The 68,403-nt window shown below is 56.1% G+C and overlaps 5 protein-coding genes and 1 pseudogene across 5 annotated transcripts; 1 reads left to right on the top strand and 5 right to left on the bottom strand.

The window, feature by feature from the left end:
• Positions 1–1,560: 1,560 nt before the first annotated feature.
• Positions 1,561–7,401, bottom strand: LOC142068834 (uncharacterized). The gene is made up of 2 exons (XM_075118887.1): positions 3,409–7,401; positions 1,561–2,025 (listed from the first exon to the last, which is right to left on the bottom strand). The coding sequence occupies exons 1-2, from the start codon at positions 6,662–6,664 to the stop codon at positions 1,988–1,990; spliced, it is 3,294 nt and encodes a 1,097-aa protein (XP_074974988.1). The 5' UTR covers positions 6,665–7,401; the 3' UTR covers positions 1,561–1,987.
• Positions 7,402–15,561: 8,160 nt separating this feature from the next.
• Positions 15,562–23,183, bottom strand: SLC39A2 (solute carrier family 39 member 2). The gene is made up of 4 exons (XM_048820734.2): positions 20,204–23,183; positions 19,093–19,223; positions 18,271–18,339; positions 15,562–17,701 (listed from the first exon to the last, which is right to left on the bottom strand). Exons 1-4 carry the CDS (start codon positions 20,316–20,318, stop codon positions 17,057–17,059), a joined length of 960 nt encoding a protein of 319 aa, XP_048676691.1. The 5' UTR covers positions 20,319–23,183; the 3' UTR covers positions 15,562–17,056.
• Positions 23,184–23,280: 97 nt separating this feature from the next.
• Positions 23,281–33,201, bottom strand: METTL17 (methyltransferase like 17). The gene is made up of 14 exons (XM_048820725.2): positions 33,106–33,201; positions 29,213–29,366; positions 28,627–28,776; positions 28,333–28,429; positions 27,625–27,706; positions 26,608–26,681; positions 26,430–26,524; positions 25,876–25,949; positions 25,385–25,492; positions 24,956–25,024; positions 24,571–24,621; positions 24,274–24,366; positions 23,897–24,081; positions 23,281–23,654 (listed from the first exon to the last, which is right to left on the bottom strand). Exons 1-14 carry the CDS (start codon positions 33,175–33,177, stop codon positions 23,567–23,569), a joined length of 1,392 nt encoding a protein of 463 aa, XP_048676682.1. The 5' UTR covers positions 33,178–33,201; the 3' UTR covers positions 23,281–23,566.
• A 6,606-nt stretch (positions 33,202–39,807) lies between these two features.
• Positions 39,808–40,233, bottom strand: LOC125622509 (ribonuclease-like). Its single transcript, XM_048820599.1, has one exon. The coding sequence runs from the start codon at positions 40,231–40,233 to the stop codon at positions 39,808–39,810; it is 426 nt and encodes a 141-aa protein (XP_048676556.1).
• Positions 40,234–43,635: 3,402 nt separating this feature from the next.
• On the bottom strand, positions 43,636–44,160 carry LOC125622641 (ribonuclease-like). Its single transcript, XM_048820770.2, has one exon. The coding sequence runs from the start codon at positions 44,155–44,157 to the stop codon at positions 43,723–43,725; it is 435 nt and encodes a 144-aa protein (XP_048676727.2). The 5' UTR covers positions 44,158–44,160; the 3' UTR covers positions 43,636–43,722.
• Positions 44,161–55,811: 11,651 nt separating this feature from the next.
• Positions 55,812–65,724, top strand: LOC142068883 (DLA class II histocompatibility antigen, DR-1 beta chain-like; annotated as a pseudogene).
• Positions 65,725–68,403: the final 2,679 nt, after the last annotated feature.

Consider the following 68,403-nt stretch of genomic DNA (forward strand, 5'->3'; position numbering starts at 1 on the left):
GGTATCTCAATTTTTCAGTACTCAATTTGAGGCCAGCATGGTGTTGTTAGCACTCCACAATGTGGGCTCAGCTCCCCTCATCTCTTACAGAAAAACAAAAAAATCCTTGGGAAATGACACAGGAACAAGATTTTTCTCCAGAACTCTTCACATGGAAATTGGGCTTCCCCAACCTCCAGCCGTGTCCCCAGGGGAGGATGAGGGTTTGGCCTCTGAACTCAGCGTTCCCCCTGATTACCTGTGGACATCTCAGAGGCTTTGCTGAAGACGTATCTCTGAACACATCCAGGCTGCCTCAAGCTTGACACCCAAAACTAGCAACTGCTTTGGAAACTTCAGGCCCAAAGTCCTGGGAAGACCCTTATATACAGACACCAAGACTCAGGAGCGATGCTGAGCTTTATGGACTGCACCTGCGGACCCACAACCAGGGCTAGACTCCTTGGCTGAGCCTTTCACCCTTGCTAGAATTTTTAAGTCCACAGCTCCCATGAATTTTAAAGGGGCTTGGGTGTTCAAATCCACTAGGTGGCTTGGGAACCCTTAGCCCTCCTAAAGTTACAACATGGCCTGATTTTACCAGGAAAGTCCCAGTTTCTCATACAATGTCCCAGTATCATCCTAGTTTGTCTTATGATGTCCCAGGGTCTCTGGTTTGTTGGTTTGTTTCAGAACAGCAGAAAAATGCTGGTTTTTCCTTTCATCCATCAACCCATTTGGGTTAAGATTTGCCAAACTACATAAAAAATTTGTGTACCTGCTTCCCATTACAATTTTTACAATTACGGGCCATCTATCCCCCAGTGTCTCAGCTATGCTGGGTGTTTCTAGGGCTACAAAATGTTTGTGCAAGATGTGTTTTTTCACCAAGTTGGATTTGCCCTGTGGTTAGCAGGAGCCATCAAAATGGAACAAGTCTGGAGTGTTCAAAATGAATGAAGAATGAAGAGAAAAATAATCACAAAAATGATAAAGATTCTGCTTTTTCCCCCATGAACATTAGCACCTAGCATTGGCTGGAAAATGGAATTCCCATCTGTGGGTGTCAAGGTTCCTCCCCCACTCTGAACTCTAGGGTACAGATGTGGGGACCTGCATGAAAAAACCCCCTAAGCTTATCTTTACCAGCTTAGGTCAAAACTTCCCCAAGGTACAAAATATTACACCCGTTATCCTTGGAATGGCCGCTACCACCACCAAACTAATACTGGTTACTGGGGAAGAGCTGTTTGGACGCGTCTTTCCCCCCAAAATACTTCCCAAAACCTTGCACCCCACTTCCTGGACAAGGTTTGGTAAAAAGCCTCACCAATTTGCCTAGGTGACTACAGACCCAGACCCTTGGATCTTAAGAACAATGAACAATCCTCCCAACACTTGCACCCCCCCTTTCCTGGGAAATGTTGGATAAAAAGCCTCACCAATTTGCATAGGTGACCACAGACCCAAACCCTTGGATCTGAGAACAATGAAAAAGCATTCAGTTTTTTAAAAGAAGACTTTTAATAAAAAATAGAAGGAAATAGAAATAAAGAAATCCCCCCTGTAAAATCAGGATGGTAGATATCTTACAGGGTAATTAGATTCAAAACATAGAGAACCCCTCTAGGCAAAACCTTAAGTTACAAAAAAGATATACAGACAGAAATAGTTATTCTATTCAGCACAATTCTTTTCTCAGCCATTTAAAGAAATCATAATCTAACACATACCTAGCTAGATTACTTACTAAAAGTTCTAAGACTCCATTCCTGTTCTGTCTCTGGCAAGAGCAGCACACAGACAGACACAAACCCTTTGTTTGTCTCCCTCCTCCCAGCTTTTGAAAGTATCTTGTCTCCTCATTGGTCATTTTGGTCAGGTGCCAGCGAGGTTACCTTTAGCTTCTTAACCCTTTACAGGTGAGAGGAGCTTTCCCCTGGCCAGGAGGGATTTCAAAGGGGTTTACCCTTCCCTTTATATTTATGACACGCCCCCCAAATCTCAGCTAGGGTGAAACACTGGCTGGGATTTCTTCCTGGAGCTCTAGGAAAAACAGAGTTAATAAGACACATGCATCTCTAAATATACTACCAAGTACATAAAGACTAACAATATTTTCCACATCTCAAGGACGATTTTAACCAGTTGACTCTGGGAAACTTTCACGGGAGAGTGCATCAGCCACTTTGTTAGAAGCTCCTGAGATGCGTTGGATGTCGAAATCAAAATCTTGGAGAGCTAAACTCCACCGAAGAAGTTTTTGGTTAGTTTCTTTGACGGTGTGAAGCCACTTTAGTGCAGCATGGTCGGTTTGCAGGTGGAAACGCCGTCCCCAAACATATGGGCGTAGCTTTTCCAGAGCGTAGACAATGGCATAACATTCTTTTTCAGTGACTGACCAGTTGCTTTCCCTCTCAGACAGTTTTTTGCTGAGAAACACTACAGGGTGGAATTCTTGATCAGGTCCTTTCTGCATTAAAACTGCTCCCACACCACGCTCGGATGCATCTGTGGTTACTAGGAACGGTTTGTCAAAGTCTGGGGCCCTTAGTACAGGGTCAGACATGAGTGTCGCTTTAAGCTTGTTAAAGGCCTTCTGACACTTTCCGGTCCACTGAACAGCATTTGGCTGTTTCTTTTTGGTTAGGTCTGTCAGTGGGGCAGCGATTTGGCTGTAGTGCGGTACAAATCGTCTGTAATAACCGGCCAAGCCTAAGAAGGATTGAACCTGTTTCTTTGACTTTGGGACAGGCCACTTTTGGATAGCATCCACTTTGGCCTGTAGGGGGCTGATAGTTCCTTGACCCACCTGGTGTCCAAGGTAAGTCACTCTGTTTAGGCCTATTTGACACTTCTTAGCCTTAACAGTTAGTCCTGCCTCCCTTATGCGCTCAAGGACTTTTTGTAGATGTTCCAGGTGGTCTGCCCAGGAATCCGAAAATATGGCCACATCGTCAAGGTAGGCGACTGCATATTCTCCTAATCCCGCTAGGAGACCATCTACAAGTCTTTGGAAAGTGGCGGGTGCACTTCGCAGCCCAAAAGGGAGTACATTAAATTCATACAGCCCGAGATGTGTGATGAAGGCTGACCTTTCCTTGGCAGATTCGTCTAGCGGTACCTGCCAGTACCCCTTGGTTAAGTCCAAGGTAGAGATGAACTGGGCCCGTCCCAGTTTCTCTAATAGTTCATCTGTGCGTGGCATGGGATAGTTGTCTGGGCGAGTTACAGCATTTAGCTTACGGTAGTCCACGCAAAAACGTATTTCCCCATCTGGTTTGGGAACTAGAACCACTGGAGATGCCCATGCACTTTCAGAGGGGCGGATTACACCCATCTGTAACATATCCTGGATCTCCCGTTCTATAGCAGTTTTAGCTTGAGGAGACACCCGGTAAGGTTGGACCCTAATTGGGTGAGCATTACCTGTGTCAATGGAGTGGTATGCCCGTTCAGTCAGTCCTGGGGTGGCTGAGAACGTTGGCGCGTAGCTAGTGCACAGCTCCTGGATCTGCTGTCGCTGCATACGCCCAAGGGTCATGGAGAGGTTCACCTCTTCCACACCACCAGCACATTTCCCTTCGTAGTAAACACCTTCAGGCCACTCAGCGTCGTCTCCTCCCTGGGCTGTAAACTGACAAACCTTTAATTCTCTGGAATAAAAGGGCTTTAGAGAATTAATATGGTACACCTTAGGCTTTCGGTTGGAGGTGGGGAATGCTATGAGATAATTAACAGCTCCCAGGCGCTCCTGGACCGTGAATGGCCCTTCCCACGATGCTTCCATTTTATGGGCCTGGAGCGCCCTTAAGACCATGACCTGGTCTCCTACTTTGAAGGAACGCTCTCTGGCATGTTTATCATACCAGGCTTTTTGTTCTTTTTGAGCATCCTGTAAGTTTTCTCTAGCAAGGGCTAAAGAGGTTCGGAGGGTGTTTTGTAGGTTGGTTACAAAGTCCAGAATGTTAGTTCCTGGAGAAGGTGTAAATCCCTCCCATTGCTGCTTCACCAACTGCAATGGCCCCTTAACCTCACGGCCATATACAAGTTCAAATGGGGAAAACCCTAAACTGGGATGTGGTACAGCTCTGTAGGCAAAGAGCAACTGCTGCAATACTAGGTCCCAATCATTGGAGTGCTCATTTACGAATTTACGTATCATGGCCCCCAAAGTTCCATTAAACTTCTCCACCATGCCATTTGTTTGATGGTGGTAAGGAGTGGCAACCAAGTGATTTACCCCATGAGCTTCCCAAAGGTTTTTCATAGTTCCTGCCAGGAAATTAGTCCCTGCATCTGTGAGGATGTCGGAGGGCCAACCTACCCTGGCAAAAATGTCTGCTAGTGCCTGGCACACACTTTTAGCCCTGGTGTTGCTTAGAGCTACTGCTTCCGGCCATCGGGTGGCAAAATCCATGAAAGTCAGCATGTACTGCTTTCCTCTGGGTGTCTTTTTCGGAAAAGGACCCAGAATATTCACAGCTACTCGCTGAAATGGAACTTCAATGATGGGGAGTGGCTGGAGAGGGGCTTTGACCTGGTCTTGGGGTTTTCCCACTCTTTGGCACACCTCACAAGACTGGACATAGGTAGAAACATCCTTGCCCATTCCCTCCCAGTGGAATGACCCCCCCAAACGGTCTTTGGTCCTGTTCACCCCAGCATGGCCACTAGGGTGATCATGGGCTAAGCTCAAGAGCTTGGCCCGGTATTTAGTTGGAACTACCAACTGTCTCTGAGGATGCCAGTCTTCCTGGTGTCCACCAGAAAGAGTTTCCTTGTATAAAAGTCCTCTTTCTACAACAAACCTGGATCGATTAGAAGAGCTGAGAGGCGGTGGGTTGCTCCGTGCCGCCGTCCAAGCTCTCTGGAGGCTTTCATCTGCTTCCTGTTCGGTCTGGAACTGTTCCCTTGATGCTGGAGACATCAGTTCCTCATGGGATTGTGGACCTAGGCTTGGTCCCTCTGGAAGCGATATAGGGGATGGAGCTGTTTCTGTTGACTGTGAACCGCTCTCCGCTGGTGCACTATGTTGGGATTCAGGCTCCGGCTGAGCCTCTTGGGTCGGGTTATCGGCTGCTGCCAGTTCAGGTTCGGTGGGGCCCTCCGTTGTTGAGGTTGCAAGTACTGGATTCAGTGCTGACACGGGGTCTGGTGTTGGTTGTTCGGCTGGTTCCGGTTCTGGGACTGGTTCCGTCTGGGTCTCTGGGACTGGATCCACTACTGCTGTTGCAGACATTGGCCTGGGGTCCAGGTCCATCACCTCTGACTGGGTCCTGATAGAAGTTCCCGGAACAGAGCTAGGCCTCACGGCTTGTTTAGCCTGGCTGCGGGTGACCATTCCCACCCTCTTGGCCTGCTTCACATGATTGGCCAAGTCTTCCCCCAACAGCATGGGGATGGGATAATCATCATAGACTGCAAAAGTCCACATTCCTGACCAGCCCTTGTACTGGACAGGCAACTTGGCTGTAGGCAAATTGAAAGAGTTGGACTTGAAGGGTTGAATCGTCACTTGGATCTCTGGGTTGATTAAATTGGGGTCCACTAAGGAAGCATGGATAGCTGACACTTGTGCTCCGGTGTCCCTCCACACGGTGACCTTCTTCCCGCCCACACTCACAGTTTCCCTCCGCTCCAAGGGTATCTGGGAGGTATCTGGGCCTGTGGACCTCTGGTGTGATTCCAGTGCAATGAACTGTAATCTGTTGGGGTTCTTGGGGCAGTTGGCCTTTACATGCCCCAGCTCGTTACATTTAAAACATCGTCCAGCTGACGGGTCACTGGGGCGAGGAGGGCTGCTGGAGAACGGGGTGGTGGGACGATAAGGGGTCTGGAGGGCTCTTTGGGAGGTAGGTGGGGCTTTGGGCGGCCCCTGGTAATAGGGTGTGGTCTGGGGTGGTCCCTTCTGGTCTCCGCTCCAACTGCGACCAGTTTTCTTCTTCTCTGCCACCTCCACCCATCTGGCTCCAATCTCTCCTGCCTCAATTACAGTTTTGGGTTTCCCATCTAGGATGTATCTTTCTATTTCCTCAGGAACACCCTCTAAGAATTGTTCCATTTGCATTAGGAAGGGCAAATTTACTGGAGATTCAACACTTGCTCCTGATATCCAGGCATCCCAATGTTTCACAATGTGGTAGGCATGTCGGGTAAATGATATGTCTGGTTTCCACCTTAGGGCTCTGAACCTCCGACGAGACTGCTCGGGTGTTATCCCCATTCTGACTCTCGCCTTGGATTTAAACAGTTCATACTTGTTCATGTGTTCTTTAGGCATTTCAGCTGCCACCTCAGCTAAGGGTCCACTGAGCTGCGGCCTCAGCTCTACCATGTATTGGTCAGCAGAGATGTTGTACCCAAGGCAGGCCCTTTCGAAGTTTTCTAAGAAGGCCTCAGTATCATCACCTGCCTTGTAGGTGGGGAACTTTCTGGGATGGGAAGTGGTACCTGGAGAAGGATTGCTAGGGTTTGTTGGTATATTCTGCTGGGCCTTTATCCTCTCCATCTCCTCCACATGCTTCCTCTCTTTTTCCCTCTCCTCCTCCACATGCTTCCTTGCCTCCATTTCTTGTTCCTTCTTCAGCTGCATGAGTTCTATCTGTCTTTCATGTTCCCTTTGTCTTTCCTCAGCCTGAAATTTGGCTAATTCCAGCTGTAGTCGAGCCGCGGATTTTGCCATTCTAACCTCTCTGTTTTTACTAACTTTACACCCGAGGTTTAGAAATAAACAAACAAAACTTGGCTGTAAAATTTTGCTGTGCTGGAATAGAATACCTATTCTCTGATAGTGATTGTCAGCCTACAGAAAAAGACAATTCCCTTGTCTCTGCTCTGGGCCCAAATTAAAGCAAAAAACCTCCAACTGCTTGGAAACCTGCTTACCCAGCCCAAAGAAAAAGCAAATGGGTAGAACACACACCCCCTATTTACTTTTAGGAAGAAAAGAAAAAAAAAAACCCCTGGATTGGAAGACTGTGAATTTCCCTGCAGGAGTTAAGTACCCTGCCTCCAGGCAAAGAAAACCTGCAATTCACAAGATAATCCCCTTTTGTCTCTGCTTGGCCACAAAGCAGAGAGAAACCAAGCTGCTTTCAGTTTCAAAGCTGCTTTCTGGACTTTCTTTCCAAAGAAAAAAAAATTTCCTTTTTAAAATCTGTATTTCTAGTTCAAAAAATCTCAACTGGATCTCAAATGATTTCAGGTTAATCCCACCACTGTGCCACCATGTCAAGGTTCCTCCCCCACTCTGAACTCTAGTGTACAGATGTGGGGACCTGCATGAAAAAACCCCCTAAGCTTATCTTTACCAGCTTAGGTCAAAACTTCCCCAAGGTACAAAATATTACACCCGTTATCCTTGGAATGGCCGCTACCACCACCAAACTAATACTGGTTACTGGGGAAGAGCTGTTTGGACGCGTCTTTCCCCCCAAAATACTTCCCAAAACCTTGCACCCCACTTCCTGGACAAGGTTTGGTAAAAAGCCTCACCAATTTGCCTAGGTGACTACAGACCCAGACCCTTGGATCTTAAGAACAATGAACAATCCTCCCAACACTTGCACCCCCCCTTTCCTGGGAAATGTTGGATAAAAAGCCTCACCAATTTGCATAGGTGACCACAGACCCAAACCCTTGGATCTGAGAACAATGAAAAAGCATTCAGTTTTTTAAAAGAAGACTTTTAATAAAAAATAGCAGTAAATAGAAATAAAGAAATCCCCCCTGTAAAATCAGGATGGTAGATATCTTACAGGGTAATTAGATTCAAAACATAGAGAACCCCTCTAGGCAAAACCTTAAGTTACAAAAAAGATATACAGACAGAAATAGTTATTCTATTCAGCACAATTCTTTTCTCAGCCATTTAAAGAAATCATAATCTAACACATACCTAGCTAGATTACTTACTAAAAGTTCTAAGACTCCATTCCTGTTCTGTCTCTGGCAAGAGCAGCACACCGACAGACACAAACCCTTTGTTTGTCTCCCTCCTCCCAGCTTTTGAAAGTATCTTGTCTCCTCATTGGTCATTTTGGTCAGGTGCCAGCGAGGTTACCTTTAGCTTCTTAACCCTTTACAGGTGAGAGGAGCTTTCCCCTGGCCAGGAGGGATTTCAAAGGGGTTTACCCTTCCCTTTATATTTATGACAGTGGGGAATTCTGATAGTTCAACATTGACAGAACAAGGAGTAATGGTCTCAAGTTGCAGTGGGGGAGATTTAGGTTGGTTATTAGGAAAAACTTTTTCACTACGAGGGTGGTGAAACCCTGGAATGCGTTACCTAGGGAGGTGGTGGAATTTCCTTCCTTAGAAGTTTTTAAGGTCACGCTTGACAAAGCCCTGGCTGGGATGATTTAGTCGGGGATCGGTCCTGTTTTGAGCAGGGGGTTGGACTAGATGACCTCCTGAGGTCCCTTCCAATCCTGATATTCTATGATTCTATGAACAGCAGCTCCAGCCAGTCTCAGCTCACTTCTCTCCCCCTGAGGTTCATTATCACCAGCACAGATACCTGGCAGACAAGAGACTGGCAGACAAGCCGGATTTCCTGCCCAGACTGTCCCAGCCCAAGGGAAAGGGAACTAGAGGGGTTGTGCAAATGACAGCCGGATTTAATGCTTTACAATTCAAAGGTCCGGACTTTTTCCCCTCCTTTCCTGTGGTGTTAATCAAAGGTTAAGGGCTGTTTCACAGCATGTTTGCCATGGCACGAGCTGGGGGAGGTCTCTGGGTCCCAATCCCTGCCCCTCGTTTCACACTGGCTAGTGCTGGACAGTGATGGGCTCTGTTAGCACCTCGGCCCATTTAGTCCATCTACATTCACACAACAGGGGCCACCAGCAGGGAGCTGGCGGGGTCCTTAGAAGACCCAGCCTGCATCCCCAGTGCTGCCAAACAGTGACTCAGGGCCAGATTTCCAGAGATGTTTAAGGGCCAGATTTGGAAGGCATTTTGGCATTTAGTGGGATTTTCAAACCACTGAGGTACCCGCACCATTGAAAGCAAAGGGAATCAGGCACCTATAAGTGTTTGAAAATCTCACCAGGCACCGAAACACTGTAACAAACCTGGCCTCCCCTGCCCAGTTAGGGCTGGTTAAAAAAAAAAATTGGGGACACTTTTTTCCGTGAACATAAATGTCATTTTGTCCAAACCAGGCAGATTCTTGGCCCTGGAATGGTTCCAACAGAAACTGTCCCTGGGAACGTTTCTCCACTCCCTTGTTAGTACCAGTCATAATCTGAGTCAGTGACACTGCATCCTAAGTAAGGCAAATGTTATTCTAAACCATCTGGTTCAGTGTCTCGGTACCAATACTAAATCCTGACACAGCAATATTTCATAAATTGGTTACCGTGCATTCAGTAGGTTATCTGGAAAACAGCATCTATAAGAAACAGCTGGATCTATGTCAGCTACTGGTGTATCACAGAGCAATGCAACCAATGGAACAGAGAAGCTAGCCACTCCTGCCTAGCGAAGCTTACCCCAGAGGGTGAAAACCAACAGTCAGGATAAGCTATCTGCAGCACCAAAGTAAAAGGGCCAGACTAAAACACCAGATTGGAAAAATAATTTATGCTTGGATATAAGGTGGTGTCATATGTACACATACATACTCGTATGTACCACACAAAAGAACGTCCATACTGGGTCAGACCAAAGGTCCATCTAAACCAGTATCCTGTCTTCCGACAGCGGCCAATATCAGGTGCCCCAGAGGGAATGAACAGAACACGTAATCATCAAGTGGTCCATCCCCTGCCTCCCACTCCAAGCTTCTGGTAAACAAAGGCTAGGAATGCCATCCCAGTCCATCCTGGTTAATAGCCATTGATGGACCTATCATTCATGAATTTATCTAGTTCTTTTTTTGAACGCTGTTATAGTCTTGGCCTTCACAACATCCTGTGGCAAAGAGTTCCACAGGTTGACTGTGTGTTCTGTTAAGAAATACTTCCTTTTGTTTGTTTTAAACCTGCTGCCTATTAATTTCATTTGGTGACCCCTAGTTTGTGTGTTATGAGAAGGAGTAAATAACACTTTCTTATTTACTTTCCCCACGCCAATCATGATTTTATAGACCTCAATCTTAACCACCCTCAGTAGTCTCTTTTCCAAGCTTAGAAGTCCCAGTCTTATTAAACTCTCCTGATATGGAAGCTGTATTTATATACATATTTATGTGTACATATATATGCCATATCCATATAGTGATGGGTTGGATCACAGAAACCCCCTTGGGGTTGCCAACTGATGTGCCAAGACTACTTCTGCTCCTGCTTTCCTGCCCTGGCAGCTTAGGACTTCAGTGCCTTGCCTGGTTTAAGCCAGACCCGCTAGCTTGCTGCAAACCCAGACCCAGATCTGAACCATGTCCCCTAACAGCTGTAGACCTAATTGAAAGCAACTTAGGCAGTGTCCCTGTCCTTGACACTCAGATGTCCAACTCTCAATGGGGTCCAAACCCCAAATAAATCCGTTTTACCCTGTATAAAGCTTATACAGGGTAAACTCATAAATCGTTCGCCCTCTATAACACTGATAGAGAGATATGCACAGCTGTTTGCCCCCTCTCCCCCCATCCCACCCCCCAGGTATTAATACATACTCTGGGTTAATTTATAAGTAAAAAGTGATTTTATTAAATACAGGAAGTAGTATTTAAGTGGCTCCAGGTAGTAACAGACAGAACAAAGTGAATTACCAAGCAAAATAAAATAGAACATGCAAGTCTACGTCTAGTACAGTAATAAAACTGAATACAGATAAAATCGTCATCCAGTAAGCTTCCTTTTACAGACTAGCCTCCTTCTAGTCTGGGTCCAGCAATCACTCACACCCCCTGTAGTTATTGTCCTTTGTTCCAGTTTCTTTCAGGTATCCTTGGGGATGGAGAGGCTCTTTCTTTAGCCAGCTGAAGACCAAATGGAGGGGTCTCCCAGGGGTTTAAATAGACTTTCTCTTGTGGGTGGAGACCCCCTCCTCTCGCCTATGCAAAGTCCATCTACAAAATGGAGTTTTGGAGTCACCCGGGCAAGTCACATGTCTGTGCCTGACTGAGTTTCTTACCAGCCAAGCCACATTCCTGGGAAAGCCCAGATGTGGATTGGCGTCTCCAAGTTCATTGTTGGCTTAAGAGCTTCTTGATTGAGCACTTACTGAGAATAGTCTTTTCTCAGGAAGCTGACCAACCACTTCACTAAAACCTACTCAGAATCAAACAAGTATGCAGACAAAGTTCATAACCTTGAATACAGAAATGATACATGCATACAAATAGGATTAATAGATTCAGTAGATCATAACCTTTACAGAGATATGTTACATGATGACATATGTAGCATAAAACACATTCTAGTTATGTCATATATACATTCAGAAGTATATTTCCATAAAGCTTTATGGGGGGCACTGTCACACATATTATCCATATGTATTCATTATTTGGGTACCACCAAGGCTCACTCATAAAACCCCACTCCTCAATCATGATTCAGGAGTCTAACATTCCCAGGCCCACCATAAGAAACTAAAAACAATTGAAAAATAAAATCTGTCCATCAGTCATAAAAGGAAATGTAAAAACTTAAGGGACAGATGGAGCGTAAATGTACGGATGGTAAAGTAAGGTAACCACCTACGAGAGTTTACCTTACAGCAAGAACAGGAACAGAATAAAACATTGGAAACAGCTGAAAAACTCTGCAAAAAAGACGTGCCCTCCTGTTAGAAATATTTGCGGTCAACAACAGGCTTGTGGTAGCTACCCTATGCCTGAAGAGTGGGGACAGAAATGGAAAACGGTAACCCTAGCAAAGTTAAAAAAAATGAAACGGGCCAATGTAGTGCAACCACCACTGTAAGATAAATCCAGGTTCTGGTAAAACTTAAACTGAGACCTAGACTGGTGCCTGTCAGAATGGGACAAATAAGTGCCCAGGAGGGAGAAGTAGCAAACAGTACATTCACTGGATTGGTAACTCAGATGAAGGAAAAAATGGAACAGTTCACAGAGCACATTAGGAGACAGAAGCTGAGACTCAATCTTGGGGGAGTGAATAAAGAATTTCAAAGTGAAAACCCAAAATTGAGCAGGTTAACACCTAGAATTGATGCATTAATGCCTGGAGGTGCCCAAAAAACAGTTAACTGCAGTATGTAAGGGCACTCCTGCAATCCATTTGGCATGCAGACAAAAGCAACAAACACTGGGGGAACAAATTCAGGTAATGACCCCCACTATCCTCTCAAAGCCAGGATAAAAACCAGGGGTGCGGGTTCACAACTGCTTTAACCCACGAAGCCACACACTCCTTGCTCAGAGATAAAAATAGACCCTTCTTTCTCAAATATTTTTACCTACCAGTTTTCTTTTATATCCTTTCTCAGTTTGCTAAACTGGCTGCTGCTGCCGGTACTTTAAGATACCTTGATAATCTCTCTTGGCTCAGGTCTCCCTACCTTCCTAGATTGCTCTTCACACTTTTCCCCTGCCTCTCTGCTCTCTCTTTGTTTTAAAGGTTAAAAGTTATAGTTTTTACAGCGGGCGGGGTCAGTTGTTGGCTCCACGTGTGTGTTTTTTCTGCATGCTGCACTGGCTGTGGCCGTACAGCAGGTTCTGATCAAACTGCCCACAAAACCCACAAAACTTTGCCAAGGAGTGAAGGCACCCGGCCAGCTTTATTGTCGACGAAGCACGGTAATAGCACCCGGCAGACTCTATGAGGATACTAAGACATGTAGCCTGTGACAACAGACGCTGCTCAGTGAGCGGTGGGACTTTTCACTGTCCCCTAGGCTGACCAAAGACACTGCATGTAAGACCCCTCATTATTCACCGATACAAACAAGTTATATATTGCCCCTCTGACATAGTTAGTTACTGCCCCTTTGACATGGTTAGTTACCACCCTTTACCTTGTACATGGTGGTTCAATCAAAACATTTTTATTCATTACGCTCCCATCCTGCCCGTATCACTAAGAGGGGGTCAGTGTATTCTTGGATGAGTGTTTGTACCTCATACTTGGTACCAGGGTGTTCTGCTACCACCCTTCTGGAGTGCGTTTGCGTGAGTGTCCTTTGCCTAGCACTTCTCAGGAATGTGTGTGTTTCTGCAATCCCAGCCCTGTTCTTGCCAGGTTCTGTGAGCCTGTGTAACCCACACACCTCCTGGCTGTGGCGTTCTGTCCCATCTGGTGACACTGAGACCACTTCGACAGCGTTAATGAATCTGCCCTACAGCCTTAGCTAACAGCAGTTGGCTTTTAGCTCATGCAGTAAAGGCTCATGCACTAAGCTCCTACAGGACCCAGGCTCAATCCCGCCTGCTGACAACCAAGGTCTGTTGGTGTTACACAGGCACAGCCTGACTTCTGCTCTCAGCCTGTCTCTTGCTAACTTTGCTTGATATTAGCAGGGCTTGACCCACTACTTTAGTTCAGGCCTCAGGCCTCATACAGGGCCTTTGGTACAAGGCCTCATGTTTCAGACTTTCTTTCTGCTACACCTGGGATTCTTGATTCCCAATCCCCCAACTCTAACCTACGAAATCCCATTCCCCTCCCACAGCTATGGGTAGAACCCAGGAGTCCTGGTTCTGTTCTCCCACCCCCCACCCCCGCCCCACCTGCTCTAACCCACTAGTGTCTAGTGGTTAGAGCAGGGGGTCTGGGAACCAGGACTCCTAGTTTCTATCCCCAGTTCTGGGTGTGGGAATGGGATCTCCCACCCCGCCCCACCTGCTCTAACCCACTAGTGTCTAGTGGTTAGAGCAGAGGGGGCTGGAATCCAGGACTCCTGGGTTCTTTCTCAGCTCTGGGATGGGAGGTGTGACAAGGACCAGTCTCTCCCTCACTCCTCCTCAAGGATTCAGTGGCACTGGAAGAGCTGCCGGGATGGAGCCTGAGGCTGGAATAACACCAGCCATGAGCTGCCCCACCCACAGGTCTGCCAGTGCCCCTCAGTCCTGACTGGCAGCCCCAACTGCTCCTGCACGGCAGCGGGTGTGAAACTGGCTCCATGGACACATTGTGTAACCAGCCAGGACATGGGCCCACTGGGTGGCTGCAGTGTCCGGACCCTGGGTCTGTCGTGGTGCAACAGAGAGCTGGGGGTTCCCGGACTAGCTGGGGTCAGTGGGCTGGATGACCCAGGGGTCTGATGTGGGAGGAAAGGCGGGGAGACCAGGCCTGATTGACCCCGGGGTGTGATGGGGGGCAGGGAAGAGAATACCAGGTTAGAGGGGCTGATGAGCCAGCATGCTACGTACCTTCCTATGGCAGGAAATTGATCTGAGATATGAGCTTGCGATCCTCAGCTCATCCGCTGCAGGAATGGCCTTGTTGCCTGGTGTCTGCCTCACTGTCTCCCTCCAGAGCTCGTCTGCCATCCTGTCCTGACAAGAGCTTTGGGCAGCAAGCGCCTCCCTGCCCCTCTCCTACCAACAGCCCAGCCCCTGCCCTGTGCCCAGTGAGAGACACAGCCCAGCTGAGGGGTGCTGGGATCGGCAGATATTGCAGAGCTGTCTCCCAGGGAATCATCCTTTGTCACTGCGGGCCAGCCCAGGAGGACCAATTTGCCTCGTACAACCAGCATCCTTGGCCGAGGAGAGAGACATGGGCTCAATGCCTGTCTGAAACCAAACCAGAGCCAACTGCAGTGTTTCACTCTCAGGTCCTCAGTTTACAGGCGTTGTCTCTCAGAAACCCCTGGACCAAGTGACTCCAAATTTGCCCCACTTACCCTAGCTCAGACACTAAGGAGACATGTCAAATTTCAAAACAATGTGACTCAGGGTGTGGATTTTAGAGCGCCTAGAAAACGCGGCTGTTAAGCAGTGAGCTCGTATCAGCCCCTAACAGGCTATGTCTACATTAGCACTTTTGCTGGCAACACTTTTGTCGGTCAGGGGTATGAAAAAAACACACACACACACCCCCGACCAATATAAGTTTCATGGACTAAAGCATCGATGTGGACAGCGCTATATGGGTGGGAGAGTTCTTCAGAGCGATGGGCAAACATCTCCACTCTGGCAGGAGACTGATTGGTCACCTCCGCTGGATGCGAACTATCAGAACCTATTTCCAGTACACGGACGGAACACCTTACCCAGCTGCAGGCTGTACGTGGTACGATGCTGTTCACAACCAGCGTGGCACTGGCCTGCCTTGCAGATCATTCCTCGCTGAACCAGGGCACGGGATGATTTTTGTGACTAGTGATTTGGGGCACTGCAGTTGCTGGGTGTCCACACTGAGCCACGTTAAAGAGGTCTGGTTTTGCAAGCGCGGGGGCTCGGCCCTTTATAAAAGCCAGAGCTTTTAAAGGGGGTGCATGCCAGGCTCCCAAAAAAACCCATTCCTTTTGAAAACGGTGGGCCTTTCTGTAATATATGCTCTGATGGATTGGCTTCAAAACCCACCTCAGGCTTTCCCTGGGCACTTAGCACTTAGCAGTGCCGGGTCTCAGCTGCATCCCCAAAATCCAGTCAGTGGAGGATGGTCCCATTGGTCCATGGATGCTGTCCCATTGAAAGGGGCCCAAAGGAACCACAAGCAAAGACACACAAAACACAAGCCATTATTTATCGCAGCGGCAACATCCATTGAACAAATGGTCTAAAAAACAGGCACCCATGAGCCGGGCGTTTGGAGGGCCACCAAGCTGCGGTCCCACCTCCTGTCTACCACAGGCTGCTAAATTCCACCCAGTTCCCCCAGCACTGAGCCCAGGAACGGACGTTTGGCTAAAGTGTCTTCCCAAAAGGCCCCAGGGAGTTTGTTCCGTGGGTTAATCACCCTCTCAGTTACAAAAAATGGAGCCTTGTTTCCAATTGTAATTGGGCTTCCAGCTATTTCCCAGGAGTCTCTGCAAGGGCCAAGGAACCCACGGTTCACAAGCTGCGCAGAGATTGTGGCTTCATCTCACAGCCACCCTGGCCTTGGCACTAGGGTTGCTGAGATTCCTGGAGGTTTCATCCTGTGACATGATCTTTAATTAAGTGAGGGCTGGCAACCCTACGTGGCATCAGCTGCATCCAAGAGGCCCACGCTGTTAGGAGTCCCGTGGCTGGCCCTCTCCAAGTTGCCTAAGGGATTTGGACAGCAATTGCTAGGCAGGGGAAGCAGGCACCTAGGCAGCTTTGGCAACCGAAGCCCTGGAGGAAGGGGTGAGCTGAGGGGTTGGCGCAGCGCTGCCCATGCGCTGTAGCCCTCGAGAGTGGGAGGGAGTTCAGCTCTGTAACACCATGCCGCAGGACGGGTAACCAGCAGCGGGGAATTAAACTCATCACCCCTCATGCTAAGCCCATGAGCCTGTACTGGCTGAGCTAAAGGCCCCTGCTTTAGCCTGGGCTAGGGCAGGCTCATCAGCCTGTTCAGAGGCCCAGACACCAGGAGACAGGGACAGACCCCAGTACGGTGTGGTGGGGAGATTACTTTGCTCCTAGGACACAAAGGAGCTGGCTGGCTCAACAGCTGGGGTGGGAGCCACCTGGGCCATCTGGACACACACTGAGAACCTCCCAGCTTGTGTCACACAAGCCAGTGGACAGCCACTAGGTGTCCCAGTCCCTGCCCCATGAGCCAGCCAGTCCCTGTCCTGGGGCTGGCGCCCCCTAGAGGGGAAAGGCCCCATGCCCCAGCCCTCTGATCCAGCTAGTCCCTGTCCTGGGGCCGGATGAGAGCCGGCACCCCCTAGAGGGGAAAGGCCCCATGGCCCTTTCCCCACCCCATGAGCCAGCCAGTCCCCACCCTGGGGCCAGATAGGAGCTGGCACCCCCTAGAGGGGAAAGGCCCCATGTCCCATTCCCCACCCCCAAATCCAGCCAGTCCCCTGCCCAGGGGCCGGATGGGAGCCAACGCCCCCTTAGGGTGAACAGATGTCTCAATTTTGGGGGCTTTTTCTTATATAGGCACCTATTACCCCCCCTCCACCCGGATTTTTTACACTTGCTATCTGGTCACCCTACGCCCCCTAGAGGGGAAAGACCATTTGGGGTCCGTCTCTGCAGGGCATGGGGACACCAAACCTGGGTCCCCCACCCAGTCCTGCCTCCCCCTCAGGCCCAGACAGCGATGGTGGCCATGACAGTGAAGCCCAGTGCGATGAAGGAGAACTTGGCCAGGGGCGGCTCACTGGAGCTCAGCTCGTGGGGCAGGATCTCCAGGAAGGTGATGTACAGGAAAGTGCCAGCCGCCAGCCCCTCCAGCAGGGCCATGGTCAGCCCACTGGCTGCTCCGCCCGAGAGCGAGAGCCCAATGCCCACGGCCATGCCGGAGGGGGACATGAGGGCAAAGATACCCAGGTAGAGCAGCCTCCAGCGGGGCCGGGTGCCACTTTGCACCAGCTGCAGCCCCAGGCTGAAGGCGATCACGCCCTTGTGGGCCAGCACGGCCAGGCAGAGCTGGAGGGCCCCCGCCTCACCCTGCTGCACCCCCACCGCCAGCCCCTCGAAGAGTGAGTGCAGCGACAGAGTGATGAAGAGCACCAGGGCCCGGAAGGAGCCAGGTGAGGGGCCACCAGGCACCGGGACCCCATGGGAGTGCGGGACGGAGGGGACACTGGGGGCTGAGCAGGCAGGGTCCTTGTCTGGGGCCCTATGGGACGGTGGAGCCGAGTGGCAGCAGTGCAGCACCAGGCTCTCGGTGAGGAAGACGAGGAAGAAGCCGAGGGAGATGACGAGCTCCGCGAAGGGGTAATCCAGCTGTGGGGAGAGGGATGGGGAGATGGAGGGAGAGACATGGTTTGTTTCAGAGGGACTCGCATGCAGGCACCCAGCCCGGCCTTCCCCCCCTCTACACGTAGCCTACAGAGCACGTCCCAAAGGGAGGGCTATTTAGGAGAGTGGGATCTAGTCGTTAGAGCAGGGAGCTGGGCGCCAGGACTCCTGGGTTCTGTCCCTGGCTCTGGGAGGGGAGTGGGGTCTAGTGGGTTAGAGGGGGAAGGGGCTGGGAGCCAGGACTCCTGGGTTCTCTCCCTGGCTCTGCAAAGAGAGTGGGGACAAACAGTTAGAGCAGAGGGGGGCTGGGAGCCAGGGCTCCTGGGTTCTGTTCCCGGCTCTGGGAGGGGAGTAGGGTCTAGTGAGTTAGAGCAGGGGAGACTGGGAGTCAGGACTCCTGGCTTCTCTCCCTGTATCTGGGAGAGGAGATTTGACAAGGGCCAGTCGCTCCCCCTGCCTTGGCTCTGCTCTCACAGATCTTTCCCCACAGTTGCCCTCTTCCTGCCTCTCCTCAGTGGGGGCACTTCCAGCCAAGAGGTGTCAGGGGCACTTACCTCAGCCCCACAGGCACTGGCCCTAGATGAGTTGTTCTGTGTCCCCGTCCAGTTCTGCCCAGCAACAGCCTGTGGGGAAACAAGGGGAGTTAGATACCGCGCTGGGGGGCAGGCGGTGCACTGACCCCATATTCACCTGGAGGGCTGTCCCTGCGCCCCCTGCTGAAAGGGACAGGCCCTGCTCCGTGTGTGTGTGTCCCCACACCTCCTGCGGGAGGGGACGGGCCCTGCTGCGTCTGTGTGTGTGTGTCCGTCCCTGCACCCCCTGCTGGAGGGGACGGGCCCTGCTCCATATGTGTGTGTGTGTCTGTCCCTGCACCCCCTGCTGGAGGGGACAGGCCCTGCTCCATACGTGTGTGTGTGTGTGTCCCTGCACCCCCTGCTGGAGGGGACGGGCCCTGCTCCATATGTGTGTGTGTGTGTGTGTGTGTGTGTGTCCGTCCCTGCACCCCCTGCTGGAGGGGATGGGCCCTGCTCCATATATGTGTGTGTGTGTGTGTGTGTCCCTGCGCCCCCTGCTGGAGGGGACGGGCCCTGCTCTGTGGGTGTGGGTGTGTGTGTGTCCCTACGCCCCCTGCTGGAGGGGACGGGCCCTGATCCGTGTGTGTGTGTGTGTGTGTGTCCCTGCGCCCCCTGCTGGAGGGGACGGGCCCTGATCCGTGTGTGTGTGTGTGTGTCCCTGCGCCCCCTGCTGGAGGGGACGGGCCCTGCTCCATATGTGTGTGTGTGTCCCTGCGCCCCCTGCTGGAGGGGATGGGCCCTGCTGTGTGTGCACCACCCTGCTGGAGCAAGGGGAACCCGTGCATCCCTGTGCCGTCTCACCTGCTGCAACCGCTTGCCCAGCTCCCCCTGGATGTCTGTCAGCGCGTCGGCTGCTGTGTGCATGAGGCAGGCCCCCAGAAAGACCCCTGCTGCGAAGCAGCCAATGTAGCTCAGGATGCGCCGGTGCCACCCTGTGGGAGGAGAGGGCTGAGGTGAGGCCAAGACCACGGGGCAGGGCGGAGCAAGGGGATCCCAGCCTGGGAGGTGGGTCTCGAACTGGGGAACTGCACAGCCTGGGGCAGGAGAAAGCCAGAGGCAGGAAGAGCAGGCACAGAGCCCTGGACTGGCACCGGGAATACCCAGGTTCCAATTCTGGCTCAGCCACTGGCCTGTTGGGTGAGCTTGGTAAATCACTTGGCATCCCTGCACCTCAGTTTCCCCATCTGTACAATGGGGCTAATGAGACTGACCTCCTTAGCGAAGTGCTTTAAGATCTGCTGACAGAACAAGGGTGATTAATGAACTGGCAAGAGGGTGGAGTGAAAGCAGCACAGTTCCCCAGGGAGGAAGAACTGGGCACAGATAAGAAGAAAAAGGGCAAAGCAATGGCTAAGAAAGTGGGACATAGTTGGACAGACACAACCTCGGTTTCCCTCAGGGGGGCCAGAGCCCCCTGAGTGTGGCTGTTTCTTTCACCCCACGGAGAGGCAGTGATGGGGATGGGGCAGGGTGGAGGTATCATTCATGCCTGCAGCTGCCCCATTGTCTTATTTACTAAGGGGGTTGCCCCTGCTCTGGGAGCTAGAAGCCTGCAGGGGATAGGGGAGGGGAAGCACCAGACAGACAGATACACGGATAGAGAATGAGAGCGAGGAGCAGCAAGAGATAGATAGATAGATAGATAGATAGATAGATAGATAGATAGATAGATAGATAGAATGAGCAGAGGGGTGTCTATGGGGATAGATGATAGGGGGAGCAGAGGGGTGTCTGTGGAGGTAGATGATAGGGGAGCAGAGGGGTGTCTGTGGGGATAGATGACAGAGGAGCAGAGCGGTGTCTATGGAGATAGACGATAGAGGAGCAAAGGGGTGCGTATGGGGATACCCAGCGCGCCCCACCCCCGTCATGTGGATGCAAAGCCGCTGTCCCAGCCCCAGCCCCTCTTCACCTTTGGCCGCTTTGATCTGGAACCACTTGACCTGGGCCGGGATGAGGCCGCAGACGAGGGTGATGAACAGCAGAGCCACCAGGCAGCCGATCTTCACCACCAGGAGTGGCTCCATCCGCGCAGGCACCAGGAGGGCCGGGTCGTGCAATACAGCTGGGCGTTACCCTGGGCTCACACCCTACAGCCCCTCCTCCACAATGCCCTGCTAGCCCCAGCCCTCTCCTGTCCTCCCTCGCCTAACCGGTCCCACGATAGGGAGACCCCCACCACAGATGACCCTAACCCTAATCCTAGGCAGCCACAGCCAAAGCCAGGCCCTCAGCCGAACCCAGGCCTGGCCGGGGACCCTTCCAAGTCCCAGGAATCAGTGGGAGATGCTGTGCTGCACGGGGATGGGTCAGGCCGTCCCCGGTTCCCTGGGCATCCTCCTCCCTTCCCGTCTACCTCACTCCATCTGCCCCTCTGCCTTCCCCTGTCCCCCTTCCTTTCACTGCATCTCTGCTGCTCCTCGCTCCCTCTCCTGCTCAGCTCCTGCCACCTTCCCCAGCGCCTCCCAGCCCCGCAGTGAATAATAACCTCCCGGGAGCAGGGAGCCACCTCCCCACCCCCGCACATCCTTCAATCTTAATTACACCATCATTAAATAATTTATTGGGTAAACATTTCCCAAGAGCACTTTTCCCCACCACTTCCCCGGTCACCGGCTGCATTCCTAGTAGCTTAGATATGCTTGTATTGAACACCTATCCCTCTCTAATACCCAGCAGGCCCTGGCCTGGGGGGATTTTCCAACTGTTGAGGGGTTTGGTGCCAAGCTGGACGGTGCTGGATCAGCATCTCCCGGGCCCCAAGCGGGGTGAGGATGGAGAGACCTCAAACATACAGCCTCCCGGGGCCTGGTCAGCCCTCCTCCTCTACCAGCTGCCCGGCCTGGATTCACAGGGGTGGCCAGCCGTCTCTGCAGCAGTGCCCTCTTCTGGTGTGCCGAGTGCTGGGCCCCCGAGGACAGCCCGCCGGATACAGCACCCATTTCTCCCCCTGGCTGCCCAGCAGGCCCTCGGGAGAGATGCCACCAGCAGGTATCTGCAATGGCAAAGGCCAGCCTGGCAAACCAAGACATCCGCCTCTACTCACCCGCAACCTGGGCTGAAGGGGCCTAAAGTCAGTGTTAACTGGGAGGGGCACTGGCTGCCCTGCCTCTCCCAAACCCAGCCTCCCCCTCGCTGCCCCGGCCCTGAGCAGCCAGAGCCTCGGATCCCAGCTGGCTCCCACCTCCCGGCCCCGTAGCTACCCAGCGGGCTCCATGGGGTCTCTGTTGCTGAGTTACCGGCCAGTCCTTTGTTCTCCAGTGACATGGGGACAGTTCTAGGTAGTGCATTGCTGCCTGTGTGACCCTTCTCTCCCCGTTCCCTCCAGGAGAAATTCAGCCCTTCACACACAGCCTGCACAGTGAGTGGGGCCGAGTCACACACATACCAGACTAATCTCACCATACTGCCCCCACTGCCGCAGGACACCTCGAGCTTCGTTACTGGCCAGGCAATGCTGGGAAGTTTGGTCACAAACTGGGCCAGATAACAATCTCCTAGAAGGAAGAGGCCCCATGCCCTGTTCCCAGCCCCTGACCCCCGCACTGGGGACAGACACCAGACGGTGTCCCAGCCCCATCTTCCATTCCCCACCCCACTAAGCCAGCTGGTCCCCACGCCCTGCGCCTGGGTCCCAGACAGCACTTCCTGAGCTCCTGTGATGGTGTCAGCACCTGGCTGCAGCTTGGCTCCTGAAACACACCCTGGCCCTTCACCCGCTGTTTACTCTAAACGGAGCATTTCCCAGCACCACCAGCAGCAGCCCATGGGCCACAGCCCTGACGCTGCGTAACCGTCAGCGTCCCCTGGCAGCCAGCGCTGGTCCCACGCTCCCAGTATGGCACTAGGTAGGGGGCACTGAGGTGCAAGGACTGGGGTGGGGACTCAGTAGGGGATGCTCTCCCCTAGCAGGCAGTCCTGGCATCACAGCCCCAGTATGGTGCTAGGGGGCGCTGGGCTGCAGGGAGCAGGGTGGGGACTCCGCAGGGGAGGCTGTCCCACAGGGAGCAGGTCTGCAGGGGGTGCAGTGCTGCAGTTTGGGAGCCCCCTAGGGAGCAGGATGGGGGGCGCTGTCCTGTAGGGAGCAGGTTTGGGACCCCGCAGAGAACAGGGTGGGGGGCCGCAGGGGAGGTTGTCCCACAAGGAGCAGGAACAGGTGCTGGATCCAACAGGCTGTCCTCAGGGGCCCAGCGCCCGGCACGCAAAAAAAAAGAGGGGGGGGGGGGGTCTTCAGGGGAGGCTGTCCCGTAGGGAGTAGGCTCAGGCCCCGAAGGGAGCAAGATGGAGGTGCAGTGGGGTGCAGTGCTGCAGAGTGGGAGCCCCACAGGGAGCAGGATGGGGGGCCCCGCAGGGGGCACTGTCCTGCAGGGGGCAGGGTGGGGAGTCTGCATGGTGCGGGTGGGGGCCCTGCAAGAGAGACTGTCCCATAGGGAGCAGGATGGGGGCCCACAAAGGGCACTATCCCATGGGGGGGGGGGTCCTGCAGGGAGCAGGGTGGGGTCTGCTGGGTGAGGGCTCTACATGGAACAGGGTGGGGGGCGGCAGGCAGCGCTGTCCCGCAGGGAGCTGGGCCCACACAGAGCTCAGGTCCCCCCTTTCAGCCCCGTGGTTGCATGCCAAGCCTATGCACACAGCTGGGTCACGCCCAGGGGCTCCATGGAACCAGCTGAGCCCGTTCCCTGACCCAAGCTATGGCAATGGCAGCAAGTGGTAACTCCTCGAGCCCAGCACACACTGTGCCCAGTGTGCGGGGCATGCTCACTGCCAGGCGAGAGGGAGGGCTGGCTGCCCACAGGAGGAAACCGAGACCCACAAGGGGATGGGACACAGTGAGAGAACAGAACCAGGAGTCCTGGCTCCCAGCCCCCCTGCTCTAACCACTATACTCCCCTCCCTTCCCCTCCCATAGCTGGGGAGAGAACCCAGGAGTCCTGACTCCCAGGCTGCTGCCAGTCTAACCCTGCACGGTAACTGACGCCAAAGCTGGTGGACTGTTTCAGGCTCTCTTTATTGGACCCAACCTGGGAGCTGGGGAGCCACCAGCTGCAGAAGAGAACCCAGGAGTCCTACTGGGTCCCCGCTGTTCAATGGAGGCAGCACCTGCACCTCCAGTGCCACAGGCGACGGGGGCCATCAGAAGACCCCCCCAACCCAGTGCCAATCCACTAGGGTGCTCCCTGCCACTGTCCCCATGTCAATGCCCAGGAGGGTTGGGCGACAGATCGCAGCGAGACCTCGGGGGCTCAGCATCTGCCCCCGGGAATGGGCTGGAGGGTTACTCCCCCGGAACGGCCTCTCCATGGGGCGTCGTCACGGGTAGCCGATCCCCCCAATGGCTCAGCCGGGCGCAGCGATACAGATCCCTGTGGGAAGAGGGCATGGTGATGAGTCCGGACCCCCGAGCCAGCAAGTTCCGGCTCTGGATGGGAGCCAGCACCCCCTAGAGGGGAAATGCCCTGTATCCCATTCCCCACCCCCCGAGCCAGCCAGTCCCTGCCCTGGGGCCAGATAGGAGCCAGCGCCCCCTAGAGGAGAAAGGCCCGTGCCCCCATTCCCTGCCCCCCTGAGCCAGCCAGGCCATCCCGGGCCCTTGGCAGAGCGGTACCTGCCGTGCCGGCGTGCGGTGATCACGGCGTGCTGCAGGCTCCCGTCGGCACAGCACAGATGGCAATGGACATGCTGGACCCGGCCCAGGACGGCCTGGGTGATGCGGGGCCAGGGCTCCTCGCCCGCCCCTGGCCCCCGGCGCAGGATCAGGAAGGAGAACAACTCCTCCTTCAGTGCTGGGTTCTGCAACGGCACATGGGTAGGGGGTGAGCCGGGGTCCCCTGCAGAGCCCCCTGCATCCGCCTCCCCCAACCCCTCCGCCCTGCGGCTGGCTCCGGCCCGTTCCCCACCCTTGCAGCCAGGCAGTCCCCACCCTGGGGCCAATCCCACCACAGCTCCCCATACACCCCGCTGCCTGGCGGGAGGGGCACTCACCCAGCGGAAGGGCAGGGGGTGGTAGGCCTGGAGGTAGTTGCAGGGCAGGGGCTGCTTGGGGTTCAGCCGTGGGCAGGGCAGGTGATGCGGGCACTAGGAGACAGAGACTGGCGTTAGAGCATCCCACGTCCCCCCACAGCCCACTGACTGGGCACCTGGCTGGCCTCGGCCTGCCCTCTCCATACCCCACCCACCGAACCTCGACCCATCCCCCAAACTGGCCTCAGGCCGCCCACCCAACTCCCTCCGGCCACCCTGCAGGCCTCGGCCTGCTCCCCCCACCCCGCCGATACTCACTGGGGCGAAGACGTGAGCCTCCCGTGGGTCATGCACCACCTTGTCGCCCCCCTGTTGGCCGAGAGGAGAGGAGTTAGAGCCCAAAGGGAACCAGCTGCACCCCCTGTTCCCTCTGCACTGCCGGCCCGGACGCCTGGGTCCCGTTCCATCCCAGACCCTCCCCCTGGGATCCCTGGGGGGCAGAGCTCTGAACTGCCGCCTCCCAGTCCTTCCCCCTGGGGGCCTCCCAGCGCTTTGTGTTACTGTCCCAGACGCCTGGGTCCCATTGTCTCCCCATTCTCCCTTCCCCCAGGTGGCTGGGAGCCTGCCAAAGCTGCTGGGGGTGGGGAGGGGGATCGCAGGGGGTACCCGCCACAGCCCCAGGGAAGGAGCAGGGTCCCCTCACCCCCAGGATGATCTCTCGCGCCTCCATGAGCATCTGGTGCCCCTCTTTGGTCCCGTTCTCCACCAGCACCTGGAAGGGATTGGGAGTTAGAGGGTCTGATCTTGGAGGGAGGGGAAGAGACTGGGCGTGGGGGGGCCAAACTGGGAGGCGGGGGGGGAGCCGGGTTGGGGGGGGCCGAGGGGCCAATCCGGGGAAGGGAGGGAGACTCTGGGAGGGAGGGGGAGAGGGGTCGATCTGAGGACCAAGAGGCCGATCCAGGGGAGGGGAGGGGGACTCTGGGTGAGGGGGCAGAGGGACCGATCCGGGGATGGGAGGGGGATGCCAGGGGAGTGGAGGGCAGAGGAGGGGGACTCCGGGCCAGGGGGGCCAATCTGAGGGAGGGGAGGGGGACTCCGGGCGGGGGGCCAGAGGGGCAGGGGGGTCACTCACCAGGAAGCCGTCCGTCTTCCTCCACAGTGTCTGTATGGTCTCCCTGCGCTCGGCCAGGCTGGGCAGCTCATTCAGGGAGAAGGCTGAGACCACCAGGTCAAACTTCACCTGCAAGTGCAGGGGGAGACACAGGATGTGGGCGAGAGGGGGAGATCAGACCCTGGCTGGGGTGGGGCAGATCCCCGGAGACCTCCCCCCGGCACTGGAGAACGCCCCAGCTCCCAGCCTCTCTGACCTGCCCCTTCTTCCTCATGCTGCTCCTGTCCCCCACCCCAGAGCCAGCCGCATTCTGATGCTGCCTCCCCAACAGAACAGCAAAGCAATGTGGGATGGCGCCAGGCAGGCAGCCCTGGCAAGCCAGAATCTAACAACACGTACACCCCCACCTCCAGGCTTCCCTGCAAAGCACTGGACCCCCCAGTGCTCCCCCCTAGACCCAACTGCCTCTTTATCAGCCCCTCTCTGCCACCCCTACAGGCAGGGCCCTTTACCTTGGGCGAGACGGGGAGGAACTGCCGGAAATAGACGCCTGGAAAGAGTGGGGCCCGGGGGGACTCAGAGCCACCTGGAGCAGGGAGGGACGGACAGAGAGACATCAAGGTGGGGGTCACCGAGAGGGAGAGAAGACAGGACAGGGGGCAATGGAATGAGAGAGTGATGGAAGAAAGGCCTGGCAGCCCGGACTCCCAGGTTCTCTTCCCAGCTCTGGGGTGGCAGAGGGGACTAGTGGAGTGGCGTGGCGTGGGAGGGGAGGGGGGTGCTGGCAGCCAGGACTCCTGGGTTCTATCCCTGACTCTGGGAGGAAAGTGGGGTCTAGTGGAGTGGCGTGGCGTGGCGTGGGGCGGGGTGGGAGGTGCTGGCAGCCAGGACTCCTGGGTTCTATCCCTGGATCTGGGAGGAGAGGGGGGGTCTAGTGGTTGGAGGGCTTGGGAGCCAGGACTCTTGGGTTCTTCCCCAGCTCTGGGGTGGCAGAGGGGTCTAGCAGTTAGAACTGGGGCCCTACCAGCCCTGGCTGGGCACTCAGCAGTGCCCCTGGAGGCCTCACCTTGCAGCAGCCGCTCAGCGAGGGCCAGCATAGGGGCGGAGCTGTCGACACACAAGTATTCACACAGGGTCTGGCCCCAGGCACCATGTGCGGCCCTGCACAGAGAGGGGGGAGCATGAGACACCAGCAGCGCTCCCAGCACCACAGGAAATATCCCCCCTGCAGGGCAGAGGCTCACCAGCTGACGGAGCCTGTCCCAGAGCCAAAATCCAGCAGGGTGCGAGGGGCAAAGGCTGGAACCCGCTTCTGGATCTAGGGAGCAGAGCAAAGAGAAACCACATCAGCCCCAGCACAGCTCCGCGTAGACCACAGGCGGAGAGCGGGACTACCTCCCTTCAGAGAGCAGGGGCTAGTGGTTAGAGGGGGGGGGCTGGGAACCAGGACTGCGGGGGGTCTAGCCCCAGCTATGGGGGGAGTGAGGGCTAGTGGTTAGGGCTGGGAGCCAGGACTATTTTTTTAAGCCCATGTGCGGAATGAATTTTATTATGTGCACCAATATGGATCTGACGTGTTACACTTCACCTTCATACTGGTGCACATAACAAAATTCATGTGGTAGGGGTGGAGCCAAGGGGTTTGAAGTGTGGGAGGGGGCTCAGGGCTGGGGAAGAGGGTTGGGGGTGAGGGCTCTGGCTGGTGTTGCTGGCTCTGGGATGGGGCTGGGGATGAGGGGTTTGGGGTCCAGGAGGGGGTTCAGGGCTGGGGAAGAAAGTTGGGGTGTGGGCTCTGGGGTAGAGCCGGGAATGAGAGGTTTGGGGTGCAGGCTGCCCCAGGGAGAGAGAGGACTCCCCCCAGCCCCCTCTCGCCACAGCAGAGGCACCTTTCCCCGGCTGGGGCAGCCCCAGCGGGGCTGGGCTAGGTCAGGCCGAGGGAGAGGTTCCTCTCCCCCGGCCGTGGCAAGTCTGGGGCAGCTCCGTGCTGGGGTCGGAGGGGAGGGTCACCTCTCCCCCGGCAGGTCCACACTGGGGGAGAGGCACCTCTCCCCACCGCTGCCCTGGGCCCCTGCACGGGGCTTAATAGGCAGCTGCATGGCCACAGAGCTTAGAGGAAACTTAGCTCCTGGGTTCTATCCCCAGCTCTGGGAAGGGAGTGGGTTCTCATGGTTAGAGCAATTGGGGCTGGGAGCCAGGATTCCTGGGTTCTGTCCCCAGCTCTGGGAGGGGAGTGGGCTCTAGTGCTTAGCACAGTCTCTCACCTCATGGAAGGCTCTGGACACAGCCGCAAACCCCCCATCCAGCCGAGCTACCATGTACACAAGACTCAGCTCGTCTGTATACCTGGGACGGGAAAAACACACAGAGCATGTCGGTTGGGGGCGCTGACCCCCCACACATACCCCAGAGCGAGTGCTGACCTCCTTTACTGCCTGCCAGAAACTGGGGCTGGTAAACAGATGTCGTGCCCCACCCCAGAACTGGCTGCACCTTAGCTCTGGTGAGTCATCCCCTTGTGGCGTTGCCATGAGGCTATTACCCAGCTGCTCCACCCCAGAACTGGCTGCATCTCAGTGCTGGGAAAGGCATTCTCGTGTGACCTCCTTCACTGCCTGCCAAAATTTGGGGCTGATAAACAGATGCTCCACCACTGAACTGGCTGCATCTCAGAAGTGGGCGAGATGACCCTGTGTGGCATTGCTGTGCATCTGTTCCCAGCTTCCCCACCTCAGAACTTGCTGCATCTCAGCACTGGCTGAGGCATTCCTGTGTGACCTCCTTCATTGCCTGCCAAAATGTTGGGCTGGTAAACAGATGCTCCACCCCACCCCAGAGCTGGCCGCATCGCAGTATCGGGTGAGCCATCCTTGTTTGGCGTCACTGTGCAGCTGTTCCCCAGCTGCCCTACACAAGAGCTGGCTGCATCTCAGCACTGCAGGAGACCCATCACAACCCCGAGAGGGTGTCACCTCAGTGCCTCCCAGTGATAGGTGGTTTTTCGAAGCCTGTTCAGCACCCTCCTCTGCAGCTTCTCCGCCTCAGCGTCGGTCAGGGGGCTGGATGCGTCTGACAGAGAGAGACAGGGTTAAGCATAGAGAAGGCTGGGGGAGACCAAGCAGAGACCAACACTGAGTGAGGAGAGCGCCCCCCGCCGGACCTGCACCCCGCAGCACTGTGGGGCACTGGGGCCAGCACTGACTGCATGGGGAGAGCCTCTTCACCCAGCTGGTTTCTCCCCATCCTGTCCCCCAGTTTGCGCTCACCTGCTGTGCGGGGCTGGACCTTCTCCCTCAGCTGCTGCTCCAGCTGCTGCCCTCTCCTCTGCAGCTCGCTGGCCTCCAGGGGGCGCTTCCGGCTCCAGAGGTAGTTGGTCAGGGACACAACCTGGTCCTTCAGCCCATGCACGGTGGACTCTGGTGGGGGATGAATGAGATACGATGGGCCCAGTGAGAAGCCCGTCATGCTGAACAGAGCAGGGATCACTGGTCCTGAGGTGCAGCCCAGCTCTGGCGCAGAGCAGCTGGGTAACAGCCGCACATACCACCACATGGGGATGGCTCACCCAGTGCTGAGACGTACCCAGCTCCAGGGTCTGGCAGGTGGGAAACAGCTGCACATAACACCACGTGGGGATGACTTGCCTGGCACAGAGATGCAGTAGCTCTGGGACAGAGCAGCTGGGTAACAGCTGCACGACACCACATGGGGATGGCTCGCCCTGAGCTGAGATGCAGCCAGCTCTGGGGCAGGGCACCTGAGTAACAGTAGTGCAAGGAGAGAGTACTCCTACTGAGCCCCTCACCCTGCTTCTTGCAGCACCGAGCCCCCTCGCACCCAGTGGTTACTTACGCTCCACCAGCAGCTGGGCAGCCTTCACCAGTTCGGCCGGGAGCCGGACACTCCTGAGATGCAGCACCCCTGGGTGCCGGCGGTGGGGGACGTTGCCCAGAAAGTCAGAGGAGTTGTCCACCTGGGAAACCCTTGGGATGATGGTGGCGAAGGCCTGAGCGGGGAGAGAGCCATCAGGAGAGCAGGGCAGGCCTATATGGCCTACATGGGAAGGTCCACATGGGGCTATATGGCTTAGCCAGTGGGCAGTGAGGGTAGCAGGGCCATATGGGGGATATTGCCCAGCAGGATGCACAGCAGCAGGCTCTATATGATTAGAGGATAGTAATAGTAGGTAGGATAATCCATATGGGGTTATATAGCCCGAGCAGGACCATGGCCCCAGGCTCCAATGGGTCTGGGTTGGTGGCAATGTCAGAAATGGGTGTATATGGTTTTACAGAGCGATACAGTCACATTTAGAGTGGGGAGCTGAAGGAGGAAAGCTGGTCATTACCTGGTCATATGGCATGGGGCAAGATGGGACATACGGAGTTACGTGGTAGGGGTGGAAAAGGGGAGCAGAGCTCCCTCGTGCGTTAGCCCCACTGGCCCATCACGCTGCACTGGCCGCATTGCATCGTGTTGGGGATTGGCTTGGGCAACCTGGAGGAACCAATCCCTGTCCAGCACGCGCTGTCCATGGACGACTTACACTCCATCTCAGGTTACGACCCAGGCATATCTTATCCGCTGTAAACGGCTCCCTGGGCATTCCCCTTATCTTAGCCAGCACCAAGATTCTGCTCCCAGACCACCTGACCTCCCTAATCCTGCCTCCAAATGGGGCCAAAGTCCAACATCATCCATGTCCCATTACTCACGTCGGGCTGCACCCCTTGTTTGCCTTTCCTCCATTAGCTTACGTTTCACTGGCACCGTGTCCCCGTCCTCCTGCGCCTTCCTTTTTAAGGTCTCTGCTCAGCAACATATTCCCAAGTCCACAGTCACTCTAATCATTTCCACCACCATTAACCCCAAGCTCAAAGTACGAGGCAGGGGCTGCCTGCCCACCTCCTAAGGTCCAGCCCCGAACCCACACTGTACACTTGCTCTGCCTGCAAAGCATCCTGCTGTAATTTCACCTGGGCTTTTCTTTTCATCACACCATGACAAACTGCTCCAAAACAGCAAAATCTTTTGATCTGTCACCACTGGACATTTTGACATGAACCAAAGCGCAGGCCAAGAAAAATAATGTTCCTTGGCTCTATTCCAGGAGCGGCCCTCAACAGCCATCCCACAATACTTGTTATCACCAGCATGGGCAGTTCCCACTTTACTAACGTCCCAATGTGGAGCCTGCTCCCAGGGCCATCACTATTCTAGTGCCCTATGCAGCCCCTGCCCCCCGCAGGGAGGGTGAGGGGGGCAGGCCTCGGGGCGGGGGGGGGCTGGCCCCAGGCCTCTGCTGGGGGGGCAGGGCTGGCTTAGGGGGCAGGGAGGAATCGCCCCCAGCACTCACCAGCGGCGCAGCTAGGGCCGGGTTACTGCACTTCCTGCCGCCGGTGAGTGCAGGCCCGCCCCTGCTGCAGTCCTCAGGGGAATGGGGGCAGGAAGGGGCAGGGCGGGGGCGAAGCAGCGATGGGGAACTTGGGGAAGGGGTGGAGTGGGGGTGGGGCTGGGGCGGAGGCCATGGGGAAGAGGTGGGGCAGAGTCTGGAGCAGCATTGGTGCCCTAAGCAGTTGCGTACTTTGCGTATGGGTAGGGACGGCCCTGCCTGCTCCCCCAAAGTGAACCGACACCCAGGCAAATCCATCTGCTACTCCAAGCAAGACCAGGGCCAGCATGAGTCAATTCAAGACAGCAAGTTTCCTTGCTCCATATCACTTAAGGCCACTTTTACTTTGCATGCAATGCATTCCTTATTGCATCTGAAGAAGTGGGTTTTTTACCCACGAAAGCTTATGCCCAAATAAAGCTTATGCCCCTGTTAGTATTTAAGGTGTCACCGGACTCCTTGTTGTTTTTGTGGATACAGACTAACATGGCTACCCCCTGATACATGACATGCATTCCTTATATACTTCTCAGGATATTATTAGTTGTACACACTCACTTAATGTCATGCCTATCTGAATGCAATTACAACATCACCAATGTGCCCTTGGTTTTGCTTAATATATTGATACTGTACTTTTGCTTCCATTTTTTGTAAGGTATTACATGGTTTGGGGAGTGGGAGCTGGTCCATAGCGGGTTAGTACAGCCCAAAGAAGAAGAATCTTGTCCACTGTGGATAGTTCTCTGAAAAGATCCACTCAATGTGCAGCAGCAGTCAAAAAAGCTAACAGAATGTTGGGAATCATTAAGAAAGGGATAGATAATAAGACAGAAAATATCATGTTGCCTCTATATAAATCCATGGTACCTCCACATCTTGAATACTGCGTGCAGACGTGGTCACCCCATCTCAAAACAGATATATTGGAATTGGGAAAGATTCAGAAAAGGACAACAAAAATTATTAGAGGTATGGAAAGGCTTCCGTACGAGGAAAGATTAATAAAACTGGGACTTTTCAGCTTGGAAAAGAGACGACTAAGGGTGGATATGATTGAGGTCTATAAATTCATGGATAATAGGTCCATCCGTGGCTATTAGCCAGGATGGGCAGGGATGGCGTTCCTAGCATCAGTTTTGCCAGAAGCTGGGAATGGATGACAAGGGATGGATCACTTGAAGATTACCTGGTCTGTTCATTCCCCCTGGGGCACCTGGCACTGGCCACTGTTGGAAGACAGGATAGTGGACTAGATGGACCTTTGGTCTGACCCAGTAGGGGGCCATTCTTATGTTCTTATATGGTGTAATATAACTGGGGAGAATCTGGTCCATATGGGGTTATTTGCCCAGGGGGAGGTTATATGGCCTGGGCACCTGGTCCATACAAGGTTTTATGGTGGCGGGGGCGGGGGTACAATTACCAACATTGTATTTCAAAAATAGGGAACTGTTTTCTTAGTAACCCCACCCCTTCTCCCAATATTATTTTTATCATTATTATTAATAATAATCCTACTAAGCAGGACTCACCTACATTCACATGGGGTATCTCTTTCTACTTTTTGCAGAACTAAGAAACTTCCAATCTTGTTGTACAAAATAAGGGGGGGGGGGGGGCCTTGTAGTAAGAGACTGTTGGCAACCCTAGTGGGGGGTTATATGGGAGCGGGGCTGGTCCCTACATGGCTATATTGTTATGAGAACATAAGAACGGCTATACTGGGTCAGACCAATGGTCCCTCTAGCCCTGTATCCTGTCCTCCGACAGTGGCCAATGCCAGGTGCGTCAGAGGGAATGAGCAAGACGATCCATCCCATCCTTTAACCCCCACATTCTGGTCGTCATCAGGAGTTATATGGTCCTAAGGAATTTGGTCTGGACAGCGTTACATGGCTGAGGGGAGTCTGGTCCATATGGGGTTATATGGCGTGGGGGGGAGGTCTGGTCTGTACAGGGTTATATGGTTGGGGGAGAGCATAAGGCCTGAGGGGCTGGTCTATACAAGGCTATATGGCCTGCGGCAGCGGGTTGGCTCTGGGAGGCAGTCCTGACAGGGTCCTAGGCCCAGACAGTTATATGGCCTGGGGGGAGGGGTGGCCCATTTGGGGCCATATGGGCCAGGAGTTGTAGGGCGAGGCGGCTAGTTGGAGAAGGGTCGAATCTCCTTAGAGGCCATGGGGCGGGGCTTATGGCCAGGGGACTGGGGGGGGGGACTGAACTGGTCACATGCTCTGCTCCCCCCAACCGCCGTTGGTGCCGAAGCCGCCCCAGAGAGACGCTGCACGCGCCCTTTACGCAAATCCCCTCAGGGCTCTTCACCAGAACCCGGGCGGGGGGGGTCACTCACCCTGAGCGGGGAGGGGCCGCCGCAAAGTCCCCAAAACCTCCGCACCCGCCCGGCCGCCGCGTGTGCCGCCATCTTGGAACACCCACGGCCCCGCCTCCAACGCACGGCCGCCGGAGCGGCTAGCCAATTGGGAGGCGAGAGAGCCGGGCCACGCCTGGGGACCAATCGCGGGCTGCTATGCAAATGAGGAGGTCGAATGCCGCGGAAGGAGTGACGATTGGGCCAGCCCGCTATGGATGGGCGGGGCCCACGCGATGGGTCGGGGCGGCCAGTGTCTTGGGCTCGAGACGAGGGTGCAGTACTGCACTACCTGCGCCTCTCATGGGGCTGATTGGTCCAATGTCTGCTCGTCCCGCCCTCTTCCTTCCCTCCCCTACCGTTCCATGCCTTTTTGCATATTCTCTCGCCGTTCGGAGCGCCGCGGACCCGCTCGCTTCTCTCTGGGGGAGGGGCTGGTTCGGAATCCAGCCCTGTGCAAAAGGGAACTGCCTGGGCGGGTTAATCCGGATTAGGGTAGCTGTCTGGGAGGGTTAATCTGGATTAGGGTACCCACCTGGCGAGGCGGTGCGTTTGATTTTTTTCGGGGCCTTGCTTGTAACCATCAACTCCTGCCTTTGCAGCCATTTAACCGGCTTCTCCCTGCAAATTATGGGGGAGCCAATTTAACTGGACATTTTCTTTGCAAAGGTTTCAGAGTAACAGGCGTGTTAGTCTGTATTCGCAAAAAGAAAAGGAGTACTTGTGGCACCTTAGAGACTAACCAATTTATTTGAGCATAAGCTTTCGTGAGCTACAGCTCACTTCATCGGATGCATACTGTGGAAAGTTTAGAAGATCTTATTATATACACACAAAGCATGAAAAAATACCTCCTCCCACCCCACTCTCCTGCTGGTAATAGCTTATGTAAAGTGATCGCTCTCCTTACAATGTGTATGATAATCAAGGTGGGCCATTTCCAGCACAAATCCCATTTGTGCTGGAAATGGCTCACCCTGATTATTATACACAATGTAAGGAGAGTTGTCACTTTGGATAAGCTATTACCAGCAGGAGAGTGGGGTGGGAGGAGGTATTTTTTCATGCTTTGTGTGTATATAATAAGATCTTCTAAACTTTCCACAGTATGCATCCGATGAAGTGAGCTGTAGCTCACGAAAGCTTATGCTCAAATAAATTGGTTAGTCTCTAAGGTGCCACAAGTACTCCTTTTTCTTTGCAAAGTGGGGAGTAGCATGGGAGGGGAGCCAATGTAAGTGAAAACTCTTTTTGCAAAGGGAGAGGGGCGGAGGCAATTTCCCTGGGATCTTCTTGGCAAACTTTTTTTTTTTGCAAACTGAAGGAACGGCTGGGCGGGGGGAGTTGCTGCCTAAAATAATTTACAGGGAAATTTTATCTGCAAAAGCGGGAGCCTGAGGCAATTTAACGCACTGGAAATCTGCTTTCAAACTGGGTATGAGGGGGCCAAACCACTTTACCTGCAAATATTCTTTGCAAACGGGGAGGGGCGTGAATCCAGGGATTTAGAAAAACTTGGGGGTGGGGGCAAAATTCCATCAGTACAGAGGCCACTGTCTGGGGTTGTATTGTATTCTGCAGCAGCTGGAGGGGGACTGTAGACCTATGAAAAGTCAGGGGTGGGGGGAAACTGCCTCCCTTGGCCCCTAGCAGATGAGGAGGGGCGCTGCAGTTTAACTGGAGATTCTCTTTGAGTGATTTAATGGTTTAAATGGACAGATTTTGGTCTTGATCTAAGCAGTTTGAACTGATTTGCAGCCTGGATTGGAGGGAGTTAATTGGGAGATTTGTCTCTGCAGCACCCCCTGCCCTGCGTTTGCGGGGATTAGCTCTGAGCCCACCCTTCCCCATTTTATTGTCCTTCCCTATCTGCTTTGAGCTGTAAAATCCAAGCGATGCCTGGCTGGGGGCGGTGGTGGGGGGAGGGGTAGCCTATGCACCCTGCAGTGCTTCTGGGCCCCCCTGCTGTGCCACCTGTGACCATGAAGGTTGGAGGAAGGGGGACCCCTGGCTCCCCAGACCATGTATGCGGGAACCCAAGAGGGTGACACCAGGGAGCATCTATGGGGCCTTCAGAGTGAAACAGACACAGGGCCAACACCCTCAGCGTACATAGGTCACCATAGCTCCACGGCGGAGCCTGACATCAGCTTTACACCCGCTGAGCATCCAGCCGCCAGTGCTGGAATTTCCAAAGGGAGCGAGACTCGAACTGGGCACCTAATTCCTTTGGGCCCCTTAGAAAAATCCCCAGATAAATTGCTTTATAGTGGGACCCCCCTGAAATGGGTGGGGGATATTTCTGGGCTTCATTGCATGGAGAGGTGGGAATGTCACAGGGTGCTTTCCGTGGAGCAATGTTGTGGGTCCTGTGGTGACTCTTACCTAAGCTTCATGGCCAAGTACAGAGAGGTGAGGGGCCAAAGTCTCAGCTGGTTCAAATTCAGACCAGCCTGGAAACTCTTGTATTGTAAAGAACCTGACAAGGAAACGGCAGAACCTTAGAGGGTTGAGATTTCCCCAGCCTAAGGCAGTCAGCTGCCCCAAACCCCATTTAAAATTAGTGGGACTTCAGCATCCAAATCCCCTAGGAGACTTTAGGACTCTGAGGTAGATCTTCCATTAATTTTAGTGCAGACATGCACCTAAATCCCGTAGATGGCATTGAGGCGCTCAACCTGAAACTTGCTTGCAACTAGACCGTGTTGCTTTGTGTTGATGGAGCTCAGCTCGGGAAAGTCCCTCTGGCTTTTGTTTCCTTAGATCATACCTAGCGAGAGAGGGGGCATGACACCTGTGGGCAAGGAGGCGAGCTGCTACCAAGTACAGTACAAGAGACTTTTCAGGGCTTGGGCTTTTCTCTGATTGGGATGCAAGACTGACTGCCAGTCTGAATTTGTCTAGCTTCAACGTCCAGCCACTGGATATTTTTAATCAGAATGTCATGCCAGGTCAAACACCTTGCAGAATTCGCAGTGTGTTACATCAGCACTTTTACCTTTATCAACCAAACGTGTAAGCTCATTACACAAATATCAGATTAGTTTGGCAGGATCTAGTTTCCGTAAACCCATGTTGATTTGCATTAATCATAGTACTCTTCATTAGTTATTTATTAATCAAGTCCCATATCAGCTGCTCCCTGGTCTTGCCCAGGATCAATGTCTGGCTGATTACCAAGGTCATTCCGTTTACCCTTTTTAAACATTGGGACACAATTAGTTTTCTTCTAGTCTTCTGGAACTTCCTCAGTCTTCACGAGTGATCAAAAATCTTCATTAATGGTCTCCTCAGCCAGCTCTTTTAAAACTCTTAGATGCAAGTTCTCTAGACCTGCTGATTTAAAAATTTCCTTTCTTTTCCCCCCACCTGAAGAGTTTTACTAAGTAGCTGCAGAGGGGAAATGCTGCTGCTGCTGAGCTGGAACTCACCTGCTAACAGTGCACAGCAATCCTAAACATTTCCAGACAGGAAGTGAAGGGGAAGCCTGCAAATCTGTAGAGGTAATTTTAGGGATTAAGAACAATAGAAATGTCAGGCTGGAAGGGACCATGAGCAGTTATCGAGTCCAGTCCCCTGTGCTGAGGCAGGACCTAGTTAACCTAGACCAGCCCTGACAGGTGTTTGTCCAACCTGTTCTTAAACACTTCCAGTGATGGAATTGGAGCTGGACAAATTGGGGCTCTTGGTTTATATTTCTGACTCAAGGTCATTGGTTCTGAGGTGGGGGTGGAGTAGCAAGGCCCAGGGGTCTGACTGGGCATGGCACATAGAGGGTGGGTGTGACACTTCACTCCATAATGTTTTATGGAAATATGCTTATGAGTGTGAATATAATGTAACTTGAATATGCTTTATGCAAAAGGTCTCTTGTAAAGTATCATTACAAAATTTATAATCTACTGAGTGTGTTCATCCTGTTTGTTTGCATGTATTATTTCTATGTCTGGAGTTAGGAGAATAAAACATAAACTTGTATTACTGATGTAAACATATTAAGTGGAAGCCATTAAGGGTGCTTCAGAATCAATAAACTGCGAATGGGTCTGTTTACCTGCAAGCCTTCCTGTGTAGCTGTCCACCAGGAGGTCTTACAATGACATGTGATCATGTCACCTGAACTGTAATCCATCTTAAACCTGATCCTTTTCCATTTAGAAGGAGGGGTGGGGACCCAGAAAGACAAAAGATTCCCGGTTTGTGCCAAAGCTATAAAAGGGGGTGGAACAGAACAAACAGAACAGTCATGAGAAAGCCCCTGCTTTTCACCTAAGATGCCTGCTGGAACTAACAAGGATTGTACCAGGGGAAAGTATTGGACCCAGACTAGGAAGGAGTCTAGTCTGTGAAAGAAGCTTATTGGAACATCTCTGAGGGTGAGATTTACCTATAAACAGTTTTTTAATGTATTAGGCTTAGACTTGCATGTTTTTGCTTTATTTTGCTTGGTGACTTACTTTGTTCTGTCTGTTATTACTTGGAACCACTTAAATCCTCCTTTTTATTCTTCATAAAATACTTTTCTTTATTATTGAACCCAGAGTAAGTTATTAATACCTGGGGGAGCAAACAGCTGTGCATATCTCTCTATCCATGTTATAGAGGGCAGACAATTTACAAGTTTACCCTGTATAAGTTTTATACAGAATAAAACGGATTTATTTGGGGTTTGGATCCCATTGGGAGCTGGGTGTCTGGGTGCTGGTGATAGGTGACCTGCTGAGCAGTTTTTGGTTAAAGTCTGCAGCTTTGGGGGTGTGGACCAGATCTGGGTCTGTGTTGCAGCAGGCAAGCATGTGTGGCTCAACAAGGCAGGGTTCTGGAGTCCCAAACTGACAGAGAAATGGGCTCAGAGGTAATTCCAGCACGTCAGGTGACAGTCCCAAGTGGGTCTTTGTGACCAGACCCGTCACAGTGGGGATATCAGTTTAGCTGGGCCAAGGGGTTGCATCAAGCAAGGCAGAGTGTGAGGGGAGCCTGCACACGGGAGGGGTCATGGTGCCCGATCCACTCCCAGTAGAAGTGTGCATTTCTGGGAATGGGAATCTCTCATCAATTACTGTAAAGAGGAAGAGGAAATTTCCCGGGGCTGTGTGTCTCGAAGGGCAGAGCTAATTCACCTTTGAAAAATCCCTGTGGCCCCAAGTAATTGCTTGCCTTGCTTTTAAGGGCTAGAAGATCGCATCCTCTGACATCTGTGAAACAAATATGTGGCCCAGGTGCCAGCTGGGTCCTTGGGTTTACAGAGCCCGTGTCCTAGCCATGGAGCGAGGGAGGCCAGGTGCTGGTAGATTCAGAAACTTTCATTCTCTCCCAACCTCCCCCGCCCCACTCGCTGGGCTATAGGGGAGTCTCTGGCCATCCTTGCGCTGGGCTACTGGCTCCCTGCCCCGCTCACCACAGCACAGTGTCCCATAGCACTGCTATGGGGACCACACTGACTGCCCAGGGAGAGCACCTCCTACTGAGCCCCCATCCGGCTCCCTGCAGCACAGCACCCCATAGTGCTGCAATGGGGCCAGCCTTGCCTGCCAGGGGAGAGCACCCCCTGCTGATCCCTGCCCCGCTCCCTGCAGCACAGCGCCCCCTAGCACCACACTGGGGCATTGGAGTCAGCACTGACTGCCAGGAGAGAGCACCTCCTACTGAGCCCACTCCATGCAACACAGCACCCCCAGCTAAGCCCGCTCCCCACTCCCCACAGCACAAAACCCCCTGGCAATCATAGAATCATAGAACATCAGGGTTGGAAGGGACCTAAGGAGGTCATCCAGTCCATTCCCCTACTCAAAGCAGGACCAATCCCCAACTAAATCATCCCAGCCAGGGCTTTGTCAAGCCTGACCTTGAAAACCGCTAAGGAAGGAGATTTCACCACCTCCCTAGGTAACCCATTCCAGTGCTTCACCACCCCCCTAGTGAAAACATTTTTCCTAATATCCAGCCTAAACCTCCCCCACTGCAACTTGAGACCATTACTCCTTCTTCTGTCATCTGCTACCACTGAGAACAGTCTAGATCCATCCTCTTTGGAAGCCCCCTTCAGGTAGTTGAAAGCAGCTATCAAATCCCGCCTTAGCCTCACAGGGGCATTGGGGCAGCACTGACTCCCAGGGGAGAGCACCCCCCCAACTGAGCCCCCGCGCCCTGGTCCCTGCAGCACAGTGCCTCCAAGTGCCACACAGGCATTGGGGCCAGCACTGACTGCCAGGGGAGAGTACCCTCTACTGAGCCCCCTGCCCCACTTCTTGCACCATAGCACCCCCTAGCATTACACCGGGGCACTGGGGTCAGCACTGACTGCTGGGGAGAGCGTCCCCTACTGAACCCCCTCACCCCACTCCCTGCCCCACAGTGCCCCTTACAGCAGCAATGGGGCCAGCACTGACTGCTAGGGGAGAGCGCTCCCTACTGAGCCCCACCTAGCTCCTTGCCCCACAGTGCCCCTGGTGGGGCCAGCACTAACTGCTAAGGGAGAGCTCCCCCTGCTGAGCCCTGCTCCCCACTTCCTACCCCACAGCGCCCTCTCCAGACCCTCTCACACACTCGCAGCCACTTCTGTTCCAGTAAATGTGTTTTATTCCCAGCTCTGAAGGGCAAACTCAACTCAATGCAGCCTACGGCCCCTCCTGCCTCCAGGCCTGGGGCAGCTGCGTCCAGGGCTTCCCGGGGCTCTGGCGTGGCTCACGCTTTCTCGTTATATTGCACTGGCCACATGCCATGGTTGCAGCCAACGACAATGTACCTGGAGGCCGCATGGCTGCGGTAGATGCACCGGGCACCCTGCGTCCGCTTCAGCTCGCAAGTGGTGACGGCCAGCGGCCTCTTGCTGCGACGCATGCCCTGGTAGAGCGTGCCCCCGTCCCTGCACACGCTCCGGAGCTGGGCCCGGGAAGCGTGGATGAAGGTGTTGATGTCTTTGCAGGGCTGGGCCATGCCCCGGCGCTGCATCATGGCCCCGCAGTAATCCCGCCCGACATCAGTCCGGGGGTTGTCATGGTGCTGCCACAGGAACTTCTGGTAGCGCGGGCCCTGGGTTGAGGCGCACAGGAGCAGACAGGCCACCAGCAACGCCAGAAAGAGGGGGCCGGTGCCCTTCAGAGAGCCCATCGCCACCTGCAACATCATGCAGGGCCGTTTGGCTCAGTATGTGCCCCCCGCCACGGCACAAGGGAGAGGCCCCCCCTGGGCTGACCCCGTGAGCATGGGGCATAGCCGTGTGGCTGCAGTATGGGTGGGAAACTGAAGCACAGAGACACCAAGCCTGAGGTTTCTAAGGCTTCCCTCAGTGGGCATTGGCTGCGCAAATTGCTTAAGCAGTTGGAAAATCTCAAACTAAGTGACTGTCTGGAGTCACACACGCCCTGCAGGAGCTAGAAATAGAACCCAGGAGTCCTGATGCCCAGCCTCCCGCCCTCCCTTCCAACAACTAGACCCCACTCCTGGCTCCCAGCCCTCCCTGCTATAACCTTAGACCCCACTCCCCTCCTAGAGCAAGTGGTAGAACCCAGGAGTCCTGGCTTCAAGCCCCTCCCTGCCTGGCCTCTCTGGATCAATTTGCATCTGTCTCTCTCTGGGTTCTGTCTGTCTGGCTCTTCATTTGTGTCATGTGCCAAGGTCTTTGGCTTTCACCGCGCTCAGTGTTTCTGCCTGTCTGTGTTAGCAAGTGTGAAAAGTTGGGAAACTTTTTTTCGGGGCGGGGGGGTGATGGTATATTTGTCTATATAAGACAAAGCCCCTAATATCGGGACATCTGATTGCCCCACTCTGTGTCTTGCCTGAGTGTGTGTGTACCTGCCAAGGTGAGCATCTTTCTGAAAGCTGTGGCTGTCTGTCCCTCTGGGCTGGTCTCTCTGTCCCTTTCTCTCCAGCTGGTCTCAGGGGACTGGGGAAGGGCCAGAGCTCTGCTCCCATTAGCCAGATCCCTCACTAACCTGATCACCTTCTCAGCCTCTCTTTTGGCTGAGGTGGGCACCCTCGCCCACTCCCCCTCCCCCTCCGGCCCTGCTCCCCACCCTGGGTTTAATCCAATCTCTGACTTACCTGGTGGGGACTTACTTTCTCTCCTGCTGGAGCACAGGGTCTAGAGCTGAGCGTCTGAGACTTCAGCCTGGCACGTGCCCCTTATATACAGCCTGGCTGGCCAGAGAGGGCTCCCTCGAGCCAGTTTCATATGCCCAGGCCGGAGATGTTGGGTGGGGGCACGAAGCCAGTGAGCACTGGGCACCGGCTAGTTATTTGAGCCAGCTCCTTCCAGCACTAGGGAGCTTGGCAACCTCCGAAGCCAGGAGCAGGGTTGGCTGGGGTGGGAACACGGGGTCTTGCTAGGTGATCCCTAGGGGAAGGCATGGTGGGCTCCATGTACCAGGCTTCAAACCTCTTGACGGCAAAGGAGGCTGCTAAGGCATTGGCCTGGAGGTGGGAGACCTGGGTCATGGTCCCAGCCCTTGGTCAAGTCCCTTGGCCTCCCCATGCCTCAGTTTCCCCACACGGGCAGATAATCATCTTCCTTTCTCCCACTGTTTCTCTGCATAGGCTGCTTAGCAGCCTCAAACTTCTCTGAAAACCCTAGCCTTGCACTGTGAGCAAATTGAGACGAGGCCTGTCTGTTACTGCGAGTGCATAACAGAACCCAGCACTATGGGGCCCTGAGCTCGGTCGGGGCCTGGGCAGCAGCCGGCACAAAGGGGGCCCTGAGCTCAGTCGGGGTCTGCACAGCGCATGGGCACCACGGGGGCCCTGCAGGCGGGAGCTGTAGTAGGCTGGCATCATTTTCCAGATGGAGAAACTGAGGCACCAAGCTTTTATTTAAAAAAAAATACACTGAGACTTTCCAAGCCATGGAGGGATTTGGACCCTTTTTCCCCATCGATTTTGACTTTAAAGCCAATGGGGATGGGAAAAATCTGCCCGCTAAATCACACAGGGAGCACCGCTGTACTCAGGTGTCTCCACTTCCAGTCCAGGGCCTTACCCTTGGGCCTGTACGGCTGGAGAGCTTCTTACTGCTGAAGGGCCAATTCCTCAGGACGTCCCATTGGGCCAGAGCCAGGGACTGTCAGGAGCCCTGATCGCTTCCCACCAAGGGAAGTCTGGTGTCTTGGGGCAGAATCTGACCTGCTGGGAGGGCTTGGCCGAGGTAGGCACAGCAGTAAGTGGGTTTCCTTTCTGAGGACCAGCACTGTGGAGACAGGATGCCACCCCGCCCAGCCCAAGGGCTGATCCGGCTTGGCAAGGCTGCCATGGGGCAGGTGACCCCCCGGAGGACGATTTAGTGGAGTCGCCCAAGGCCGGCCCCATTGTTTCAGCTCCCCATTGAACGCACAGGTCACCGGCCCATTGTCCTTCTCCAGGCGCCAGAACCAGCTGCCACGTTGCCCGTTGGAGCAGCCCCAAGTCCCACCCTCTGGCAGCTGCACCAGGGGCCCAGCTAAGAGGGAGGAGTGGGCAGGCTCAGGAATGGCTGGGGGCAGGGCCCTGGCCAGGTCAGGCCGCCTGAGGAGCAGGGAGCCTTGTGGCTGGCAAATCCATGAAAAAGGTACCGGCCAGAGACCGACAGGAGTGGTGTCAGCTGGGAAGGTGGAGACTATGAAAGGAGACATAATCCATACCCTGCCCCCCTGAGCCACGTCTGGGGCTGGAGTGGAGCCAGCTCCCCCTAGAGGGGAAAAGCCCTGTGCCCCATTCCTCACCCCCCTGAGCCAGCCAGTCCCCTGCCCTGGGGGCAGATGGGAGCCAGCGCCCCCTAGAAGGAAAAGACCCCGTGCTCCACTCCCCGTGCCCACTGAGCCAGCCAGTCCCCTGCCCCAGGGCCCAATCAGCATCGTAGAAGGCTTGACTCCACTGACTCCCGGTGGGGCGACCTTGGTGTACAGCAGGTGCAGATGTAGCCCTGAGGAACCGGGGGGGTTTCTAGGCCAAGGAGAAGGAAGAGAAATGGCACTGGGGAAACACAAGCACAGCCGCTTTGCAGAAGGGAGCCTTTATTGAGTTAGGAGCAGAGCAAGGACAGGACATTTGAGTGTAGCCGGATGTGCCTTCCCCGCTGTCTGCATTGCACTCGTCCCCACCCCGCAACCCAGCTCCCACACACACACCGACAGCTCCCCGCACACCCCGCCTTTTGCAGCGTGTCTGGTGTCCAGGCCACCCAGAGACACACAGCGGGGTGAATGACCAGGCAGCCTGCCTGACCCATGCAGTCCTGGGCTTGTTTCTGGAGCAAATCTCACCGGACGGGAGCTGCATGGCTTGGAAGTGCTGCTCCCATGGTGCCAGTGTTAATGGAGTGGTGCTGATTTACACCAGCTCTGGGGTTGGCCCCATTGACCCCAGTGGAGCTACGGCCCATTCACACCAGCTGGGAGTTGGCCCCATTGACCTCAATGGAGATCTGGCCCATTCACACCAGCTGGGGGGCTAGCTCCATTGACTTCAATGGAGATCTGGCCCATTCACACCAGCTGGGGGGTTGGCCCCATTGACTCCATGGAGCTGCGGCCCATTCACACTAGCCGGGGTCTGGCCCATTCTACACAATGCATGGCCGAAAACTCAGTTCTGTGCCGACACGGAGCAGGGCGGTGGTGCCCGGCCCCATCACATGATGTGGCTCTCGTCGAAGTGCATGGGCCAGCCTGCCGGGTCGCAGGTGATGACGAGGAATCTGTGGTTGGCGTGGCCCAGGTAGCTGCACCGGCCCCACGGGGGACCCTTCAGCGAGCAGGTGGTGACGGGGAACTGAGCCCGGCTGCGCCGCATGCCCCAGTACTCGATGCCCCCGGAGCCGCAGACAGCCTGGATCTGGGCCTTGGGGGCATGGATGAAGGTGTTGATGTTTTTGCAGGGCCGGGTCATGCCACGGCGCTGCATCATGGCTCCGCAGTAATCCCGCCCGGCATTGGTCCGCGGGTGGTCATGGTGCTGCCGCAGGAACTTCTCGTAGCGCGGGCCCTGGCAGTGGGCAGGCGGGGCCAGGCACCAGGCCAGCACCAGGAATAAGAGCAGGTTGAGTCCATCCCAAGAGAGACACATTGCGGCAGCAGGGCAGGCCTGCAAGAACAAGACACCGTAAGGCATGGCGGAGCTGTGTCCTCTAACGCAGTGGTTCTCAAAGCCGGTCCGCTGCTTGTTCAGGGAAAGCCCCGGTGCGCCGGACCGGTTTGTTTACCTGCCGCGTCCACAGGTTCGGCCGATCGCGGCTCCCACTGCCCGTGGTTCGCCGCTCCAGGCCAATGGGGGCTGCAGGAAGGGCAGCCAGCACGTCCCTTGGCCCGCGCCACTTCCTGCAGCCCCCATTGGCCTGAAGCGGCAAATCGCAGCCAGTGGGGGCAGCAGAGGGCGGGGGTGGGGAAGGGGCAGCTATACTGTATAATGGGCACGAGGGGCAGCAGAGGGTGGGGGTGGGGAAGGGGCGGCTATACTGTATAATGGGCACGAGGGGCAGCAGAGGGCGGGGGTGGGGAAGGGGCAGCTATACTGTATAATGGGCACGAGGGGCAGCAGAGGGTGGGGGTGGGGAAGGGGCGGCTATACTGTATAATGGGCACGAGGGGCAGCAGAGGGCGGGGGTGAGGAAGGGGCGGCTATACTGTATAATGGGCACGAGGGGCAGCAGAGGGTGGGGGCGGGGAAGGGCAGCTTTACTGTATCATGGGCACGAGGGGCACCCCTGCCCCAGTGTGCAGCTGGAGAAGTTCCTGTGGCTTCACTCCAGATTTACAAAAAGAAAAGGAGGACTTGTGGCACCTTAGTCTCTAAGGTGCCACAAGTCCTCCTTTTCTTTTTGCGAATACAGACTAACACGGCTGCTACTCTGAAACTCCAGATTTAGGTCACCGAGAACAGACTTTGGAAGTTAGTGGCAGTGCTGGGATCCCAGCCTCCCACCACCAACCCCCTGCACACCAGGCTGGTGTACGCTGGGGACATACTTCAGCATAGCTCCATCTGTCAGGGGAAATCCACCCCTCCCCCAGTGCCGTAGTTGTGCCAACCTGACCCCCGCTGCAGGCAGGGCTACGTCGGGCCCCTCGGGTCGGTGGATTGCAGACAATGGTGGGCAAGCCCCTCTGGGGGCAGAGGTAGTGTTTACACCCAGGCAGTCCAGTGGTAAAGGTGCAGCATTTCATGTGTAGACAGCCTCTCTCTGCCCTCCGAGGGCCGGCGATAGACCCAGGAATCTGCACACCTTAACCCTGTCTGCAATGGGGTCAGGGCTGGATTCTGCTCCCCCACGCCTGAGTCAATCTGCATTTCCCCCCTTGCTAAGATCTGTTCTCAGCTCACCTGAGTCCTGCAGCTCCCGTCAGAGATGGATCCAGCTGCCAGCAGAGCTGAGCATCCCCGAGGCTCCTTCCCCTCTGTCCCTGTTATATACAGCCTGTCTGGGCAGCTGGGGGGTGGGGAGGAGGGGATGGGGGAAGCTCCTCCCACTGAGGGGCCCAGGGATTCTGGGTGGGGTAGGGATTTCTGGAGCAATGGGGCTTTGGCCAGTAGCTTGAGACACTGTGCACCCTACAGTGCCCCTCAACCCAGCACTACCCCATAACTGGGGCTGGAACCCAGGAGTCCTGACCCCCCCACCCCATTCTAACCCACTACGCCGCCCCCCCTCCGGTCCCCAGCTGAGGAATCGATTCCCAATCCCCCCACCCTATGCTACCTCACTAGACCCCACTTCCTTCCCAAAGCTGGGGAGGGAACCCAGGAGTCCTGCCCCCACTCTAACCGATAGACCCCACTCCCCTCCCAGAGCTAGGGAGAGAACCCAGGCGTCCTGGCTCCCTGTCCTATATTTTAGTTATCCTCCCCCCACCCCATCCCCCTTGCGGGTTGTTTGCCAAGGGATCTCCTGATGAAAAGGCGCCAGCTCCCTGCTGGCTGTTATCTAGGAATGCCTGGGAACAGATAGCACAGACCCCACACAGCACCCCTGTTCCCCACTCCCCCCCTTCACCCATACCCCCTTACTCCCCTCTCCTAAGCACATCAGCCCTCACGTGCAGACATGGGGCCTAAGACAGCTGCATGCTCAGGTCCCATTCAAATCAAAGGAAGAAGACTTGGTGGGGGGCACCAGAACACCTGGGTTCCCTCCCGGGCCTCTGGGAGGGGAATGGGGCCTGGTGGTTAAAGCAGGGGGCGGAGTCTGGGAGCCAGGATTCCTGGGTTCTCTCCTGGCTCTGGGTGGGTGGGCAGTAGGGTCTAGTGGTTAGAGAGGGGGGGGCTGGGAGCCAGGACTGCTGGGTTCTATCTCTGGGAGGGAAGTGGTGTCTAGTGCGTTAGTGGAAGGGGGCTGGGAGCCAGGACTCCTTGGTTCGGTCTCTGACTCTGGGAGGGGGGAGGATTTAAAAGATTAAGCAGTGGGCACTAGAGGTCAGGACTGCTGCGTTCTACCCCAGAAGAGACTGGGGTGCAGTGGCTGGAGTGCGGAGGACCGAGAGGCCGGCTCGCTGACATTCACCTGGCTGTGGCCACACCCGTTCTGGAGTTTTGTGCCTCAGTTTCCCCATCTGCGGCACAGGGAGAGCAATCCTGGGCTGCCAAGTGCCAGGAAGCTGCCAAGGGGAATGGGCATGAGGGGCCGCAGCCACAGGCCGCTCTGACCCCAGGGTGGGCCCTCCAGGTGTCACATGGTGCAGAGCAATGATCCCCAGGGCTAGTTCCCGGAGCTGTGATAAGCAGTTGCCACGAGGACAAACCCAGTGTTTGCTTGTGGCTCATCAGCAGCTATTGTTGGTCTCCATGACCCCGTTGCACAAGGGCGCTGGGAAGGGAAAGCCACGGGGAAACCCCAACCACCCCTGGGAGCAGGAATGTCCACAAAGATAGAGCTTGGGGTTTGCCTGGAGACCCCACACAGTAAACAGCCCAGGGGTCACTGGCCGCTGGCCTACAGGCGCATGGAGCAGGCTACTGGAGCAGCTGCCCGGACTCCTGGGTTCTACCCCAGCTCTGGGGAGGGGAGTGGGTCCTGACTGGTTAGAGAAGGAGGGCTGGGATTCAGGACTCCTGGGTTCTCTCCCCAGTTCTTGGAGGGGACGGGAGGGGAGGGGGGTTCTAGTGGGTCTGAGCAGGGGAGGTTGAGGTCCAGGACTCCTGGGTTCTATGCTGACTCTCACAGGGGAATAGAGCCTCATGGGTGAGGGGAGGAGCTGGGAGTCAGGGTCTAGCCCCCACTCTGGGAGGGGCAGGGGGGCCAGTGGGTTACAAAGGCAGAAAACTGTCTCCCATTCCTGGCTCCCTGAACCTGCCCTGGACAGGCCCCAGAGAGGAAAGTCTCCCTGCAGCCAACTGGCTTTTCTGCCCTGGGGCCGGTTGAGAACCAGCCCCTGGCGCGGGAAGGACCCATCTCCCTTTGCAGCAGCCAGTGCCCGTGACCTGGGGCTGGGCTAGAACAAGCCCTCCAGGGATCAACAGCTGCCTAGCCCGTCCCAGCAGCATACACAGTCCCTGCCCAACTGCATCCGCTTCCAAGTTGTGCACCCCAGAGGGCAAAAATCACTCATGGTCCTTTGCTGGTCTCCACACCAGCAGGGATTAAATTACCTCCTTGGCATTTACCACTAGCGGGCTCTCTCCAGAGGGGGTCACAGGGGCAGATAATCCCATGTCTCAGGGCACCTGGGTTTGTTTCCCATCTCTGTGTGGCCTTGGTAAGTCATTTCGATAATTTGTCTGCAGGAAAGGTGATGCCGCAGGGTGGGGGGTGGATTGAATTTGCGGATCTAAAGCTAAAGGCTAGGCCAACGTAAGAAACTCTGGCTGCTAGACAGAGCTAGAGCCCCATGCTGTGCAGTCCTGGGTCACACGCTTCAAAAGACTTCCCAGATTCCAAGCCAGATGGGGCCCTTATGACTATCTCATCTGATGCCCTGGAAAGATCAGAATTTAATCTGTAAATATCGGTAAATGTCAATTTCACCGCACACACATGTGAAAAACTCTTTCCTTCGCTGATACTCGACAGGCACAGGTTGGCAAAGTCACGCAGCCGGAGAACTTCTTTGCATTTGATCGAAGGACGTCGACTTTGTATGTTTGGATACGTGACGTTGAGAAGCAGGGTTGTGATGGTTTATTGAGCGTTAACTTTTTGCATCTCACCGTCTATGGGCATTAAACAATTATAGCGTCCTATTATTTCCCACAACTGTGACATCTGAAATCGACAAAAGTTGGAAAAGAAATGCTCCCATGACCGCTCACCAGAGATGGTGACCCTCCCAATTCGATTGAGAATCAATTGATGCTATTTGATGCTTTTCTTCAAGCCCCGGAACCTGGCGTCACGGGAATGCGTAAGACGCTCAGCCTCCCTGTCTCATACAGCACCCTCTCCATAGCATCCGAGCATCGCACTGTCTTTACTGCAGGCATCCGTGTCACACCCCTGGTGAGGTAGGGACGCACGTGCTGTCATTCACTTATTACAAATGGGAAACTGAGGCACAACGTCGCTAAGATCCTCCAAGATCTTATCCCTACTGAAATGCGCAGGCTCTGGGCACCCCCAGCTCTATCTCTGTGCCGGTGCTGGCTGTGGGATTGTGAGCTCTGTCTCGCCCAGTGCACTTGTGCAGCACCTCGCACAATGAGACCATGCACATAAGCAGTTGTCTTGGGGCGCAAGAGGACGCTCAGCATCGTCACCGCAAATGCACTCCCAGGAGTAAACACCTGTATCCCGTTGATGCTAAATCCATGGGGCAAGCGCTAACCACGCTACAGGGGGCATGTGTATTTCCCTTTCTCTGCTTTGTGCCAATCAGTCCTGATGGGGGCCTGACCCTTGGACCCCAATTAAACAGCTCTGGTTCACACCAGCTGGGGACCTGGCCGTAAGTGTCTGTCATGGCAAGGGAGGGGGCGAATGTGACCAGCTGCCCCTCCCCAGACAGGCTGCCCAAGGTGTTGTGAGTATTTTCAGCCTGGCTGGGCTTGGTATCCCCGTCTCGTGCCTGCCGTCAGGACAGCAACAGTTCGCTTGTGTTCAACTGCCCCGACCGGGGCACTGGAAAGAGCCAGACCACGGACGGGTCCTGACTGGCTGCCAGCAGCGACGGCGGGTGGCCTGGCCCACGGGTTCCTCACACGGCCGTTCCGCAAGTGCTGGCAGGCATTACAGTGGCTGCAGGAGGTCAACAAGGCCTGCCCCAGCCACGGCATTGGGGACAGGATCAAGGTTACACGGCAATCTGTGTGTGTGCATGCGTGTGTGTGTCTGAGCCCCCTGCTGGAGGGGACGGGCCCTGCCATGCGTGTGTGCGTGTGTGTGTCTGAGCCCCCTGCTGGAGGGGACGGGCCCTGCCGTGCGTGTGTGTGTGTGTGTGTCCCTGCTGGAGGGGACGGGCCCTGCCATGCGTGTGTGCATGTGTGTGTCTAAGCCCCCTGCTGGAGGGGACGGGCCCTGCCGTGCGTGTGTGTGTGTGTGTGTGTGTCCCTGCTGGAGGGGACGGGCCCTGCCGTGTGTGTGTGTGTGTGTGTGTCTGAGCCCCCTGCTGGAGGGGACGGGCCCTGCCGTGCGTGCGTGTGTGTGTGTGTGTCCCTGCTGGAGGGGACGGGCCCTGCCGTGCGTGCGTGTGTGTGTGTGTCTGAGCCCCCTGCTGGAGGGGACGGGCCCTGCCGTGCGTGAGTGTGTCTGAGCCCCCTGCTGGAGGGGACGGGCCCTGCCGTGCGTGTGTGTGTGTGTTTGTGTGTCCCTGCTGGAGGAGACGGGCCCTGCTGTGCGCTTATGTGTGTGTCTGTTTGTGTGTGTGTGTGTGTGTGTGTCCCTGTGCCCCCTGCTGGAGGGGATGCGCCCTGCTGTCTGTGTGTGTGTGTGTGTGTGTGTGTGTCCCTGCTGGAGGGGATGGGCCCTGCTCTGTGTGAGTGTGTGTGTGTGTGTGTGTGTCCCTGAACCCCCGGCTGTAGGGGATGGGCCCTGCTCTGTGTGCGTGTGTGTGTACATGTCCCTGCACCCCCGGCTGTAGGGGATGGGCCCTGCTATGAGTGTGTGTGTCTCTCTCTCTCTGTGTCTCTCTCTCTCTCTGTGTCCCTTAACCCCCGGCAGGAGGGCTAATCCAAACCCCAGGAATATCCAGGCCGTGTGACTAAACCACGCCTGATGTCTTGTCTCATAAGCAAAAACCTCTGCACGTCATGCTTGATTCTGCATGAGCCATTTCTAACAAGTGTTGCACAGCCCCCTCTAGTGTCCACTCCACACACAGGCCAACAGCCTGCTACTGCTGCCAGCCAGGACATTTGTTTTTAACATTTCCCCTGGAATAATTTCAGCCCTGCTTTCGAGGGATTGCTGCTTAGGGCAGCTGGTCTCTGTGGCCTGAAAATGATGAGATGGAAAAGAAACCAGCAAAAGGAAAACAGAATATGTGGTAGGTGTATTTTGTTTAATTTGTGGGTGTGTGTGTGTGCGCACACCTCCTTAATGACACCTGATTTATCAGGAGAGGGTGTAATTTTTCTTCAGTCTCTCTGATAGAGCTGATTGGAAAATTTGGGGGAATTTTTTTTTCTGATGGAAAAATGCCCATTTTGTTGAAACACAAAAATTTCACAAAACTGGGTCAGTTTCAACATTTAATTTAGAAAAATATAGAAAAAAAGTGTTTAGAAAGTTGTGTGCTGTGTTGTTACGGTCCCAGGCTACTAGAAAGATGAGGTGGGCAGGTAATATCTTTTAGAAGTTGGTCCAGTTAAACATATTACCTCACCCACTTTGTCTCTCTATTTAGAAAAGTGACATTTTTGGTACAGAATGTTTCAGTTTTTTGTTTCGAAATGACTGTTCAGTCCCAAACTAACTTCGCTTTTCATAAAAAAAAGTTTTAAAAGGGAAAAGTAAAAGCTTGGAATCAGAAAGAAACATTGCTATTTTGTTGACAGGAAATGTTTCGATGGACTCAAAAATTATTTCTTTAAAGTTAATGTCATGAACAATTTCAAAATAATGGAGTTTTGTGCTGAAACAGAAGGCATCAAAACGTCCAAATCTTGGAAATTTTTCATTGGCCAGAATTTCCATTTTCTGCTCAGTTTTACTCTCTGAAACCAGTATTTTTTATCTCCTATAAAACAACTTTGTTTTCCCCACAAAATGTTCTGATCTGTGGTACAGAAGACCCAGCAGTGCCTCTGAAATTGAGCATCCTGAATCATGCTTGATTTAAAGCAGGGATGTCAGACATGCATCCTCCATGAGGCATTTATGTGACCCACATGATTTATTCCGAGCGTGCGGCGTCTCTGCTGTCGTTTGAAAACAGAAAGTCAGCTTCTTTCTAGCCCTCATGGCTGCAGAGAAAACTTTCCAAACCTGAATGGCGTGTATCTGATTCAGCCACGCCTGCCTGAGTTTGCAAAGGGCCTGAAACAATGACTCCGAGGGATGAACCCTGCAGTTCTCTCTTGATCTCCTTGCAGTGTCAGCATTACAGCCAAGAAGCAACCCTTCAGCGTCAGCATTAACTATTTCACCGTGATGGAACGGGGACATCCGTGAAAGTTGAGTTACTACAACCAGGCTGTCTTGTGCCGGTGATCTCCTGGCAAAGCTCGCACTGACGTCAGGGAGCATGGAACCCAGCCCAGGAGCTGGACACTCCTGCTTTAAAAACCTTCTCGAGACCTTTTCGCACAGCGAGGGAACATGCACAATGGCTCAGTGACACCCATAGTTGTGAGGAGCAGGAGTATTGTGCCACTTGTCAGCACCCAGATGTTCAGTTCTCCAGCCAGCCCCTTGGTGCTTTCTCCTCATACGCGAAAGGAGCTTCCTCTACACAGACCTAGAGATCAAACCGGGGCTTCGGCCGTGCCCCAAGTGGCCCCAGCCGTGCCCCAAGTGGCCCCACTCTCTCAGCTGTAACTGACCAGGCTCAGGGGGCTCCAGCGGGCAGGTTTTGGCCACGGAATCTAAGCGTAACCCTTCTGCCAGGCCGAGTTGATAGCAGCAAGGGCCGGGTTCAGTACACAGGAGTTCCCTCTCATCAAAGCAAATGCAGAACTGGCTCGAGCCCCCACCCAGTGACCTGGGAAAATCTTACACACCCCCTGGGCACCTCAAAGAGGCAATACTTCCCCTCTCGCAAACACAGTCTCGGTGTAGCAGAGAATCTTTAATAACATGAGGTAAACGACATCAGCATTAAATTGGGGAAACACCACAACTAGGGTTCATTAACCAAACCATGAGCAAAGACCCACCCCAGCAAATTGGGCCACATCCTTTCCCTCAGGTTCTTGAGTTCCAGAACCCAAACGTCTCTTGAGTCCAGCAATCCACAAATCACCCAAAGTTTAAAAAGTCCAGCCCCAGAGTTCAAAAGTTCATCTGCAGAGTGTTACTCCCCAGTCTGGCTAAAATGTGCCTGTGTGTGGGGGAAAGAGGTAAGGGGCACCTTACGTGTCCTGAAGCTGACTGCCCCACAGGGCTCTGCTCCCCTCCACCATTTCACGAACGGCGCCGCTCCACCACGACCAGCTCCGCTCTGCACAGCTCACCGTCTCACGAACGCTCCACTCCGCGGTCTCACGAACAGCTCTGCTCAGCTCGCCATCTCACAAACAGCTCCGCTCTGCACAGCTCACCTCGCCGTCTCACGAACACTTCACTCCACCGTCTCATGAACACTCCACCAGCCTATCCACAAACAGCACCACTGCACTCTAGATCTTCTGGGTCCCCACTACTTGACACAGTGCTCAGTGATTTCACCTCATAGTAGTGGGAGCCTTAGTGCTGGTGCACCATAAGGCCAAAGTGAACACAGCACAGTACCTGTAACAAGACTCTTAATAGACCCAAAATTAGCTCTGACATTCCACAAGGGAGAGAGACAGAGGTACAATTGGTGCTTCAGATCCTTACAAAGAGGCCCACACCACCATGTACTAATACCTGTCTCAAGCCTCTCTCAATTCACAGTTTTGGAACCCATGTCCCTTGCCTAGCGAGTGCTACTTGGTTGATGGTGAGTCCCTCCAGCATAACAAAAGGCCAAGTACAGTTCCAAGCACAGTTCCCATAATCAGGGTAATAACAATTTATTCTTCCCGCCCCAATAACAGAGACACTGGGGATCCCACAACAGCCAAAGTGACCATTTGGGCAGCTATGGCCTCATTCTAGGCGGGGTGGGTGTGCCTATGCAAATGATATCAGCCCCTGAAGTTCTTTTGCACAACTTGCCACGCCTCACCACCAGGTGTCAGGGTGGAGCTCATCCTGACTCTATGCTTACATCAGCCAGACCCGGACAGCTTAAATTCAAACCCCAGCCTGGGCAGGGAGCTGAAAATGAAACACGGGCCTGTTGTCCCAGCCTGTCTCGGGAGAAATGTAATCAGAGTCCAACAGGCTACTCAGAAGGTGTTCAAAGTGCTCCTGGCTCTGGGAGGGGAGTAGGGGCTAGCGGTTAGAGCAGGGGTCTGGGAGCCAGGACTCCTGGGTTCTGTCCAGGCAGGGGATTGTGGGTAAGGCACAGGGTGTGTGTGGTTGTTGTTACCATCCCTGTGCTGATACCATCTCCTAACCCCTCAGTGTGTCCCTGACCCCTACAGTGCTGGAGGAAGTGGGTCTTTGGTGGACCAGCTGGATCCAGGGGCAGAGAGCAATCGAAGCCGGCATCCTAAGGGGCCAGGCTGCCTCCTCCCAAGCGATGCAGGGCGGGAAGGATCAGTATCCCTTTGGTGACTGGGGGACCCCACTAAGCGCTGGGGCTGGAACCCTGGCAGGAGACAGCTCCTTCCCCTTCCAGCCCTAGAGATGTGGCCACCCCACATAATGCTCACTGACAGCAGCAAGGCCTGGGAGTGGGTTGCAGTTCAGCTCTGGGTGAGTCATCCCTGTGCAGTGTTATGTGCGGCAGTTACCCAGCTGCCCCACCCCAGAGCTGGCTGCATCTCAGTGCCAGCCAAGCCATCCCCACGTTTGGCTCATCATGGGTTTAGCTATAGGGGATCAGACGTAGCCAGGTCTCATCCCCACACCCCGACCCGGCCATGGAGTTACTAGTGCTGCCCCCTAGTGTTAGCTGTGAGTGTTTCACACCTGGGCTGGGCGCACGCTGTGTGGCCCATGGAGACACTGCAGCCCCTGTGTCTCCGGAGTCTCCAGACAGTGCTGGGGCGGGGGAGCAGTTTGCATGGGCCCCTGGACTGCTTCAGGAGCCAGTGAGGGCGGGCACCACAATTAACACCCGGCAGAGCGTCGGGCCTTTCCCCCAGCCGGGTTTTTTCCAAATAGGAACGACAACGGCCGGGGCGGTTAGAATCCTTCGGTCACAGCTTTAACGCAGCAGCCCTGTGGCAGGGGACCTTTACTGGGAAACTCTCCAGGAAAAAATGCCATTTTGTGGCTGTTGCATTTTCCACTGGAAAATCATTGCCAGGGCAATTTCCTGACTAGCTCTAGCGCTGGGACCCCTAAAGATGGGCAGCCTCCGTTCTCTCCCAGGCCTGGGCTCCCCTACCCCCAGCCCTGCCGGGGGCCCCTCACTCCCGACCCGCAGCCCCCTGCTAGCCCAGCCCTGCCCCCCCACCCCCAGCCCTGCCGGTGCCCCTCACTCCCAACCCGCAGCCCCCTGCTGTCCCAATTGGACGGGATCTCAGTCAGGGACTTTGTCTTAAGCATCCCTTTCCCATGCCAACCTAAGGGCTCTCTCCTGCTGTTCTCCAGGTGATGGTGCCAGCTTCTAGCTGGAGGAGGGGAAAACAAGCCTTGACAAGGGCAGGAATTCAAAGCACCAATTTGCTGACTTTGTTCAGGCTTCTCTGATGGAAAAAAAACCCTTCTCTTGCTGCTGCTGCGGTGCGGGAGTGACTCAGACCTGCCAACTGCAAACTGTTCCAAAGCCAGGCTTGCCACAGCTTCCCTGCCTAGCGGGCCTGCTCCTTTTCAAACCTGGCCCCCATCCCCTGGAGGCCACACCTCTGCGCCGGGCCGGGGCCGTACTTGGCAGAAACAGCGGCAGACAATCCGGGAGACAGAGATCACCAGCTTGCGTTTCAGGGAAACCCCTGTTTCTTGGCTAACAGCCTCTTGCTCTTCGTCAGCAGACTCCAGCTTTACCTCTGCTCCCGGACCCAGGAGCGCTGTAGACATGGCGGGTGCCTTTGGGAGACGGTCTCCAACACCGACATCCCCTGAACTCTAAATCCGTGGATGCCCCTGATATAGATCCATCCGATCCCCCACGCTATGGTCTGACCTCTCGCTTCTCCTCCGAGCTCTCCCACTTCCCAGGTCGGGGACCAAACCACTACAGGGCTCTGTGAATATTTATCCAGACCAGCGCCTCTGAAGGATGGGTCCGTGGACCAGCGCCGTTCCCTGAGATTGCCCTGACGCAGCTGAGGAAGGCAGCAGGCCTGTCCCTGGTATCAAAAAGGTTGAGAAACACTGAGCTATACCACACTGAATGGCTCCAACAGGCGAGATTGCCAGAGCCCCACACAGGTTAGCCCGGCGCGAAAGGGGCCCAGCCGGGACAGGGCAGACCTGCTGTCCCAGATCAGGCAGAGCAGCGATTTGAATCGGTGTTTCGCACTTCCCACGGGAGTGCCCCAGCTGGGATGGGGCAGGTCTGGCTCTTTCTCCCAACAATTTCAGAAGAGTTTTTGGTTTCATCCTGATGCCAAGCTGGGGGAGGGGCGAATTTCAAAATCACAAAAGTTTTCACGGGATGGAAGGTGGATTCCTACCCGGCCCTACGGCCGACACAGAAGCCACACAGGAGGACCGAGCAATAAGTAAAGATCTGCCTGTCGGAGCTGGGGCTCTGAATCTCCTCCCCTGCATGAGCAATCTCTACAACTTCTCAAAGTTCCAACTTTCCAGTGGGGCCAACGCCCAGACCGTCTGTGGGACTAGCCGGTTAGCAGACCTGGTGCCCCAGCAGACCAAGCATTGTCTGGGGGGTTGTAGGACTCATTAAATCTTTTGTTGGGTGCTACAAAAGGCTTCCACTCTGAAGTTCTCCCAGAGTTTGTTTCTATTCTGTTCAAGCTCTTCTATTGCCCTCAGGACGTTGGCCCTGAGCGCAAACATCTGCCGGTTAATGGGCTAACATCTGGGGCTTTAATGCACTAATCTCTGGGCTATAAAGCGCAAACATCTGCGGTTTCATGCACTAACATCTGGGACTTTAATGCCGTAACATATGAGGATTTAACATGCTAACATCTTGGGTTTTAATGCATTAACATCTGGGATTTCACGTGCTACCATCTGGCCTTTGCTACTGAGGAACTGGACATCCGTGAAGGGCTCAGATTCCTGATGGAGGCGTTTGCCCTCTTGCACTTTCTGACCACCTCTGGCCCAGGTCTGGTTCTTGCAGTGTCCCTGAGCCAGCTGCACTAAGGAAACGCCCCCCCCCCCCCAGCTCCCCACTGCTGGCTTCTCCTCCACTGGGAAGCTGACAGGCACGATCCGCCACTGCTGGGCAGAAGTGGCACTGGGCGTGGGCATGCTGCGGTTCATGCCTCCACACGCAGAGCTAAGCCCAGGCACCGGGCGGATGCTGTTTTGACACATCCACAACCCGTCTGCCCAGCAACGTCTGATGCCAGCCCCACCCCACCCCCTGCCCCTCAGCAGTGAGGGGCTGGATGGGTGGATCCACGTTGGTTTGTGGGCCTGGGTTTCCTTGCAGGTGTTTCCTGTCACAGTGGCAGCGAGCTCGGTGCAGATTGCCCTGGATCTCTCCAGCCTGGGGGTCCCAACCCGACTCCCCACTCTGCAGAGCTGCCGTCCCATCCCGTTTCCTGATGGCTCCTGGGAGGGCCCATCCCGCTCTGGTCTCCGCCTGGCTCTTGTTTCTCTGCTCGGTTGTCTCAGCTGGTAAGCTGTTAGCTCAGCTCAGGACAGGGATGCAAGCCAAGGAAAGTGTGGGCCCCTTACTGAATGAGGGGGGCAACCTAGTGACAGAGGATGTGGAAAAAGCTAATGTACTCAATGCTTTTTTTGCCTCTGTCTTCACGAACAAGGTCAGCTCCCAGACTGCTGCGCTGGGCAGCACAGCATGGGGAGTAGGTGGCCAGCCCTCTGTGGAGAAAGAAGTGGTTCGGGACTATTTAGAAAAGCTGGACGTGCACAAGTCCATGGGGCCGGATGCACTGCATCCTAGAGTGCTAAAGGAGTTGGCGGATGTGATTGCAGAGCCATTGGCCATTATCTTTGAAAACTCATGGTGATCGGGGGAGGTCCCAGATGACTGGAAAAAGGCTAATGTAGTGCCCATCTTTAAAAAAGGGAAGAAGGAGGATCCTGGGAACTACAGGCCAGTCAGCCTCACCTCAGTCCCCGGAAAAATCATGGAGCTCAAGGAATCAATCCTGAAGCACTTAGATGAGAGGAAAGTGATCAGAAACAGTCAGCATGGATTCACCAAGGGCAAGTCATGACTGACTAATCTAATCTCCTTCTATGATGAGATTACTGGTTCTGTGGATGAAGGGAAAGCAGTGGATGTATTGTTTCTTGACTTTAGCAAAGCTTTTGACATGGTCTCCCACAGTATTCTTGTCAGCAAGTTAAAGAAGTATGGGCTGGATGAATGCACTATAAGGTGGGTAGAAAGTTGGCTAGATTGTCGGGCTCAACGGGTAGTGATCAATGGCTCCATGTCTAGTTGGCAGCCGGTGTCAAGTGGAGTGCCCCAAGGGTCGGTCCTGGGGCCGGTTTTGTTCAATATCTTCATAAATGATCTGGAGGATGGTGTGGATTGCACTCTCAGCAAATTTGCGGATGATACTAAACTAGGAGGAGTGGTAGATATGCTGGAGGCAGGGATAGGATACAGAGGGACCTAGACAAATTGGAGGATTGGGCCAAAAGAAATCTCATGAGGTTCAATAAGGATAAGTGCAGGGTCCTGCACTTAGGACGGAAGAACCCAATGCACAGCTACAGACTAGGGACTGAATGGCTAGGCAGCAGTTCTGTGGAAAAGGACCTAGGGGTGACAGTGGACGAGAAGCTGGATATGAGTCAGCGGTGTGCCCTTGTTGCCAAGAAGGCCAATGGCATTTTGGGATGTATAAGTAGGGGCATAGCCAGCAGATCGAGGGACATGATTGTTCCCCTCTATTCGACATTGGTGAGGCCTCATCTGGAGTACTGTGTCCAGTTTTGGGCCCCACACTACAAGAAGGATGTGGATAACCTAGAGAGAGTCCAGCAAAGGGCAACAAAAATGACTAGGGGACTGGAACACATGACTTATGAGGAGAGGCTGAGGGAACTGGGATTGTTTAGTCTACGGAAGAGAAGAATGAGGGGGGATTTGATAGCTGCTTTCAACTACCTGAGAGGTGTTTCCAAAGAGGATGGTTCTAGACTATTCTCAGTGGTGGAAGAGGACAGGACAAGGAGTAATGGTCTCAAGTTGCAGTGGGGGAGGTTTAGGTTGGATATTAGGAAAAACTTTTTCATTAGGAGGGTGGTGAAACACTGGAATGTGTTACCTAGGGAGGTGGTGGAATCTCTTTCCTTAGAAGTTTTTAAGGTCAGGCTTGACAAAGCCCTGGCTGGGATGATTTAATTGGGGATTGGTCCTGCGTTGAGCAGGGGGTTGGACTAGATGACCTCCTGAGGTCCCTTCCAACCCTGATATTCTATGATTCTATGCACCGGCGGTGGGAGAAAGTTAGGGGCAGGACACCAGAGGGGAGTGATTTCCCTAGTACCTAGTGATTAAAAAGCGGTGTGGGGGAGCTGGGAGCTTTATCCCCAGCTCTGGAAAGGAAGTGGGGTCTCATGGTTAGAGTGGGGGGGGCTGGGAGCCAGGACTCCTGAGTTCTCTACGCAGCTCTGGGAGGGGAGTGAGGCATAGTGGTTAGAGTGGGGGAGGGGGCTGGGAGCCAGGACTCCTGGGTTCTCTACGCAGCTCTGGGAGGGGAGTGAGGGGGAGTGGTTAGAGTGGGGGGGGGCTGGGAGCCAGGACTCCTGGGTTCTCTACGCAGCTCTGGGAGGGGAGTGAGGGAGAGTGGTTAGAGTGGGGGGGCTGGGAGCCAGGACTCCTGAATTCCATCCCTGGGAGAACTTTGTCCCCACTCTGCCCCCTGGCGGCAGCTCCCTGCTGAGTCACTCACGTGGCCGCTCCGCCCCCAGAGCCCTACTGCATGCAGGTTGTGCAGAGCTGTGACTGGACGAAGCCAGCGGCGCCGTCCGAGCCGTTACCAGGTACGCCCTGAACGGGGGGCACGTGCTGCGGTTCCACGGGGACCAGAACCGCTGGTTCTCGGTGCACCCGGCGGCCTGGCGAGTGGCTGAGCGCTGGAACCGCGAGAGGGAGACGCTGGCCGGGATCACACGCCACAGCAGAGCAGGACCTTCATGCGGATCACGGCGCCATTCACCGCGCAGACAACAGGTGGAAGTTCTGCCGGGGCCCCTCACTCCCGACCCGCATCCGCCCGCTAACCCAGCCCCCCCCCCCCGGCTCTGCCGGGGCCCCTCACTCCCGACCCGCATCCGCCCGCTAACCCAGCCCCCCCCCCCGGCTCTGCCGGGGCCCCTCACTCCCGACCCGCATCCCCCCGCTAACCCAGCCCCCCCCCCCCGGCTCTGCCGGGGCCCCTCACTCCCGACCCGCATCCGCCCGCTAACCCAGCCCCCCCCCCCCGGCTCTGCCGGGGCCCCTCACTCCCGACCCGCATCCGCCCGCTAGCCCAGCCCCCCCCCCCCGCTCTGCCGGGGCCCCTCACTCCCGACCCGCATCCGCCCGCTAGCCCAGCCCCCCCCCCCCCGCTCTGCCGGGGCCCCTCACTCCCGACCCGCATCCGCCCGCTAACCCAGCCCCCCCCCCCCCCGGCTCTGCCGGGGCCCCTCACTCCCGACCCGCATCCGCCCGCTAACCCAGCCCCCCCCCCCCCGGCTCTGCCGGGGCCCCTCACTCCCGACCCGCATCCGCCCGCTAACCCAGCCCCCCCCCCCCCCCCGGCTCTGCCGGGGCCCCTCACTCCCGACCCGCATCCGCCCGCTAACCCAGCCCCCCCCCCACCCCAGTTCTGCCGGGGCCCCTCACTCCCGACCCGCATCCGCCCGCTAGCCCAGCCCCCCCCCACCCCAGTTCTGCCGGGGCCCCTCACTCCCGACCCGCATCCCCCCGCTAGCCCAGCCCCCCCCCCCCCTCGGCTCTGCCGGGGCCCCTCACTCCCGACCCGCATCCGCCCGCTAACCCAGCCCCCCCCCCCCCCCCCCGGCTCTGCCGGGGCCCCTCACTCCCGACCCGCATCCGCCCGCTAGCCCAGCCCCCCCCCCCCCGGCTCTGCCGGGGCCCCTCACTCCCGACCCGCATCCGCCCGCTAACCCAGCCCCCCCCCCCGGCTCTGCCGGGGCCCCTCACTCCCGACCCGCATCCGCCCGCTAACCCAGCCCCCCCCCCCAGTTCTGCCGGGGCCCCTCACTCCCGACCCGCATCCGCCCGCTAACCCAGCCCCCCCCCCCGGCTCTGCCGGGGCCCCTCACTCCCGACCCGCATCCGCCCGCTAACCCAGCCCCCCCCCCCGGCTCTGCCGGGGCCCCTCACTCCCGACCCGCATCCCCCCGCTAACCCAGCCCCCCCCCCCCGGCTCTGCCGGGGCCCCTCACTCCCGACCCGCATCCGCCCGCTAACCCAGCCCCCCCCCCCCGGCTCTGCCGGGGCCCCTCACTCCCGACCCGCATCCGCCCGCTAACCCAGCCCCCCCCCCCAGTTCTGCCGGGGCCCCTCACTCCCGACCCGCATCCGCCCGCTAGCCCAGCCCCCCCCCCCCGCTCTGCCGGGGCCCCTCACTCCCGACCCGCATCCGCCCGCTAGCCCAGCCCCCCCCCCCCCGCTCTGCCGGGGCCCCTCACTCCCGACCCGCATCCGCCCGCTAACCCAGCCCCCCCCCCCCCCGGCTCTGCCGGGGCCCCTCACTCCCGACCCGCATCCGCCCGCTAACCCAGCCCCCCCCCCCCCGGCTCTGCCGGGGCCCCTCACTCCCGACCCGCATCCGCCCGCTAACCCAGCCCCCCCCCCCGGCTCTGCCGGGGCCCCTCACTCCCGACCCGCATCCGCCCGCTAACCCAGCCCCCCCCCACCCCAGTTCTGCCGGGGCCCCTCACTCCCGACCCGCATCCGCCCGCTAGCCCAGCCCCCCCCCACCCCAGTTCTGCCGGGGCCCCTCACTCCCGACCCGCATCCCCCCGCTAGCCCAGCCCCCCCCCCCCCCTCGGCTCTGCCGGGGCCCCTCACTCCCGACCCGCATCCGCCCGCTAACCCAGCCCCCCCCCCCCCCCCCGGCTCTGCCGGGGCCCCTCACTCCCGACCCGCATCCGCCCGCTAGCCCAGCCCCCCCCCCCCGGCTCTGCCGGGGCCCCTCACTCCCGACCCGCATCCGCCCGCTAACCCAGCCCCCCCCCACCCCAGTTCTGCCGGGGCCCCTCACTCCCGACCCGCATCCGCCCGCTAGCCCAGCCCCCCCCCACCCCAGTTCTGCCGGGGCCCCTCACTCCCGACCCGCATCCGCCCGCTAACCCAGCCCCCCCCCCCGGCTCTGCCGGGGCCCCTCACTCCCGACCCGCATCCCCCCGCTAGCCCAGCCCCCCCCCCCTCGGCTCTGCCGGGGCCCCTCACTCCCGACCCGCATCCGCCCGCTAACCCAGCCCCCCCCCCCCCGGCTCTGCCGGGGCCCCTCACTCCCGACCCGCATCCGCCCGCTAGCCCAGCCCCCCCCCCCCCAGTTCTGCCGGGGCCCCTCACTCCCGACCCGCATCCGCCCGCTAACCCAGCCCCCCCCCACCCCAGTTCTGCCGGGGCCCCTCACTCCCGACCCGCATCCCCCCGCTAGCCCAGCCCCCCCCCCCCCCAGTTCTGCCGGGGCCCCTCACTCCCGACCCGCATCCGCCCGCTAACGCAGCCCCCCCCCCCCCCGGCTCTGCCGGTGCCCCTCACCCGCAGCCCCTGTGATCATTAACCCTTCCTGTCCCCCCAGCCCAGCCCAGCCCACGGTGCATGTGTCGCTCATGCGATGGACCCGGGGCCGGCCTCGCAGCCTCATGTGCCACGTGACGGGGTTCTACCCCCGTGACATCGAGGTGACCTGGGAGCGGGGGGTCCGGGGGGCCCTTGGGGAACAGATGACCAGCGGGATCCAGCCCAGCAGGGACCCCACCTTTCAGATCCGGGTGTCCATCGAGCTGGGGCTAGGGGAGCACATGTGCATGGTGAGGAACATCAGCCTGGGGGGCACCCCCCTGAGGATCAGCTGGGGTGAGTGCGGAGGAGGGAGCTGGGAATAGAGCACCCCTTATGGAAGAGAGGGGCAGGGGAGCTGGGGGCAGAAAGGCAGAGGGGCAGTTTTGGGAGGCATGGATAGGCAGAGAGGAGGTTCTGGGGGGCTCTGAGGGGGAGAGGAAGGTGGGGTTCTGGGGGATCAGAGGGGGGCAGGTGGGGAGGGTCTGGGGGGGCTTTTGGGGTGAGGTATAGGCAGGGGTTCTGGGGGCTCTGAGGGGAAAGAAAGGTGGGAGTTCGGGAGGCTCAGAGGGGGAAGGAAAGGTGGGAGGTTGTGGGGGGCTCAGAGGGGGAGGGGAAGGTGGGAAGTTCTGGGGGGCTCAGAGGAAAATGGAAAGTTGGGGGGATAGGGGGCTCAGAGGGGGAGGGGAAGAGGGAATTTAACTGCAGGGCAGACACATGGGGGGCTGGGGTTGGGAGGGGCGGATCAGCTGTGGGGCTGCTGGCCCAGGGCCAAGGGTGGGGGAATGGGGGCAGGGGCGGGCGGGGCCCATGGCTCAGTCTGTCTCTGCTCATTTCCAGATCCCCAGGCCACAGGCCAGGCCGGGTCCCTGGGCGTCCTCGCCGGCTGAGTGCTGGCTGCGCTGGGAGCCGCCACCCTGGGCAGGTATCTGAGGGGGAGGCCAGGTGAGTGATGCCCCCAGTGTCCCCCAGCTCCCCCTGCAGCCCAGTGCCCCCTAGTGCCCCCAGCACCGCCCTGCAGCCCAGTGCCCCCTAGTGCCCCCAGCACCCCCCTGCAGCCCAGCGCCCCCTAGTGCCCCCAGCACCGCCCTGCAGCCCAGCGCCCCCTAGTGTCCCCAGCACGCCCCTGCACCCCAGCACCCCCTAGTGCCCCCAGCACCGCCCTGCACCCCAGCACCCCCTAGTGCCCCCAGCACCGCCCTGCAGCCCAGTGCCCCCTAGTGCCCCCAGCACCGCCCTGCAGCCCAGTGCCCCCTAGTGCCCCCAGCACCGCCCTGCACCCCAGTGCCCCCTAGTGCCCCCAGCACCGCCCTGCAGCCCAGCACCCCCTAGTGCCCCCAGCACCGCCCTGCAGCCCAGTGCCCCCTAGTGTCCCCCAGCTCCCCCTGCAGCCCAGCACCCCCTAGTGCCCCCAGCACCCCCCTGCAGCCCAGTGCCCCCTAGTGTCCCCCAGCTCCCCCTGCAGCCCAGCACCCCTTAGTGTCCCCCAGCACCGCCCTGCAGCCCAGCACCCCCTAGTGCCCCCAGCACCCCCCTGCACCCCAGCACCCCCTAGTGTCCCCCAGCACCCCTGCAGCCCAGTGCCCCTAGTGTCCCCCAGCTCCCCTGCAGCCCAGCACCCCCTAGTGCCCCCAGCACCCCCCTGCAGCCCAGTGCCCCATAGTGTCCCCCAGCTCCCCCTGCAGCCCAGCGCCCCCTAGTGTCCCCCAGCACCCTTGCAGCCCAGCACCCCCTAGTGCCCCCAGCACCGCCCTGCAGCCCAGCACCCCCTAGTGCCCCCAGCACCCCCCTGCACCCCAGCACCCCCTAGTGTCCCCCAGCACCCCTGCAGCCCAGTGCCCCCTAGTGTCCCCCAGCTCCCCCTGCAGCCCAGCACCCCCTAGTGCCCCCAGCACCCCCGTGCACCCCAGCACCCCCTAGTGTCCCCCAGCACCCCTGCAGCCCAGTGCCCCTAGTGTCCCCCAGCACCCCTGCACCCCAGCACCCCCTAGTGTCCCCCAGCACCGCCCTGCACCCCAGCACCCCCTAGTGCCCCCAGCTCCCTCTGCACCCCAGCACCCCCTAGTGTCCCCCAGCACCCCTGCAGCCCAGCACCCCCTAGTGTCCCCCAGCTCACCCTGCACCCCAGCACCCCCTAGTGCCCCCAGCACCCCTGCAGCCCAGTGCCCCCTAGTGCCCCCAGCACCCCTGCAGCCCAGTGCCCCCTAGTGCCCCCAGCTCCCCCTGCAGCCCAGCACCCCTAGTGCCCCCAGCACCCCCCTGCAGCCCAGCACCCCTAGCGCTGCACTGCGGCATTGGGGTCAGCACTGAGTGATAGGGGAGCATGTCCCCCCAGTACAATCCCCCCTGCACAACACCCGGGGTTTCCCCTTGCTGGTCTCCCAGCCACGGACTGACCCAGCCTGGCCCTGCAGCCTTTCTCATGCAGATCCTGCAGGGGATGTGAGAAGCCATACACCCCCCAAGGTGTGATAATCCCCATTGCCCCCCTCCATCCCCGCTGCCGGGGGTGGGAGCAGGGTCTCTGCCTGAGTCGATCCCTGCTTGGCTTCCCCCGAAGGCCGCTTGGAGGGGCCGTACCGCCCAGCGCAGACACAGCCAGGAACCCCCGACTCTGCCCTGGCCAAGCCAGGAGACACCTTGGCCACGGCCACGGCTCCATCCTGCCCAGGCATCACCGCGTGACCATCGCTGTCCTGGGCTGGCACCACACAGCCCAGCCTGGGCGAAGAGGCGGCCCTGGGGGGATCGTGGATTTGGCCAAAACTCCCTGAGGTTACGGGGGGGGGGTACCCCTGCCGAGCCTCCATCCTGTGCTCTCCCCCACACCTCTAGTCACCCCTGCGTCCCGTAGCACCCGCCCCCACAATTGCCAGTCCCCGGCCCCACCGGGCGACACCACAGTCGCGCAGGGGGGAACTGGTAGCGCTTTCGAGCCACCAACTGTCAGTACACGTGTAACCTTCACGGAGTTTTTCACTGGAGCCATTTCATTGCCTTGGTTTGCCCAGGTGCTGTGCAAGGCCGGCTCTGCGCCACTGGCATCGGCAGGAGCGGGTGGACTCGGAGCAGGGGCACTGGGTCTCAGGATGCCTGGGTTCTCTTTCTGGCTTTGTGGCTGGCTGCCCTGGGGTGGGTGGGCAGAACATCTTGCAGATCCACAGTTCCCTACTGAGCCCCCTGTCCCCAGTGGCAAGGCGCCCCCTACCAAGCCCCCTGCGATTCAGTGCCCCCCTGAAGCACGGTGCCCCCTACCAAGCCTTCTGTCTGCCCTCTGCAGTACAGTGCCCCCTACTGAGCCCCCCTGCCCTCTGCAGCCCAGCGCTGCCTGCTCAGCCCCGCCTGCAGCATGGCGCCCCCTACTGAGCCCCTCTCTGTTCCCTACAGCACGGTGCCTCCTACAGAGTCCCCTGACCCCGCCCCTGCCCTCTGTGCTACCGTAATACTCCTGATAAATAATGTACAGGCCCTAGCATAATATGGGGCTGGTCTATAACTGCCCCGCCCCCACACTCCAACACTACCGTAATACACCTAATAAATAATACCACAGAGAACTTTAGCAGGGCCAACCCCACTTCTTAAAAAATCAGGAGTCACGTGAAAAAAAACACTGGAGATTTTCTTTAAAAGCACAAGAGTTTTTATGACACATCAGTTTTCGGGTCTTTTTTATTTGCCTTCAGTTTCTTTGATTTTGGTTTTTCCGAACCTTTCAGGGTCACGGTTTCAGGCATTTCTGGGCCACCCCAAGGGCTAGCACCGGCCTTGTTAACTGAAAATCACACGACTCCAGAAGCTGGGTTTTTTTTCTGAAACATCTCCCTCGCCCCGGCTTGGCAGTGTTGTGGTGGGGGCTGGGGTTTGATGAGAACCCAGGCCCTTGGGCCTCCTCAGCTGTCCCCCACCCTCTGTGGGGGGGGGGTGTGAGCTGAGGGAGCAATGTGGGTCAGAGAGACCAGAGCCCCCCATCTATGACAGCTCCACTGCACACAGACACCCCCCCCAATGGGGGGAAAGTGTGTCTGATTCTCAGCCCTCCCCCCCACAAGCCAGCCAGTCCCCACCCTGGGGGCAGGTGGGAGCCAGCACCCACTAGAGGAGAAAGGCCCCATGTCCCATTCCCCACCCCCTGAGCCAGCCAGCCCCCCACCCTAGGGCCAGGTTGCAGGCTGCCCCCCCCAGTTGGAAATCCCATTCTCTATGCCCCTCTGTAGCTTGTCAAAGGATTTTCTTTTTTAAAAAGCTCTTTTCCTTGTAATTCTCCCTGTGTTCCCTGACACCTTGGGCAGCGGGCGGGGGGCTATTCCAGACCTTTGGGGGTGGGGGTTAATTTCCCCCACTCCCCCTGTCCTGGCCCTAACCAGAACCTTGTTATGCCGAGTGGCTTGAGAGACAGCTCTGGATTTCCAGGCTCAGGGAGACCCTTCGATTCCCAGCGAGGCAACACTAGATTTTTGTACCTTTGGTTTTACTCATTGTAGGTCTAGAAAGCAGCGAATGAAATTAACCAACTGGGGCAGATGTGGGGAGTGGATGGGCAGAAATGAACAAGGATCTGAGCATAGATTCATAGATATTAAGGTCAGAAGGGACCATTATGATCATCTAGTCCGATCTCCTGCACAACACAGGCCACAGAATCTCACCCACCCACTCCTGCGAAAAACCTCTCACCTATGTCTGAGCTATTGAAGTCCTCAAATCATGCTTTAAAGACTTCAAGGAGCAGAGAATCCTCCAGCAAGTGACCCATGCCCCATGCTACAGAGGAAGGCGAAAAACCTCCAGGGCCTCTTCCAATCTGCCCTGGAGGAAAATTCCTTCCCGACCCCAAATATGGCGATCAGCTAAACCCTGAGCATATGGGCAAGATTCACCAGACAGATACCCAGGAAAGAATTTTCTGTAGGGACTCAGATCCCACCCCATCTAACATCCCATCACAGGCCATTGGGCCTATTTACCATGAATATTTAAAGATCAATTAATTGCCAAAATCATATTATCCCATCATACCATCTCCTCCATAAACTTATCGAGTTTAATCTTAAAGCCAGATAGATCTTTTGCCCCCACTGCTTCCCTTGGAAGGCTATTCCAAAACTTCACTCCTCTGATGGTTAGAAACCTTCATCTAATTTCAAGTCTAAACTTCCCAATGACCAGTTTATATCTTTTTGTTCTTGTGTCCATATTGGTACTGAGCTTAAATAATTCCTCTCCTTCTCCGGTATTTACCCTCTGATATATTTATAGAGAGCAATCATATCTCCCCTCAACTTTCTTTTCGTTAGGCTAAACAAGCCAAGCTCCTTGAGTCTCTTTTCATAAGACAGGTTTTCCATTCCTTGGATCATCCTAGTAGCCCTTCTCTGTACCCGTTCTAGTTTGAATTCAATCTTAATTGAATCCTTCTTAAATGTGGGAGACCAGAACTGCACACAGTATTCCAGGTGAGGTCTCACCAGTGCCTTGTATAACAGTACTAAAATCTCCTTATCTCTACTGGAAACACCTCGCCTGATGCATCCCAAGACCGCATTAGCTTTTTTCATGGCGATATCACATTGGCGGCTCATAGTCATCCTATGATCAACCAATACTCCAAGGTCCTTTTCCTCCTCCGTTACTTCTAATTGATGCGTCCCCAGCTTATAACTAAAATTCTTGTTATTAATCCCTAAATGCATGACCTTCCACTTCTCACGATTAAATTTCATCCTATTATTATTACTCCAGTTTACAAGGTCATCCAGATCCTCCTGTAGGATATCCCTGTCCTTCTCTAAATTGGCAATACCTCCCAGCTTTGTATCATCTGCAAACTTTATTAGCACACTCCCACTTTTGCATCCGACTCTCTTGTCCCTCCCACGGCAGCTGAGAAACAGGGCTGAACTCAATGACTGTATGGGCTGGATGAATGCACTATAAGGTGGGTAGAAAGTTGGCTAGAGTGTCAGGCTCAACGGGTAGTGATCAATGGCTCCGTGTCTAGTTGGCAGCCGGTGTCAAGTGGAGAGCCCCAGGGGTCGGTCCTGGGGCCGGTTTTGTTCAATATCTTCATAAATGATCTGGAGGATGGTGTGGATTGCACTCTCAGCAAATTTGCGGATGATACTAAACTAGGAGGAGTGGTAGATACGCTGGAGGGGAGGGATAGGATACAGAAGGACCTAGACAAATTGGAGGATTGGGCCAAAAGAAATCTGATGAGGTTCAATAAGGATAAGTGCAGGGTCCTGCACTTAGGATAGAAGAATCCAATGCACCGCTACAGACTAGGGACCAAATGGCTAGGCAGCAGTTCTGCGGAAAAGGACCTAGG

This window comes from Caretta caretta, chromosome 13 (assembly GCF_965140235.1).
Source record: "Caretta caretta isolate rCarCar2 chromosome 13, rCarCar1.hap1, whole genome shotgun sequence".
Lineage (NCBI taxonomy): Eukaryota > Metazoa > Chordata > Testudines > Cheloniidae > Caretta > Caretta caretta.

Bases quoted from the DNA above. Each gene is read 5' to 3' on its own strand.
- METTL17 (XM_048820725.2), bottom strand. From the start codon at position 33,177: ATGGCGGCACACGCGGCGGCCGGGCGGGTGCGGAGGTTTTGGGGACTT. The intron at 28,430-28,626 runs GTGAGCGCAAAC...TCTCTCTGTCAG, and splicing joins GGTCCAGCCCCGCACAGCAG to ACGCATCCAGCCCCCTGACC. The intron at 26,682-27,624 runs GTGAGAGACTGT...TCTGCTCCCTAG, and splicing joins TGTCCAGAGCCTTCCATGAG to ATCCAGAAGCGGGTTCCAGC.
- SLC39A2 (XM_048820734.2), bottom strand. From the start codon at position 20,318: ATGGAGCCACTCCTGGTGGTGAAGATCGGCTGCCTGGTGGCTCTGCTG. The intron at 18,340-19,092 runs GTGAGACGGCAC...GTTTCCCCACAG, and splicing joins TGGGCAAGCGGTTGCAGCAG to GCTGTTGCTGGGCAGAACTG. The intron at 17,702-18,270 runs GTAAGTGCCCCT...CTCTCCCCACAG, and splicing joins CCAGTGCCTGTGGGGCTGAG to CTGGATTACCCCTTCGCGGA.
- LOC125622641 (XM_048820770.2), bottom strand. From the start codon at position 44,157: ATGTGTCTCTCTTGGGATGGACTCAACCTGCTCTTATTCCTGGTGCTG.
- LOC125622509 (XM_048820599.1), bottom strand. From the start codon at position 40,233: ATGGGCTCTCTGAAGGGCACCGGCCCCCTCTTTCTGGCGTTGCTGGTG.
- LOC142068834 (XM_075118887.1), bottom strand. From the start codon at position 6,664: ATGGCAAAATCCGCGGCTCGACTACAGCTGGAATTAGCCAAATTTCAG. The intron at 2,026-3,408 runs GTAATGCTCACC...TGTTTTTCCTAG, and splicing joins ATACCACTCCATTGACACAG to AGCTCCAGGAAGAAATCCCA.